Raw genomic sequence first — 70,669 nt, 5'->3', positions numbered from 1 at the left:
TGCGTAGCACATGCAAGTAAAGTACAAACTGCCGTATCTGCGTGCGCACGATGCTGTTCTACCATGAGAGTATGTAGAAGACTACATTTGAGCGGTTTCGTACTGGTTGAACATGATTAGAGACAGTGAAGAAGACTAATTTATTTATTCATTTATTTGTTTAGACAATACTGCCAGCTCCAGTTAGGCAGATTTGATTGATTGATTGATTGATTGATTGATTGATTGATTGATTGATTGATTGATTGATTGATTGATTGATTGATTGATTGATTGATTGATTGATTGATTGATTGATTGATTGATTGATTGATTGTGAGGTTTGATGTGTCGACGCTACACAAGCGATGAGGCGCGCCGTAGTGGAGGGCTCCGGATTAATTTCGACACTTTGGGGGTCTTCAGCGTGCGCCGAAATCTCGAACACACGGGCGTTTTCTCTTTTCGCCTAAATCAGAAAAGCGGCCGCCGCGGCCGGTAATCAAACCCGCGTCCTTGGGTTCAGCAGCACAATGCCTTTAACCACTGAGCCACCGCGGCGGATCCAGTTATGAAGCCCTTCTCCGAATGGAAACAGCAGCAATCTACAGAAAAAAAGGTAAAAGCTGTAGTTCAACCAACTAGGCGGGATAATGCACAAGGAACAACAAACCAATCAATGACTCTTGTCCAGACGGCAAATAAAAAACAGCCATAAATAACAGGAAAGCTGAACATTTGTTACAAGTTTTACACACGATATGTCATCAAATCAGGACTCACTGTTCTGAACACTAAGAACCATGAGGGGGAAAATACACGAGGAAGGAAGCGCATCGGACGGCGCTGAACTCGCAACTAATTTTATCTTAAGGAAAACACGTAGACAAGTACCATGACCAACACCCCTGGGATTGCCCACCGACGCTGTAATACTCAGAACATAAACATTGCATAAACATAAACATATATTTGTAATCGTTCAATTTCTGGCGTTTAACGAGCCCAAGCTCTATGCGAGCTATCCAGCGCGCCGTAGTGGAGGGCTCCGGATTAGCTGGAGATCCCTAACCGGCGCTGAAATCTCGACATACGGGAGTTCCCGCTTTGCACTTCTATCTCAAAAACAGCCACCGCAACGGGGTATCAAATCCGCGACCTTCAGATAAGCAGCACGACGCCTTAGCCCCTTAGCCACCGCCGCGGTTACTTGTAATTGACTCCCGCGCTGTCCCTCAAAATGGTTGATGGCAATATGTGTTTGTCGATAAACATATATTCATTAGCAAACCGGCCCACCAAGACGCCAGTTGCGTTTCCAAGTACTCCGCTTTATTATTTTGTATATGGTCGGATTTCACCTAACTGGGATGAAATCTCTGATCTCCGTTGCAGCAAATACATCCCAGCAGTTAGAACACGTATAACTTCTGTCATTATCACCCATTGCTCTCAGCGCCAAGTATCGCACAGTGAAGGCGTTCAACCAATGCTTTTTTATATCGAGAGTTAGACGGAAGTCTTTCTGGTCGGAGAAACAAATGACTGCATTTAAAACTGACCACGGCCATAAAAATTATTAACCCTACGACGTTTAGGCTCTCGTACAAGAGCCTTTTATGGCCGAGGTCAATTATTAATGGTTGTCAATGCTATGTTTTGTCAAAACCAAGAAAGGTGGTGATTACACTGTTTTTTAGACGACAATTTTTTAGCACAACTCCGCCCTTTGTAGAACTCTTCTAGAGCTGTTCTTTTTTATTTCAGAACTCAATGTGTGACGTGACACTGAAAAAACAAATTTTGTTTATTTCATATTTTTAATTTGTTTCTGTTTTGTGTTTGTCCTTTGTTGTGTAGCTCTGTGATGTACTCCTCGCTGTCGTGTGTCACAGCTTTCTTCATTGCCAATGCGAAGCACAGTCACGCCATTTTCTAAGGGATATTCACTTTTAGAAAAGTTATTTTCTTGCGCAGTTGTGTACACGCCTTTCAAAAAAGAAGTGTGCTCTTTCTTTGACAAATACTATGTACTCTTTCTCCCAAACCTTTCTAATCGCAGACCTCCATCTCTTTAGTTTTTGCTTAGTGCACTGCTGCTTCTGCTTACCAGGCGCCCGTCGAAATGCCTTAGTTTAAAATGTTAATGACAAAGTTTTTAACGCTACTCTTACCACGTTAATAATGATGTTGTTTATTCTAACAGTTAATGGCAGTATACTATCTGACATCAATTAACTAGCTGATCGCCTAAGGAGGAGTGACTTTTTTTCACTCTGGCTGCTGGCTGTATACGAGACCTCTTGGCTCTCTGTGATCTTTGTCAACATCGTCAAGGGGGTCAAAATTTTTATGTCGTTCTTTTGTACCCCTATCTATCGCCATCGACGCGGCTGAATAAATAGGCATCGCTTCCGCTGCCACGACAGGCGACGACTTCCTCACGACCACTATCTCCGTAGCAGCATTGAATATCCTCAGACAACCTAAGTAATTATTCCAACTCCGCGCCCCCTTCCTTCCCGGTCACGAATCCCTAGAGGGGAACGAGGCGGCTCTCACACTGGGCCGTTCCTCACGAGGGGGAAAACTCTTCAGCTCAACCTTTTTCAAGTCCATTTCACTAGAAACATACACTGCAGCATTTGCACATTGCAGAAATAAACACAGTCGCTGTCCACCGCTCCACCAGCGCCTCTCACAAGTGAAGGGCATCACTGTTTTTAGGCGAGTACAAAGTATATAGATAAATGTAACTTTGTTAGAAAAAGGGCTGGCTCAGAGGCCTGTAAAGTATATAACGTCTACTCCCATGTCACCTCTAGTTGTTTAGCAGCCCTCGGCGCGGCTGTGTGGAGCCTCGCGCTCGCTTTGCTAGCCTAGGCACGGTTCCGCTGAGCCTCACCGGCGCACGTCAAGCCGTGACGTCACCGCGCAACACGTGACATAAAAGCACGTCTACAGCAGCGTCGTCCAGGCACGTGCTTGGGCTTGCGCCACGTGAGGAGCTCGCAAAAAATAGAAAGAAAAAATACCGAGCACACGTGAGCGCGCACCTCGGAAGGTGCGCCCGGCGTCGGCCAGCTAAACCTTCGAGAACACTCTGCCCAGCTTTCGTGGCGTGATCTCTGCTGTGCTGCTGTGCTTTGCAGTTCACGTGCGTTCGCGCCAGTAGTGGGGAGCGCAGACGCCGAGTTCGCGAAGCTGCTTGCCGCTGCTTTTAGCGCGTGCTAACCCGGCTCACCTTAGGAGAGATATGAAAGGCTGCGGACAATAATGCGGGCCTGCGGGTCACGGAAAACTTTCACCGGCAAGTTCAGATATCCATGTGAGGAGGAACAGCCGGGTCCCCGTATAAGGGAGAGGGGCCGCCTGCTCTGCTGTTTCTCCAGCCTTGCGCCACTAGGACGAGCTGCACCATTTTTTTTAATGTACACGACGAGCCATGAGGATTTACCGTCAGTTAATAACTTTCGATACCCTGTCGCAGCACGTTCCCTCCAAGAATGTCTCGTGATTAGATGCTTTCTGTAATTTCTTCGTAATATTCTTCTTCTTCAATTTAGGCCTAAATATGTTTCCATTGCCTATATTTAAGCCCAATGCAACACTGATTCTTCTGTTCGGGGTCCTTATCACTCCATACTGGTTTTTATATCTATGCAGATGACTGGCTGGCTGGCTGGCTGGCTGGTTTGCTCAGTCGCTTGCTTCCTTACTCACTTATCAACATCCAACTAGATACTTAAAATTTCTGGACTACATTACTTGCCTGGCGCAAATGCCTAATAACATGATTTTTTTTTCTAAATCGTACAAAAGAAAGTCCATAATTGGATTTTTTTCCCGCTAACTGCTGATGGCGTCTAAGCCCTTTGAAATATCGAACTGCTTTCTACTGAAACTGGTCACCCATAAAATGGCTAAAAACGTACTTTAAGAGTCTGTGACAGCCAACAACTAACCAAACAAATTCCCGCTTTGGATTAATTCATTCCTAATATTTCTAATTCACCATATCTTTTATGCCAGCTGAATTGCTAGATGCTAAAAAATGTGACCTACAGACCATTTTCTCGTTCAGCTTCGACCCCAGCGAATTTCCTTACGTAGAGCACGCTGTACATACCAGAAAGGAGGAATGCTTTCCTTTTCTTGAGCTTGCAGTTGCCGCGAATAATGAGCGCGCATGCGCAGCGTGCATATCTCTAGCACGATAGACAAGTACGCATGCCAAGAAAAATATTTGGAACCTGCTGCAACAGATGAGGTGGCCAGAAAATCGTCGAACAGCTAGGTAGCGCTAATTCTTGAAGATGGTAGCGCTCTGTAGAAAACTTTCCCGTAAACACGTTTCCACCTGCGCCAGCTATGTCGTTCTTTTTTTGTTGTCGTTGAAGCCCTGCTGTAAAATGCTTAAGGCACAGGTAACGTAAGTAATAGCAGAGTCCTTCAATGCTTCACTGGTCACGAAACTTCGGCGCTCGTTTCATATAGAGATCGCGCGCGCCACTACAGGCGCCACCGCCGCACGAAGGTCATCCAGCCGCCGCGCGTGCGGCGTATTGGCCAGCTCTTGGCGTGCAAACGCTTGCTGCTTTTGGTGTCTGCGCGCTGATTAAGTGTGTTTTTTTTTTCGGAGTAGTTAGCGATGAATAGTCCAGTCATTTTGTATATCACCTACCTTCAATGGGGTTTTAGTTTTCGAAGTAAATTACCGTAGACTTTGGCCGCGAACGGCAACGGCTTCTGTGTGCTCTGGAACAAGCGCTGCGCGGTCGTGTTTACGGATTTTTAAATCTATATTGCTACTTTTCTTAAAGCAAAGTTCCAATTCCCACATATACGGTAGCTGTGTAGTCACGGACTGCTGCGGGCCTATCGATAATACAATAAAAAAAAACTGAAAGAAACCAAGTACGCGTCGTTCAGACTACGCTTAATGAATCCGTTGATTGCTCTGGAATGCACATAAGGCTAAAAGAGATAGCCCAATAGTGTTGTCATTTTGATGAGTGGGTACATACTTGAGAACGTCTAAAAACGCTGCAGAAACGCGAAGGATCAAAACACGAAGAGATACATGTTGCACCATGTGTCTTTCTGCATCCACGCTTTGCAATACTTGCAAAACAGGAAGCGAAAAAAGAACAATAAAACTTATTTGATCACCCGCAACAAAAAATGTCAATGTTACGAAGGGAGACAAAAGAGCGTGGTCCAGCGTAAAAAAAAATTATTTTTTCGCGCTGCGATGTGCAGCACACGGAGGCAACAGAATATTTCCACGTAGCCAAGAACGAAGCAAAGCTTTTCTGAACGCAGCGAGCTAGCGATCTCCTGCACTACAAAAGACTAGAATGAAACACAAACTTCAAAGAAGCAGTCCGCAGTGTGACGTGCACAGATGAACGTCGATAAAGTGAGTTGCGCGGCGTTTGCTATGCATGCATTACTCTCGGAACGTTATTAATTTCAGATCCATGGAAATAGGATCGAGAACATTGTCGAAGAAACAAAAAATCAAGTTAGCGACAAGGTGGCACCCTTTCCATATCAAACAATATTGCCCGAAGGGACGTACGACAAACAAAGCAAACGGGCGCTCCGGTTGAAACACCAGAAAAGAAACCGGAATCGGCCAAGGGCGGTTACAAAACAAACAAAACGAACCCTAAGGGATAATTCGCGGAAATATTAAAAGTAAAAGCACAAGGACGCCCCAAAGCTTTTTTACACGCGAGCCTGAGCACAAGGTAATACAAGTTTGCAAACAGGTAATGAAGCACCGCTACAACCTGACTGATATGACAAAAATTCGGCTTTAAGTTAGCCTTGTACAATTCTAGGTCCGCGATGCTCTCAAAATGGTACATTGCTTTTTCCATTCTCACACACAGTGCATTTCCACACACTGTCGCACACTTATAATCGACGCTGAAATCTCCCGTTGCTTGCCTTGGAATGGCGCGCCTCCAATTCTCACGCAGCTGCTCGTCGCTCGGTCAACAGAACAAGGAAACATTTTCTGTGGCATTGTTGTACAAGGAACGACATCCCGGGACGCAACAGATGTTCGGCATCGTCGTTGCACTACTTAAAGGGGTCCTGAAATGCCTTCCGCCGATGCATGGATGTACATGTAACCAAATAAAGCAATAAAGCAATAAAGCAATAAAGCAATATATATATATATATACACATACATACCTTAATACCTCGCGTTAACTCGAATTCGCATTTCTAAAAAAAATCGGCTAAGTTGAAATTCCCCGCTGCCATGTATTTGCTGCCCTTCATTTCGAAGTATTTTTGGGAGCAACTGCGGATATCTCGAAATGTTGAACTAAGAGTGGAACGAAAATTTCGCCTCCGCGGACCGTTTCCCAAAATTCGGGTGATACTGCCGCGCCCAAGTCCCTCGATTTCTGTCTGTTTTAGCCGTGCCTACCAAAAAGCCGATGTTCTCCCCGAACGTAATGTCTGAACCTAAAGGGATAGAAACTTCTTAAAGTAACCCTGTGTCAAGTCAAGTGACGGTAGAGACATGCGCAGAGGTGCAGCAGGGTGTGCCCGTTCCAGGAGAACATAAGGAGGCCGAAGTCATCGCCACAAAAGGAGGGGACGGCGACGACGGACCTCCTCGTTAGGTGCCAACATCTGCCGAAGCGAGTAATTTGCTGCGCTTGCTGCGAAATAAGGTTGAGTACAGCGGCGGGTAAGGTCGGCTCATGCAATGCGTGAAGCAGCTAGAGGATTCCTTACTAGGCTTGAGTGCGACCGCAAAGGAGACCAGCATTACGCAGTTCTTTCCTGCAAAGTAAAATTGCAGTGCCCCGCAACCCAGCCCGTGAACGTCCCTTGTATGTTTTTTTTCTCTGTCAAACCTTAAAGGGGTCCTGAAATGCCTTCCGCCGATGCATGGATGTACATGTAACCAAATAAAGCAATGTATTAGCAATCTCCTCCTGCAAGAATTTTGTTAAAGCGATGAGTATTAGCTGAGAAATCGTAAATCAAAAACCGCGAATTATCGTCGCGCCGTATTTCCTCCTCCTTTCAACTGTTTCTTCGCTGTTGGCCTCCCCTCCCATGATGCTCCGCTCCTCAGCGGTGACGTACTTCCGCTATTGCGCTCCCACAGACTGCCGTCTGCTACGGGCCAGCTCTTACGGCTTTTTCATCTCTGTAGACACCATGGACACAGGCTGGAAAAGCGAACGAATGACCTGGCCGCATGTGTGCGGCCTGGCCTTGCCCTTTCGCGGTGAACGTAGCTGCAGTTGGTATCGGCGGCGAACTCGCAGCCGCGTGGGGAGAATCGTGCGCTCGTTCCCTTTGGTGCACCGCGCACTGTTTATCCAAAAAGCGCGGTCTCAGATGTGGCCCCGCTGGTGCCGGGTGTTATTTTGCGGTGGTTGTAATTCCTACTACCGGCGGCATGTGAAAAAAGACATTTTCAACCGACACAGAACCCGTGCACAAAACGCGCCGGATCGGATCGCTTTATCAGCGGCGATGAACGTGAAGGCGAAGAGCAAACCAACGCTGCACTCGATCAGCGAGAACCCGTGTTCTGACAAGCTGCACCCATGTGTTGCATTCAACACTGACGGGAAAGCGTTTGTTTGCACTTGTTTGGATAGTCGTAAAATGTCCAAACACTCCGGCACTCCGCTAGCAGATCAGCCGGCGAGACATTTCGGAAAACATTTGACAGATGGCGCCGTATGCATTAGTGTGTCGCTACGCGAAACTGATGAGACGCTCTACTAAAACTCCCATCGCGGTGTCACGTAGCGGGACGCAAAAATTTAGCGTTTAGCGTATGCAAAGGCCACAAACGCTGTACTAAAACTCTATTAGCAGCAAAATAGCGTGCGTATGTGAAACCGCTTGCGTTTACAAAGCTGCACGCCGAGCGCGTACGTTTCAAACCTAGTGACATCGTTTAAATACACTGGCAAGCACAGTGTAACGTAGTCAAATATCAACCGTATGCTCAGGCGACAAGCAAGAGCTTGTTTTATGTGGGGCGGAGATTGCGCATAAAGGCCCGTTCGCACTTGCGACGAAAGCGAGTGAGAGCGGCAGGAATTCTGTCGCTTTGTCGCGCGACGATCGTTTTTGTCGAATGGTCGGGACAAATTTTGGTTGCGCGACAGAATTCCCGTCGCTTTCGCTCGCTTTCGTCGCAAGCGGGAATGGAAAGTTCTGCCGCTGCCGTCTGCTACGCAGCTCGGAGGTACCGCGCGATCTGCTCGGGCCGGATGAACGCGCACACTCCCGCACGGCAGCGCCCCAAGCGGCAGACGGCCGCGTACATCGCTCCCGGCGCCCGCCTGGAGCCCGCCCTCGGCACACTAGCCAGTATATTTCAGGCACTATAATGGAGGAAAGATTTTTTGCTTCCGATGAACCTAGTTCTTTGCCCCTGTGTTTTTAAATACGTGAAGTGGCTAGCACATCGTCCTCACGCAGCTCTGTATCGTCGTAGCATCGCTGATTGTCCGAACGAAGCTTGCAGCTAAGCCAATGCAGCGACCGAAGCTGTGTGTGTGTGTGTGCATCGCCTCCTGTGTGTTGTGGACGCGTTCGTTTCGCGATGAAATGCGACATTGTACTTCTGCGGATGGATAGTGCTTCCCATGGTCTGGATTATCTTTCTCGAACGACGTACCACTCAACCTCGCATGGGGTATGTGCAGTGTGCCTGGCTAAAAGCCTTCTCGCTTGCGCGCCAGAGTTGTGACTTGCTGCTCGTCCCCGCAAACCGGGTGTGAGGTGAGTGCCGAATTTACGACGGGCAGGAGGAGGCAACTCATCGTCTGTCAATCGCGGTTCAGACTTGCAACGCATGTTGTGACGTTGCGTTCGTTCGAAACGCATCTCTGGATTATTTTGAAGTTGTTTAAAATGTACGCGTCACACCCGGGCATTCGGCTGAGGGCGTTTTCTGCGATTGCACCAAAGAAGTGCCACGGGACTTTCTTTATAAAATCCACGTCGTGTTATGGCCGTGTTGCATTCAATACAAACGATTAAGCGTTTGTTTACACTTGTTTCGTTTGTCGTAAAATGTCAAAGCACTCCGGCACTCCGCTGGCAGATCAGCCGGCGAGCCGACGCTGAGCAGACGACTCATCTCTTTGCCGGAAGTGCGTGAAAAAGCCGCCCAATAGCAGGATGTCTAGCTCATGACGAACATCTGGGAATCGATGATGTAGACATGTGAAGATGGCGGCGTCCAAAAACACGAAGGAAAGGGTGAGAAAAAAGCGACAAACTTTGCAACAAAAGTGTGAGCTTTCCGCTGCGCGTAAAAGAGTAATACTTGGCACAGGTGACGTTGGCGACCCAATCTAGCGATTGCGCTAGTTCATTTAGTGTGCTCAAAATGCCTTTCAGGGCCCCTTTAAGTCGCATCACGAGAGCGCGATATGCACGTTACATTTTTTTCCCGCACAAAACAAACACAACTCGCCGCGGCTCCGCCGTTCGAGCCAGCGCAACGCCGCCCGAGGAGTGACTTCAGTGAGAGGGTAGCGCCACCGCGCGGCTGCCAAACGCAGCATATGAAGCTCTCCCATTGAGTTACGGAGCAGTTTCGTGACCAGTAAAAGCATTGAAGGACTCTGGTAATAGTTAGCTTCTACGCGTGATTACCAAACTTACGTACCCGTTTGCAGCCGTTCTGGCGTTAGTATGCCGCACTGCCAGCAGGAAATAATAAAAGGCCACTTCCTGGAAATTCTTGCATATGCGTATTTAAGGGCACGAGTTCTAGCATGCCTGATATGTACTCTCCGGAACGCTCCTTGTTATCTAAGGTTTGTGTCACCAAAGTTTATCGGGAATTTTTACCACCCCCTCCGGTCACATCAAGCGGCTGTCCTGGAAGCAGAGATGTGACCGACAAGGCTTATCAGAAATGAGCGAGAGTCATTAAAACAAACACGAGGGGCAGCATGTTAAACGTCCATTTTGTCTTTATTCGGCGCCCATTTCCAAACAACCTGCAGAACACTCGCCTCGTTACGATAGCTGCGGTCAATCCCATTCCGCCCCGGATGACCTACACTGCCACGCACGACATGTCTAAAAAGAAATAGAAGAGCACAGGCCAGTGAAATGTCAACCACTGTCACAGAATGACGTCGACAAAAGTAACGAGGGCGAGCTTGGACGTTTCTCAGAGTTCACTAGTTCTGTCGAGCAAAGCGCGGTCAGAGCGAACACATTTTCTTACGTAAAACTCATTTGCGGTAACTACGCAACCTTCTTTTATTATATCTACTAATGCTACTAAAAGTTGCCCTGCACTCCATTTGTATTAGGAACTGCTATTAAACCACGTCTTTTTCAATCCCTTTTAAAGCGGAGATTGTCCCGCCATACTACACAAGCAAAATTCAAATTGATTGATTGATTGATTGATTGATTGATTGATTGATTGATTGATTGATTGATTGATTGATTGATTGATTGATTGATTGATTGATTGATTGATTGATTGATTGATTGAACAGCTACAGCGGGGCTTTCATGGTGCAACATTCGTGGGCTACTAATTTATGACCAGCAGTGGCGTTGCGCTGCTGAGCACGAGGTCGCGGGTTCGATTCCCGGCCACGGCGGCCGCTTTTCTGATGGAGGCGAAAAGCAAAAACGACCGTGTGTACGAGATTTCAGCGCACGTTAAAGATCCCCAGGTGGTCGAAATTAATCCGGAGCCCTCCACTACGGCACGCCTCATCGCCTGCGTTGCGTCGGCGCGTTAAGCCCTACAATCAATCAATCAATGACCAGCAGTGGACCTTTCCAGACCGCGCCGTAGGCCATGCCACGGGAAAACGGTGAGGTTAAAACCTCCCGCGAAAGATGGGCGCTTTGTGGACAACTAACACCATCTGGCGTATTTATTGGAAACTCATTTTTTCATTTCATTATTATTTGTTTCCAGTTCCCGAACGGAGAAGGGCGTCGGGAGTGAAATTTGAACTCAAGGTATCGGCGAGTTGGGCAAAAATGGCGTCCCGTTTCAATGCGCGCTCCGCAAAAGTGGACAGCTCTTTCAAGGACTTTGGCCGCGGCTGCTGCTGATTTGTTTCCCCCCAGCAGCAGTGATAACTCCAGTACGATGCGGATTAATCAGATTTTAGTTGTGATGAAGACGCTTCCATTCAACGGCTTCAGACTTCGACAGGTGCTGGCAGGTAAGGTTCGTCTTTTAGTTCGCGCTGTATTTATAAATAAAACCAGCTTTCTGTATGATTACTGCGGTTTTACTTTCACGTGTAGGGTCTGGACAACGTGTGGCGGGGATATTTTGCCAAATGCACAGCACCGTACAGCGTTATCACCTTTAAGATAGCCTTTCAATCTTGTTAGATTAGCTCTGTGGAGCGACGCACGCCGCTTCTCAAGAGCGCTGAATTTTTGTTTTCTTGCTTTTTACCACTGAAGAGATGATGATTCTGTGTCCGAACGCTGTCAGGCATGCTTGAATGCATATTTTAGAGAGACCGATTTGCTCTAGAGTTCCTTCGCGAAGTGGCACAGCCATCAAGGCCGCTAGGTTGGTGAGCCCACAAAAAACCGGAACTTCGTGTACAGGCGAGGACTTAATTTTGCAGACCACGCGAGCTCGTGGCAAAAGCCACCGATGCGCGCTCTGGAGTTCCTGCGCCTGCTGTCGAGACCGGCGCGGCGCGCATGCGAGTCCTGTTTTACTCGCAGGCACGCCGATTTCCTCGCTACCTGCAGCGGTGCTGAGGTGGTCACTGAAGAACCGCAGAGCGACGCGTTTGTAGCATTCCTTTCTTTCCGATGGCACATTTGGGGCCTCATGTGACGATTTCGCGGGCTTTGCCGCAAGTGCTCCCCGCGTCCTGATAAACACTGCAGATGCCCAGCGGAGCGGAAGGACAAGGTCAACAACGAAACAGGAGGACAAGCTGATTGTTTTGCAGTGGCTGAACACCCGTTCATTAGTGACTAAAACATTCAGAAGTTCCTAAGTAGCGATTAATATTACGGCTAAAAGTAGCGAATAATGTTATGGCGTTCTTCGATGGAAACCCGAAGTGCTATTTTGACGAATGCTGACGCGCAGAACGAACAGACAATTTATATGGGTATGTCTGAATAATTTTAAGTAAGAAGTAGGCAGCAAACAAACAGAAAAAATTTCTTTTTTAAAACTTGCAAATCAACTACTTTATCAGCAGCGGAAAGCGAGCTGAAATATATGTTCAGTGGCTCGATAGTTTACAACATCCGTGTTACTGTGCTTCGTACGCGCTTGACTTGGCTACGCCGATCGCAAGCCGCTAGTCTCATCGTCGATAAACGATAAAGCCCAAAACAAAGAAACAAAACGTTCCACGCAAGTGTTTATCAGGACGCGGGGAGCACTTGCGCCAAAGTCCGCGCAATCGTCACATTAGGCCCCAAATGGGTCATCGGAAAGAAAGGAATGCTACAAACGCGTCCCTCTGCGGTGCTTCAGTTACCATCTCAACATCGCTGCAGGGAGCGAGGAAATCGGCGTGCCTGCGAGTAAAACGGGGCGCGCATGCGCGCCGCGCTGGTCTCGACAACAGGCGCGGGGCCTCCCCAGCGCGCATCGGTGGCTTTTGCCACGTGCTCGCATGGTCTGCAAAATTAAACCCCCGCCTGTACATCGTTGACGTATATATTTAACGATAGCCTAGGAACGTAGAAACAACTTTTATATCTTAGAATTCTTAAAATATTTGTTTAGGCTGAGTACAATCGCCTATATATAGGTACTGTGTGGATATTTTTTGTGCGTTTTTTGTTTGTTTATTTGACCAATAAACAGTAAATAATTGTACCGTTCACAAAACTGCTGTTATGGGTTTCTTTCAAAGAGCAATCTATAAGCTACAATTGCATACGTAGAAATGCTAACTCTGTCGAGTATCTCAAGAGAAAAAAAAAGGATTTCTGGAAGCCCTCAAAATCAGCCATTTTTCCGTGGTAACTAATGAGTTAACTTGTGCGAAATCACTTGTGTGAGATTTGACGAACGTAAAATTAATGTTCCCCGCGTGATTACCAAACTTGGGTGTCCGCTTACAGCATTCTTGGCGTGATTGTGCCGCCCGAACACGATGAAATAACAAACCGTCTCCCAAAATCTCATGCATATGAGAGCTTTAGGGCCCATTTTTATGACTCAGAACTTCAGACGGCTAGGTTTCTAGAACGCCTGATATATGCATATTCGCAGCACTCTTGTTATCTAATGTACTATCGGCGTCAAATGAAACGCGAACACGAAAATGGGAGCCAGAACGTGCAAAATTCAAAAATACTGTTCGTAGAGTTCACATAATGGCACGCTATGTTGGTATATGTGGCAATCAACTTTTCCCCACTTCATTTTTGTAACTAAGCGACGCGTCAGTTTGGCTTGCATGGAAAGAAATTGCGTTATTTGTGCGTTAAGGTTCATATTTTTATGTTCGCGTTTCATTTGACGCCGATATATGTTCACATTGCTGACGTTTGCCGGGACGTTTTACCCTCCCTTTAGGTGACGTAAAACGGCTGGACTCAAAACCGAGGCGTGAGCTGCAAAGCTTACTAGAAATGAGCAAAACTCGAAAGAAAACAGACACGAATGACAGCATGTAAACATTCATTAATGTCGACTTTATTCGGTTCCGATTCCAAGACACCATCCAGAACACCCGCCTTGTCACGATGGGTGCGGTCAGTTCCATTCCGCCTCGGATCACGCACACTTCCAGGCCCGACATGTCTAAAAAGAAATAGAAGAGTACAGGGCAGGGAAGTGTCAATCACTGTCAAATAATGATGTCCACAAAAGTAGCGAAGGCGAGCTTGGAAATGTTTAGAAAAGACTTCACTAGTTCCGTCGAGCAAAGCGCCTTCAGGGCGAACACATTTTCTTATCTGCAGTTTCTACGCAACCTTCATTTTATTATTCACACGAATGAGAATAAAAGTTGCAGTGCACGCCACTGCAGCTGCAACTTCCATTGGGGCACACCTTTTTCAATGCGGTTTAAGAGAGAACGACTTGTCATACTCCCCAAACAAAATTCAAAGTGATTGATTTATTGATTGCTTGTTTGAGTGTGATTGATTGATTGATTGATTGATTGATCGATTGTGATTGATTGATCGGTTGTGATTGATTGATTGATTGATTGATTGATTGATTGATTGATTGATTGATTGATTGATTGATTGATTGATTGATTGATTGATTGATTGATTGATTGATTGATTGATTGATTGATTGGTTGATTGATTGATTGATCGATTGATTGATTGATTGAAAGGTTACAATTGGGCTTTCACGGGGGCAGCAGTCGCAGGTAAGAGGTTTATTTCACCAACAGTGGGTGTTAACCTTTACCAAAATCCCGCACACATTGAAGTTTTTGACTCTTACCTCCATGAGAAATACAGCCTCTCCACAGGAAAAACCACACCGGCTTTGTGCCTTTGTTATCAATGTGTTGGCTACTACGCTGCGGAGTATAACGCATGTTCGTACATTTCAATGCACCCCCTCTCAACAGAGCGGGACAATGAATTGTTATCAATCACGTCGAGACCAAAATGACGAGGGGAGCGGGGTGCGATCTACGTGCCTGGCCAAAATAATTGCCTCTCATATTCAGTTGAGTTTCAATTCGGATGGAATACTCACCACATCGCACGTATTGCATACGCTGAACAAGCCAGCCCATATCCGTCTGCGATACATCTTGAGGTCGCGTTCTTAACAAAACAGTTTTTTCTACATTGCACCTAGGCGTCCGCGTGGACTATCCAGATGGTCAGAGATATTACTTTGCAAGCTATAAGCGCTCTACAGTAGATTTCGCAAACTTACAATAACAACAAGGATATAAATGTAACCCTATGCTTTCGGTTTCTAGTTCTTCGGAACGCAAAAAGTATTACGGAAAGACTCCAGTCCCTAGTATGTTTCATTTTGGGTGCTGCCTATATTAACAGATAATTCACATTGGTTAGAAAGCGTTTAAACCGAACGTGTTTTAATTCCCATAATAACAATTTAGGTTGGAAATCAGAAACGCTACCTGAAACTAAATTCAATCAAAAAAACAGCCTCACTACATTAATTTTTATGTGTGAACCCATTAGGCGTGGTTTTGTTCGCTTCAGGAAGGCTAAAGAAAGGCTATAAAATTCGTTCGATGTAAAGCCTAACTATTATCCCTCACTGTCTCGGCGGAAGTGATACAGGACAGGCCTAATTTTAATATGTCTGATTTTTCTGTTGGCACCAAATGACGCAGAACTATAGGTGAGAGTTTTAGTCGTCGTATAATCAATGCAGTCATTTTGGATCTGCGATAGAAGAATTTTGTGCTGCTTACTTGTTTGCACCTTTACCCAGTCTTTCGCCTGCCATTTTTATCTGCCAAAAACATCATGTACTCTAAACGTGAAACTGTATTACATTTAGACGTAAATGTAATTTAAACGATTCAGTTTTGTTAAGGGGACCCTGCAACACTTTTGATAAGCGCTTTCACTCTTTCCTTCGAAAGCTGCAGTTATCGCCACCACAGAGCGGCACTGCGTGATTTGTTCGTCGCACCAAACACGCCTTCCATGCCTGCTTTGTTTTTGCGGATTTTTTAAGGTTGCTATCGAAAAGCGTTCATTGCTGCAACTGAAGGAAAACCGGCCAACAACCGCTACATGGCCTCAGTGACGTAATTCGAGCCGTCAAAGAACGCCAAAACCGGGAAAGAGAGAAAAATCTTTTGAGCGAGTATCCAAGTTATGTGACGGGCATAAAGCAGAAATTTTTGGCTGAGGTACTTTGCGACTCCACAATCTAAATACTGGGGCTGGTTGTGTGAGTACGTTCTGCAAGCATTTAGGATTTCAAAAAAAAAAGTTGGAAAAAGAGTTGCAGGGTCCCTTTAAGTTAGTGCAATAGAGCCATTGCTGCGTTTCCTGAAGACTGCTGTGGTGCTTCTTCACCAAGTCCCTTGAGGCTCACGAACCCGTTTCAACGAAAGGGCATCTTTCAACGTATACCCCAAAAACCGAACAGTAAACGAAGTCCCCAAAGGAACCTTCAAAATATGAAATAACAAAATAACAAGAAAGGCGAAAAACCGTGTAACGGATTTTCCACAAAAAGGAAGATTTGGCGAAGTTCCACCTTTAATCGTTATAATAGCGCAAATGGAGATAATTGGTCGGACAGAACATTGAGAAACAAAAAATACAAAAAAATAGAAAAGAAATTGGATTTTAATGCAAATGATCTGACAAAAGCAAAAGTATGCATCTTATGCACCTCCACCAAAAACCGAAGAATGAAGAAAAATGTCCGCAGAAGAACTTTCGAAATACGAATAAAAAATAGCTTAAACGGACCAAATCTGCAGTACGCCTTGTCTCTTGGGCAAAAAAACGTAATTATCCAAGTAAACGCGCTTCGTCGCTATGATAACATACATTTAAATAATTGAGAAAAGAAACAAAATAAAGCTTAAAAAGAACGGAATAATACAACGTCTTTCCCTACTCATACCCATATTTGGCTGTGAAGAGCTCACACTCAAAGCGGCCTAAGAATGGTACGCAATACTAGACAATTCTCTTCATTTCTGCAGATTTTTACACTGGCCTATCTAGTAATAAAGATAATTACGTTCGTCCGCCTGTCCTAGGGCGGGTATATAGACATGTTCAATTTCTCAATAAACTATTTCTTAGTCTACCCTCGTCCTGTCGCTTCTATTTTACTGTTCATTTCGTGCACGCAGTTTTACATCTAACTACGGATGATCAACTAGCCGAACAACACTCTTTACTGACCCACTTGTAATGCCCCGAAAGGGCCCTTGAGATATAGATGGTATTCACATAAACGTTTGGTGCGCGATTATTACTCTTGCAAAACTGAAAAACGCCAAGATTGTGCCCGCCATGTCTGCGCACCTGTCCACATCTCGCAGGATGAGTACAGGTCCCGGCGTCCGTCGTTTGCCCGGTTAACACCAGATTCTCGTTCGCGGCGTCCACCGATTTGAATAATCGCCGTGGCATCGTCTGGTGATGCTCTGCTTTCCCTTGAGAGCTCCGCATCAGCGCCGGAGAATGGAGCGGCGGTTGCAGAAGATACCGGCACATCCCACGAAATGCCTACGCTGCACAGCGGTCGCCCGCGAACACGGATATCGGCCCCGCTGCTCCCGCACCTTGGCCACCGCAGAATTATTCCGTAAAATCAGAATAAAGCTTCTGGAGAATCATGAAGGCGTTAACAGCGCACAAAGACGACAACACACAAGAAAGATAAGGCAGGATAAGCGCTGATTCCGCCATGAAAGACATAAACAAAGACACATCCAATGACAAGGCCCAACATATATAACGTAAACACTTATCTCGCGTCTTTTCTACGCTCGTTGCTACAGATACTGTTTTTCTTTTTCTCATAGCGCAACAGATAGCATGCTGACGCAGTTTTCATCACGATGGTCTATCTCAAGTGCTTCGATAACCTCTCGCGTATGCTTGTCCTTTTCTGTGTCAGTGCTTGTCCTGTCTTCTCTTCCATGTGCGTCGTCATCTTTGTGCGCTGCTAACCCCTTCATGATGCCCTACCAACTAGCCCAGCAATCCACCCTCGTGAACTCCTGAAGAAATTGTGACCTGTCACGCACCCGCTGGTTGAGATGAAACGGCAGCACAACAGTTAGTGTATTGTTAGCTGGGAGAGAAGTGACATCTGTCGGCAAGTGGGCGAAGGAGAAGGCGCTCCCAGATAGCTCAGAAATCTAGCCGATATCAAAACACGGCAGCTGGCACTCAGCTGGTCTGCGCCGATGAAGGAGGAGGGTTACAACTTTTATTGTTTCGAAAACTCTTGTGGGTGGAGCCCTCACATCAGGGCGCCATTGGAGCAACCCGCCGTCTCGCCCATTCGACCAGCTGCAGGTGACTGCTGGGGAACAGCTAGCGAGTTCTCTCTCCCACTGATCTCTCGAGAGGTTTAGGATACCGTGAGGAAAGGGTATACTGTTCTTTCCTTTTCTAACGGTGCTCGGCTGACCAAATCTCGAGCGAAGGCGTGCGTCACCTGGTTTCCGCAGAGAGAAGAGTGAGCTGGGGTTCAGATTATTCTTATGTTTATCCGAGATGGGCGTTGAACGATGATGCCGAGAGCACTCGTGGAAATTCTTCCTGCCGCATAATTTCTGTATGCCGCTTGGCAGTCCGTGATGATGGCTGATGCGACGACTTCACTCGTGTCTTGCGGCAGGTCGACTGTATGATGTTCCCCAAAAAGTAAGTACTTGACGTCGAGATGAAGCTTTTGAGCTCTGTGAGGCACAATACTGCTGCTGCTGCTGCCCGAACAAACGCTGCTCATTGTCCGTGCATACGACGTCGCCATAGCAACGAGGACGCGCAAGCACCGGAATGGCGGCGTACACACGTGGTTGCCGGCATGCGCGACGCTGGTGTATACAAATCTATATTAAATAAACAAACACGCAAACAAGTAAATGAACTTGCCTTGTATTCCCCACAGGACATGCCATCCAACATGTCCACCGTTTGGCATACCTTTGTGCCTGTGTGTTTTTGATAGCAACAATACATTTGGCACTTGCTGTTCAGTTTGGGAGTCTGTGAAGATAGAGAACAATGTGAATCAAGCACGGGTAATATTCCTTGAATGATGGCACTAATAATTTTTTTTAATTAGCGTACCCAACAGCGGGTAATAAGAGTAGTGCGGGTAAAGGGTTTTACACATCCCAAAAATTGACTCTCCTGTGACAAAGACCGAAGTGACTCCACGGTGACTCTAACGGAGGCCGAAACAGAAGTGCCGAAGCAGGATGAAATGTGAAAACAATAAAAACCTGCGAATTGAAGTGCGGGATACCGATCTCACTGCTTCCCGATCCCACCTGCAATGGAGTCTCTCAAATGTGCACCTCACCCATGGGAAATGCGGACGACACACGCACGCACCCTGTGAAGCAGAGTCATGATTCATGATGGTACATAACACATTTCTGGATGAAACATGACGGGGCGGGGTGGTGGCATAAGGGTGGATTCACAAGCACGCAAACACATGACCTCCCTTAAAGGGGTACTGACACCAAATTTCGGCGTTCATATTATTGCACAGTTCGCTTCCTTTACTCAACAGAATACCCTGGCTAAAATATGAGCGGCCTGCGACGCGAAGAACATACTTTAATTTGATCTCATTTATCGCGCCGACGTAAGAGCATGCGGAGCGGCACTCAGCAAATGGACATCAGCATAACCTCATGACGTGGTAGCCAAAAGAAGTGACGCGGACAGCGCTCGTCAAAATCTCGGGACGTCACTTTTCGTGCTGGCCCCGCGAGCGGCAACTGGGCGCCGGCGCATTCGCAAACGGGTTCACGTAGCCCGAGTTACATGCGTAACCGCTGCCCAGAAAGGCACTGCTGGCAAAAATTAGGTTCCACACACGGGAAAGGAAGCTATAATATATCCCGGAATCGTAATAGTAGTCGCCGTGAGGATTTTTATAAAAAGCGGTCATTGAATTTCCGCCGCAATTGTAAGCCAAGCACCTTCAGGCAGCTCAGCTGTTCAGCTCCGCACTCTTAGCCAAAAATGACTAACGGGGCATCGGTGTTAGTCCTTTTGGGGTCTAAATGCGTTGCCACTAGAATTAGTCCTTTTTGGGACTAACGGCAAGGGTACCAACTGTTAGTCCCTCTACACTTAGTCCCTTGATGGTTCAACTGTTGGTCCCTTGCAGATCAACTGTTAGTCCACCCTGTTAGTCCACTGGAGACCAACCGTTGGTCTTCTGAGTATCAATTGTTAATCTTTCCCATTACTCCCCCTAGACCAATTGATGCTTTCAAGAGTTCATTCCTGCAAATGCTCCCCTCTGGATTAACCATGCATACTAAAAGACGTAGTGCTGGCTCGTGCAAATGCTCCATGAGTGACTGTCGTTCCATTAGACCGACAATTCAGAAGGCACGAGTAAACACAAGAGGCCAGAAACAGTGTTTCTTGGCCACTTGAAATATCCACGACAAAGAAAATGTCACTTTCAAGCTTTTATTGCAACACTGTGTCAGCAACATACACAACACAAGTAAACCGTACTCTACTCTTAATGTTGGAGTCGCTATTTAAAGGCCCGTTAGGCACACCTTGTCACGGCGATGCGCCCAGCATTGGGCTATTCCGGGTGTTCATGGCTGCTGTACGTGGCGCAAGCGCACAGCGCTTCTACGAGGTACTTGTCCGTTGAGAGGAGACAACCGTCCTCCGTGCCGCTGTCGGCAATGGGCGAATGTCGTCCCGCTCCTGCAGGAAAGAAATTGGGCAACAAAACAAGTGTTATTCGTGGTAGGACGCAAAACTGAGAAAAACAGTTTCCAGCAGCCCTAACAAGCATCCATAAAAAAAAACCCAAAAAGCAAAAAGATAGAAGCAAAATCAACGCTTTATGCAGTGCAGCCAAACGTGGCCTGTTAAGTGCACTCAGTACAAGACTACGGATTAATTAAGAGCATGGCCACGGTCGTTAACATGCGAAACTCAGACTGTGTTGTTTTTCTGACTCCAGCAGAAAAGACGCCGCTCAAACCAGAAATAGGACCTGGGGACTCATGCTCCCTAACTCAACGCGTTGGACCACTGAATCAGGGCAACAGAAAATATAAAGATTGCTCATTATTCGCATACAGGTTCTCTATCGTGCTCAGAGGCTTACGTAGCACGAAACAAGGGCCTCTTCCCTCGCTTTCACGAGCCATGTAATTAAAGAGACACTTCCTGTCAGCACCAGCTCTGAATCAAAATGGTTTGACTGCAATCAAAAATAAAAAACAGGAAGAAATATTCAATTATTGGAGGAAACCTGCTTTCCTGCGCTTATGGTGCGGGTTTGTAGAACAAGGTCATTATTTATTTCTGGCTGTGGTGTCGAACAGTGCGTTTTTATTTCAAAAATGTAATAAGACCCAAATTTTCTTAATTTTTAACAAATTTAGCAATGTTCAACTCAGGCGAAACAAACAAAAGAGCGTCCCCTCAGCTTGCTGCATGGGGAGTGGCTATGGCTGCACGTTTTTATTTCCTCTCTGCAGACAGTTCACACTGAGTTCGGATGTGCACACAAAAAAGGCGTCCAAAGGAAAGGGGCAAAAATGTTTGAGGCTGACCACGCCGCGAGCGCTTGGCTGCCAGTGAGGGAGCAACGAAAATTTAAAAAAAAAGTAAAGGAAGCTTTCGGCCATGTAGATTAGTCACGCGAGCGTGCGCCTGCTACTGTGAGATTCATGTGAAAGGTGCGGGTGACGGGTGGGTGCGGGAAGGACTGCAGGACGAGTATGTTTTGTGCACGAGTTCCCCGAAATCCAAACATTTTTTTGGTGGGGGGGAAGTGGGGGGGAGAGGGGGAGGGGGGGCGCCTTAGTGCAATTTTAGGTTCGCCGTGGCGGTCAGTTGGAGGGAAAAGGGGCCATCAGAAAGCACTATTCTAAAAAAAACTCGCCGTGAGGTACAGAAACATACTACGGTTCTGTTAGAGGGCTTTTTATTACGGCGGTCAGACCGCGCCTTCGAAGAAAACTTCATGTTGATGTTCTGCTGTGGTCCGGCAGATTACAAGTTAGGGTTCCGCAAAATATGGAGAAAAATGCCGTATTCAGCCAATTGACATCAGATTCTAACCGTTATTATCTAGTTTTATTCTGGACGTAGTTGCGGTTACGAGGGTGCAACTATTTTTGCCCTACGCAGCCTGAGAGTGTATCGCGTCCCTTGCAGATTCGGCGTTTTGCCAAACGTTGTGTAATTTTTCTGCTTAAAATATCACGTTTTCGTTTAAAATTAAATATGTCTGCGAGTAATTCTTGTATCCTAACAGCACCATATTGTTATATTAGTGTTCGTGTGTTCGCCTAAAAAGTTAGAGCCCTTCTAGAGTCTCGACCACGTGTTAACCACGCTTTCACATTTCTGGCTACAAATTTATGAAAACTGCTATTTCAAAAGAAAGAAAAGTTAGCGGTTAGGTTGCTTTTTGTACGCTGCTTCTGCTGGGGTGGTTATCAATGCGGTTGGGCCGCTCATTTGAAGAAAAATTGCGTTTTTACTATTTTAGGGTTAAGTAAAAAGTTAGGTAAATATTGACCGCAATAAATAAAAATTAGGTCGTTGTCGGCAGTAACGGCAAGCGAATCGACTGGCGTTGGTTAAAAAAAAACTCACACTGACGCTAACGTGCAAGCTCACGAACTTCAAAAAAAAAAGGGCGAATCGGGAAAAGCCGCCGCCGCCGCAGCTCACCTTTCGCACGTCCGTCCCCGCTGGCCGCCGAACAAGTAGAAACACTGAAACAAGTCGGAGGGCCCCCGTCAGGGCGAGCAACAGCAACGTTGAGGGACCAAAGGGCGTTGTTAGTCTTTCCGTTGGTCCCATTCGCGTCGGGGGTCCAACGTTTGGTCCCTTCATTTTGCACACAGCCCTAATCTTGGCGTGTTTGGTCTTTAGGTATGGTGGCTAGAGGGGGGAAGTGTGACGGGCGACGTATCCGCGCCGTGGAAAGGAGAAGCGCGATGTGCGATGAAATTTTCCGGCGCCGCTAGGGGAGCTGAAACACCGCTGGTGTTAGGGTGCCTGGATGTTCCTCCTCGCCCGCCCCTCCGCCCGCCCCTCCGTCGGAGGGGCGGGCGAGGAGGAACATCCAGGCACCCTAGCTGGTGTAGTCGCCGGCGAGCCCGCCGGCGCGCCCGCCGGCGCGCCCGCCCACTCGCCCGCGTAGTAAATCCCGCTGTATACGGCGATCGCCGTCGCGTCGAAGCTCGGAAGCGTAGCTCATGTGCCACTGTGCCAAGGGTGTGTAGTGCGTGATATCGTGCAATTCATGTGCGATGTAATAGGTAACACTGGGTGCACTGATGGCGTCGAAAGCGCGAAAATGTTTTGTGCCTGGGTGCTGAAGCGGTTACCGAACGTGCAGGATATGTAACCAGAAAGTTCTATGGCAAAATTTCTTGCCAGCAGTGGGCTTCTGGCCTGACAGCCACCGCAGCAGCAGCTGAACCCTTTGCGGATAGTGTGTGCACGCAACAGTTTGAGAGGCGAGGCCTTTTGAACCCTGGCGATGCGTTGGCCACAATTGTAATAGTTGGAATTTTTTTTATAGAGGATGCATTTGCGTTGTTCTTCTCAACAGAGAAACTTCACGCTTTCAGTGTGCACGACTTTATGCAGTTTTTGAGCAGTGTAACACTCCGCCAAGTAGGGGGGCGAGCTTCATCGCCAAGAACTTACTGCGAAAATTGTCCAGTTTGTGGTGGTAACTAGGCTGCATTTCTTTACAAATACTGAACAAGAACAAGGCTCTTCAAAGGGAGCGCCAGAAGCATTTAAAGTTAAGGCGGGTCAAGTAGAGTCCGCTGCTATACCACTGCTTCTGCTTGTCTGATCTGTAAATATGACTGGTGTTCTATGAAATAAAAAGCTCATGTGCACTCCAGTGAACATTGTGCGTACGTGGATTCCTGTGCTATGTATTTCTTCTGGCCTTGCGATTCCGCGCGGTAAAAGCTGTATTGGAAAATATTTGCTGCGTGTTAGGTTCGCCAAAGCACTAACACGAACACAATCTTTTCTTCTGTTAAAGATATGCGGTGCTGGCGAACGCTGACGCGATCAGAATGACAAAGACATTGTGAAGTTGCCGTAATTTATTGCGTGTGTCCCCAACGTATGTTTTTGCTTGTTCGTATGTTTTTTTAATTGTTATGTGTGTGGCCACCGACCATAGGCCGGTCGCGAGAAGGACTACGTTGAAAATCCGCGTTCCGAGTCGTTCGTGTTCGCTGCCCCCATCTGCTTGCGTTAACACCATGCCTTTTCGTGAATGCCAACGCAGCCAGCGTCTGAAAATTCTGCTATGCATCCCGGTGTAATACACTCTTCCTGAAATATCCAAAACAGCGGTACGACGGGACAAAGAAAGGTGAGACGAGACCGCACGCTGTTTTCGATATTTAAGTATGTACCAACAAGCCCGCATTAGGACTCTTTCTCCTTTTTTTTTTAGATTTTCACATTAACCTTCTCTTGCTGGTCGCGAGCTAGCAAATCACGCATCGGTTTTTTTTTCCTCCTCTCTAAAATAAGTTTAGTTAATCGTATTTATGCAGCTCTGAGCTGTAAACAGCTCGTGATTGAAACTGAAACTCAACCACTCCTTTTTTCGCTCAAACGTTTCCCTCCTTCTCAACGCAAACAGTGCGCGACGCGCGTGCTAGCGGCTCTGCGCTGCTCTCTTCAGTCCTTTGCTAGGCGTAAATGCTGCAGTTCGTCTCATTTTCTCCCATTTTGGTTAAGAGTGCGGTGGCGGCGCGGTCGAAACAACGCCCCCACCGGCCTCCGCAGTGTTTTGACCTCCGCAAAAAGCGGTGAGGTCATGCCGGGATTCCGTCATATGCGCCTTTCGGGATGAAAGTGCGGGAATTTGAAACGAACGATTTTAAAGCCGTTCAATGTAATTAATTATTGCGCGCTGAGGTACTTAAAGTGATGTTTCGGGTGAAGACAAAAGACAAGTATGGTTCATTCAAAAGATTGCCTGGTTAGAATCATACTGGCACCACTTTTATTGTAAACTTGGCTCAAATAAGCTGTATAATTAGGAAAAACGGGAATGGCCATGCGACCCACTCGCTCATTCCCCGCAACAGAACCTATGATGTCATTCCAGCCAGCTCTGCGATCGGCGGAACCCGGCAAAAGCAAACGCAAATAAGGCAGAACTTATAAGCTTGCCGAACGAGCCATTTGCGCTTAAATTTAGGACACATTCTTTTTATATCAGTCAGAATGGTGGGACAAACAGTGGAAGTTACGAAAGCACACGTAAACATAGAAGTAACGATGCGCACTGCTGTTGGTACTGCGCGAATTATGCTTGCTTTAGCTGCACAAGACTGCGGGGATTTGGGGTAGTTTTAGACGACACTAGCCGATTGACGCAAGCAACGGTGTCTTGTGACCATATTTGACGAGCGAGCACTCTGTTTCACGAAACGATTTTCTCTCTGAGGTGTCGGCGTAACGCCAAACAGTTACCGGCCTCTTTCCCCCCTCCCCCCCCCCCCCCAACAATCACTTCCTCCTCCTCCTCCTCCTCTCTGAACAAAAGCACGCCTGGTTCAAACACGGTCAAAAACAAACCAGAGGCTGAAAACGGCTTGCCATGGTATGGTGGCGCCATCTAGGTTCACTAACGGTATAACGGTAAACAAGGCTTTCCAACTGGCTGCAGCGCGGTCGCTTCCTGTGATGTCATTGCAGACCACGAAAAGACACGATTTAGAGGAAAAATGAAAATTTTAACGTAAATTGATTAATTTCTCAGTGAATCAAGCATTGTTTGCATCCGGACAACCTCTGGGGACACTTAAAGCACGAAATCTTTCGAATAAACCAAACTTGTATTTTGTCTTCATGGTTCTTTTAGGCATCGACAAAAGCAACAAAAATGTAACATAAAATTTTTGTATCAGTACGCCTTTATATCTTGCCCTCACTCGCGGGAAATGCGGATGGCACACTCTGCAGGTGTGGATATTCAGTTCCTCTCAATGCGATTGATGCATGACACAATTCGATAGGGACAACTGACTACCCTTTTGTTCTACTGCCCTTCCTGATAGTCGTTAACGTGATCAGCATAGTCACGCGCCCGTGTCCGCTCCCAACGGCGTAATCATTTTCTTGCTCGTATTGTGCTTCTCGAGACAGTAGGAATCAGGAGTTCATAATGGCCACGTCGTCGGTACGGATGCCGTGGCGCCGGTAACACGTCACGAGGACCCGGACTAGCCACTCAGCTAGGTTTCGACAACACTTTACGGCCGTACAAATACAGTAAACCAAGTCCCCAACCACAATCATGTTGAACATTCAAAACTGTGAAATATGTAAAGACACTACAAACAGAAATCTACCTAGGCTGCAGCAAAACTTCATTCACACGAGGCTGTCGCTTGTCAAAGCCCTGCACAGAATGTATAGTCTCGGTCTATATTCACTTCGTTATGAATTTGACCCAAATGCCAGAAAAAAAATTATTTGAATAATGTTCTAATACTGTAACGAAGGAAGTTAGATTTTCCATTGACTTGTTACGAAGTGCGTTTTATATGTTACACACATTTCCCTTCGAATGTATTTTTCAGCGACTATTGGGTGATCATCTTCCCTCTGATGGCAGTGGGCTGAACTTACTGCGAAATTTGAGTACCTGATCCTCAATAAAAACGTCATTGTCCGGGACGTATGTTTGTATACTAATTTAAGCTGAAAATCTAAACCAGGCGCACCACGTTTCGGTTACTTTCTTTGTCTTGTTTTAATATAAAAGTACGGCTCTCCAGAAAATCGCATATGGGCGTAACTTACCCGTTTTATAGTAATGGCAGATCCGTATGCTATCTTCCCGAGCCGCTTCTTGCAATACTCCTCTTCGGTGATTGCCTCTCCGGGCAAATCTCTTGGGTATTCTTTAAATAATGGAGCAGCTGTTTCTCTTATGCAATAGTCTTTTAGGGTCCTGCAAATCAGAAGCAGTAGCATTCACAATGCGATGACTCCTTTTTCATTGTTCAAAACAACGTTCGGTCTGCCCTTCACCAAATAAATTGCAATTGTCCTTTATAAATACCGTACGCAACCCGATCAGAAAATTCATCAGGCCTCCCGGTATTGTTCAACATGTGACTCTGCAGTACAAATAAATGGCAGCATCTCCACTCCGTGGATGATGGCGAGGGGTGCGGAGTAAGGGGACTCGAAATGACATCCCAGTTACGCCCCGAGTGACATCCGATTTGCGCCCCGACCGTCATTCTAGGCAGAAAATAATGGCTGAGGCAAAAGAAACTACCATCCGAGCATAAGCCTATCGGCACACAACAAAAAACTGCACAGCGGATATGATGGCAGAGTCATTCTGACGTTTCCACGCGCAATGAAGACAAAAAGTGTCGTTGATTCCTCTTTCATAGGGGTCGGTAAAACACGAAAGGGAAATGTGCAGCGAAATCTGCAGCTGAACATGATTTGCGGGTCAGCGGCTGTCTTGTGGGTGAGCTTGGCGAGTGACGTCCTGCTGGCGGGTCGCTTCGGCAAAGGTGTACTGGCGTCATTTACGTGACGGATATGACGTCAGTGATCTTTTGGTGTATCCCGGCATAAAACATGCTCCTGTTAAAATATAAAACCCGAAAACGAACTACCCTAAGTATAACGTACTCTTTAGTACTAAAGGTTGCTTCCCCGCAAAAAGACCATGCATGCAGGGATGCACCCTTTACAGGCCGCTTGAAAGGAGTAATGATTCCGGGTCTCACATTTGCGAATGCTGTACTCTGCTTCAAATCAGACGTTCTATCGGGCCTTGAAATGAACTAGACAACGGTAGGACGTTTGGCCTTAGGCGCGCATGGTAAAGCAACTGACGAAGCATTACATGGAGATATGGGCTGGGCGTCATTTGATGTTCGAGAAGCACAGAGTAAAATACGTTCTGAGATGAGGTTGAAAGCAATGGATCAACGAAGGTGGTGGGCAGCTAAGGTTTTTAGGTACCTATACTTGAAAAGCGTGGACACGCAGTGCTTAAGGAAGACTAGATGGCTAATGATGAAATACAGAAGAAACAGTGGAGAATCCAATACAGCCAAGGTAACCAAAAAGGAGGCAAGGAGGATCGAAACGAATAAACGGAGAGAAAAAATGGAAGCTAAAACGTCGTTAGAGATGTACAGGGCTGATAAATTGAACATCAGAAAGGAAAATTTCCACAATAATTCCCTGGGCAGTGCTTTGCTTTTTGAGGCTAGAGCAGGTTGCTTGCGAACTAAGAGCTTTGTGGGGAAGTATTCACAAAATGATGGGGTATGCGTGGTCTGCGGAAAAGAAACAGAAACTATGCGGCACATAGTGTTAGAATGTGAGGGTATCCATCCAAATTTACACGAGGGAAATATTCGGCTTCCAGGAGCCCTAGGATTTAAAGGGACACTGAAGTTATATGTAAACATTGCGGGATTACTAGCGCAAATTGTAGCCCGGAGTCCCCAGGCCATGTTTCGACCACTCTGGGCGCGTTTACGCGATTTTATTTAGTAGAAAAATTAAATGCTGTCCTCCTCTCTTTACGCTCGCCCATTTTCTGTGGCGTTTTCGTGTGACGTCAGGAGGTGCCGAGTTCGCAATTGGCTGCGCTACTGCACGGCTCCCTGGCCTTCAGACAGAGTCAGTCGGCCCAGCGTTTCGTCCGCCGGCCGCCGACGGGTCGTCGCAATTCGTTCGCTCAGTTGAAACGAAGCCAGGACACGTTTGTGAATGGAAGAATGTGCCTTTCTTTACTTGGTTAGTTTGTACACTGTATCTAGCTCCAAGTGAAGGTCGCTTCACACAAGCGCTGCACAAGCGCACATGCGACGCTTTGCTTACTGGTACGCCAGTAGGAAAATATAAGGCCTCTTGAAGGCGGGAGAAGAGTCAGCGAAGTCAATATAGGTACTAAGGAAATAAAATCAACTGATATTTTTACCGTACAGCGTAAAACTAGGGTGCGGGAAGCACTTTTTTGCGCTGGGCGAACAACCACAGCGGTCAGCAGCACGACTACGCATCTGCGAACGCTTTTCCGTCTACGAAATGCAATTGCTAGACCTGACCTATTGTGGAAACTCGGGGTACGCTTACTTCACGAGCGCAATACAACAAATAGTCACCTAAGTGAGTTGGAGTGAGCCGCGCCAACTTTGCCGAGGTATGGCACTGCCTAATAAGCTTTTTTTGCCTGCCCTAAGCAGCGCTAGTATTAAAGGGAAGCTGAAGCGCTTTCCAAAAAATTTGAGTTAGATTAACAGTTATATAGTTTCTTGCGCGCTGATTCCGAATATCACATTGAAATTTATCGTACACGAGTCCAAGTGGCATTTATTTTGCAAAAAGCGCGACCCCGTTTGAAAGACGCGGGCTTTTCGTCTTTTGACGCGCCTGATTGGTTGCGCCCGTCATGACGTAAAAGGAGGACACCCTTCGGCCGCGCGGGTTGTCGGAAGCATTGCGAACGATCGCACGGTTGCCTTTGCGGCAATTTAGCTTGCAGTTTAATTTTCGCACATGACTGGAAGTTTGTTTTATAATTTTCCGTGCTGTTGGTTCAATTATCTTGGAGCTTAAATTTGCTTTACACGACAGAGAACCCCAAAGTAGTGACTGTGACGTCGACTAGTGGGTTCCATCAAAATATTTTTGAATTAGGCAAATAGCATAGGGGGATTTTATACCTTATGTTAATATTAGGTACTGCCTTAACTGTTTCTTATTATACACAAAACCATTTATGCCGAAGATTAATGGGCGTTTTATAAACAATCTACCAGCGAAAAGCACGTACGTGCACTGCGCGAAAAAATAGCGTTCATGCGCTGTAAACGTATATGCGAGACACATCTTGCCGGTACACGCATAAACCAACAAGCAGACTCTGCTTCCGCATTTCCTTTGTTCGTTGTCGCCCACCCCAGCCCCGTTACTCATCCCCGTACACAGACCCACACGCGCGCGCCAGTCGGCAGCGACGCTACGGCGCCTCCGCGATTGCTAGCTGCACTTCGATGAGTGGCGTCTTACTGCTTCACATGCATTTATTCTGAAAACACTGCAGCATACTAGTGCCTGCTCAGCATTATTGGCTGTAGTAGGGCTTGATTTTCGCTTGTGCGTTGCGCATTCTGCTACAATATTACGGCCACCTCGTTATAATTAACAGACCAGTCGGACAAGGCAGTTATGTTGTAGTTACGTTACTTTAGGTAACAATCACCAAACGTTTGTGATAATGAATTGTTGGCCTGTTTCAGCATTTCTAGATTTAAGCATTTACCGCGCTAGTCGGACAGAGGCCGTATATTTCCTCTTCGCTCCTAATCTTTTTAGTATCATCATTATATATATCACCGACTATCACTGGAGCACACTTGAGGTTCAGTGACAACAAGTGCTTGCCAGGTTATAATATGCAGCCACACGGAATCTTGGGCAAAAAATTAGGCCCCCGCAGTCAACACAAATTATGGCACGGTGGTGGTTCGGAGTGGTGTTTTTTTTTAATTCCAAACAAACATCACCTTATCGTGACATGTATACTTGCAAAATAAGTAATCTGGTTGTCTTGGTTCTTTTACTCTGTAGGAATACTGTTTACCCCTTAGCCGGGAGAGAACTTCTATCAGGATTGGCCCCTTGTTTTAGTTTCGCCAAAAAAATTGTTTTTTTTTAACACTGTCCTGAGCCCATACGGAAAGAAAACCGACGCGTTTAACGAAACAAGTATTTCCTGAACAAATGTGACTTGGTTTCTGGAATGGAACGAAACATCCCCGGCCAAAGTACAGCAGTATTCCCCGTCCTTTCTAAATCTAGGATCTAATGTGAACATTCACGTCCGTCGCATCAAAAATAAAAAAAATCGCATTGGAGCGGTTTACAAAGTATTTAACGTAGTTCAGTATATTCTCTGTCATCAAGCACAGCCACCTCGGCTGTCGCTTCCGTGTGTTATCAAGCATCCCGGCGTGGCATTATTCTGCTTAGGAATACGGCATGATAACGTATGCCTCGTTTGGCGTTCGTGCATACTTTTTGAACACGAAAATTGTACAAATGAGTGCTATCAACCACAACAACAACAAGTATCATCCGCAAGGAAACACGGCGAAAAGAGCATGGCCGAGGCGGCCGATCCGGCCGGAAGTCCAGGTATTACGTTTTTCAGCCGGTTTTCGCCCGCGCTCTTCGGTCTTCCGGCATCGCGCGGCGAGATGGGGGCGGGGCATCGGGCCACTTTTGTTTGCTCACTGCGCCGCTTCTATTGCATGTATTGCGAAAATATTTCGTACACATGAACTATTCAATGTGTACTTGCTGCTAGTCAACTTTTCTTTTAATTCTAAAACCGCTTCACCTTCCCTTTAAACCTAGAGTATAAAACATAGGTATATTAGTCCTTTTTGGTAAAATGACATGTCATCACCCCGCTAAAATAGGGAAACAAATAGCAATCACCATCATCATCATGCTTCGTTGTACTGGCGTCTTTTCCGTGACGCATATGACGTAAGTGAAATCTTAGTGAATCCCGGAATAAAACACTGTCATGTTAAAATGTGAGTCTGGTTTATTAAAAACCCGGCTTGCCCGAAAAGCACTGATCCCAATCGTAATCCCAACTTCAGCAGCATGATGGGTAACAACAAAAACAAATGAAGCATTGGCAGCTCGCTAAACTTTTCAGCCAGGTCCTAATGACATCTGAGGGGCTTGTTCGTGCGATACTTGTGAGCGGCCGCTGAATACAGCCACCGTAAGGAGCATGACTGTGCTGTTGTAGTGCTGCCTCCACTTGCATTTCATCTTTCGAATTCAGTGCTAGCATTGTGTTAACGAGTTGACCAGTACGCTTTACCATACCCCTATTATTTCACCAACGACGTTGTCTTGAGTAAACTTAACTTGTTTCCAGTAGTTACAATGACTGTTTGTGAAAACAATGTGTTTCGGGTCCGGTATAGCGTTGAGAGAGCTGCCAGGGAATATTTCTTCAAAGCATAAACAGACACATATTTAGCCCACATGGGACTTTTATAAACAAGCGCGGGAGAATTGACAGCAGAGGGCTTTGCTTTGCTTACTGGCGCTGTGTAAGCAACTGCTAGTAAAAACACTCCATCTACCGCAGACGGGATAACAGATTAGCTAGAATCACTCGAATACTTGCTCCAGAGCCAACTAACTCTACAACTTGAATGCTTTTGAAGAACAGAGGTAACCTGGCGAGGCATTTTGGTCGGCCCGAGTACCCTCCAAAAAGTGAAGTCCTGAAACTGGTTAGGAATGTACAAAATCGGAATGCGGACAAAGTTTTGTCTGTTTTAGACATGTCTTTGTAGGTTCGGCGCCAAAGTGCGCAGACATCTTCGGTGTTGCCACATATTACACTTCAGGATTCTCTTTCTTTTTTTTACCAGCACGCGAACACTAATGATGATGACGATGATGATGATCATTGTTAGATGTTTCTTGGCGCGATACCTGTTAGGGCAAAGAGCAGCAAACAAAAAGGTAGGTATTAAAATGTGTAAGTCAGACACGTGAACATGCCCGGTTATGTTATCCTGTGCTTCAAGCGTACTCTTTTTTGTTTCTTCTGTTGCATGCCAGTAAGGACAGTCTTGTGCTTGGGTGCCTGTGTGTGTCTTGTTCATGCGTGCTTTGCATATTTTTGTATCTGCGTGAGTGCGCTCATGGCGTTCACTGTACTTTAAAATTATTTTACAAAGTCAAAGTAGCACGAATTGTACCCCCAGCCAAGCAACACAGACAAAACTACATTCTTCACCGCAAGGCATTAGAAGGCAGAATATTGGGTGTACTTCGAATTTTCAAGCGAAGCTTGTATCGCCTAACTTTTATCGTGGAAGCACTGCGATGGTTTTGCAAAAAACCAAGCGCATCAAGTAAAAAAAATGGCTGCGCCTTAGCTCAGCTAAGCTCGGATATTGAAACCACAAGCTTGGCTTAGTCTGGTTGAGTATGTTTCGCTTGGTTAACCTTGGATGTAGCTGCATTGCCGACGACGGCTCAACGCCGTTTGGTCCCGTGCAATGCACACAGGAGGAGGCCCGGCGAACGCGGAAAACGCGCCGTTCCTCTTCGCCGGTTGCGAGACGAGTTACGTAGCCCGAGACGACACAGCGGCGCATGCGTGGGAGGCTGCGGGGAGGTTGTCGGCTGCCGATCAGCTGATCGCCCACAGCGGTGACGGCGGCCACCGCTCGTGCTGACCAGAACGACTGAAAACGGAACCTTCTGCACATCGCCCAAAGCGGGCCCGGCGAATCACGCGATGCGCTTCGAGGGGTGTGTCGCTGGTTGTGTGTTTCCGGTCAAAAGGTTAACTTGCGCATCCTCCACGATACCACTGGACGAAAGTAGTAAAGCCTTGCTTCAAAACGATTCCCGTGGTCAGAATCCAATCTGGCTCCATCGCGTTGTGAAGTTGACGTCTACGCGATTGCGCTATTCACACACTGTATTCATATGTAAAGTGTTGGAGGTGGTCCTTGCGCTACGTCGTTGTCACGGGCGTCGCCATTGCTAGGCCGCACTGCACGCCGGGAGATGAGGGATTAATTTGAATGGGTGCGCTACAGACTCACGTCCCCGTTTACCGGAGCGCCATTGGCACTAACGCCGCCGTTGATGGGCCGCGTTGCATGCCGGGAGATTGGGCGGCATAGCGTGACAGAGGGCACGCCAGCGGTCTTGAATGAGGTTATGGGGTGATTCCTTATGTGATAAGAGGTGATTTGTTGTATGTGTGTGTGATATGGTTCTGTTGTGTGTGTGTGTGTGTGTGTGTGTGTGTGTGTGTGTGTGTGTGTGTGTGTGTGTGTGTGTGTGTGTGTGTGTGTGTGTGTGTGCGCGCGTGTGTGTGTGTGTGTGTGGTATGATCTGTTGTGTGTGTGGTATGGTTATTTTTTAAATCTAATCAAGCTCAGCCAGTGGGGTAGTGTGGCTTGGCTTGGGTTGAGTAAGGGTTGGGTTGGGGTTGATTGGGTATGTGTTTAGGTTGATCAGGCGTGGCTTTGGGTTTGGTTAAGGGTTTGGTTACGCGTTTCGAGTTTAGGTTTGGTTTGGCTTATACTGGCTGGTCATAAGCTTCGCGCGCACCCCTATTCTCTTTCGGGGAGTGGTTGTTAACGTTTTAAAAAGGGGTATTTTTTTCAAGTCTAGCATTTTCGGGCTGCTATGTGAAACGAGAATAGTATATGTTGCTACATTGAGAAATGACCTATTTACAATGCTATTTACAGGAAAAACTGCTTGGCAGAATGTCCAAGAGCTCACGCTAGCCTAGCTGAGTCGCAATCGTCATCATACTCTTCTACCTCCAGCTTCTCGAAGCACCAGAAGCTATAGTCAGCTTAAGTGTCCATATGTTCATCTTCCCGGTGTTCAGCTTCACACATTTGAGCAAATATCTGTTAGGCCTAACAGCCCCGGTACAATATATTTCAAGACAAACAGGTTTCATGCATGAAAATTCCCGGTTTACTCAAAAGAATATTGCCGCGAACCATGCACTAGATTTGTTTATTTATGTTTTTGCTTTTATAGCCGGGCTGCGCCGAGGCTGTGTTATCTGTGCCCCGAGTGAAGCGCATGTTCCATTCTTTCTTTCTTACGCTGCTCGGATTATCTCATTTGATAGGGTGAATGTGTCGCCCTAACTCCACTGGCATAGAACCGTCTTCCTTTATATACAGTGTTCTCGATGTAATTCGACGGTTAGAGAAACGCCCGCACCGGAATATAAATACCCGCAGAGCAGACGCTGCGCCATTCGACTTCCCGACGCTGGCTTGCGCACGTCACTTTGCTGACTGCTGCTTCACCGCCTGTGCATTCTTTGAGTTGTTAGGGGAGCGCAAGCTCGCTCCAATAAACTTGTTTTGCTTGAAGATATTTGCGTCGTCTTTGGCTTCGTGGCAATATTTTACTCCCCTCATTTTCTTTTTCCCTTCTGTCTTCAAGAGAGGACGTCCGTAGGTGCAAAATTGCTTGAGTTTACGTAACAGAAGCATTGGCAGAAAAAGAATTTGAAAAATCATTTTCAAGGAATCATAACTTTCCAAATCATTTCGTCCGCCTACAGCAGAAACATAACCCAGAAAAGACCATCAATGTTGCCCTCCGTTGCGAGTTTCGATATTTGGAACAAATGCTTCTCGCGCTCTCTGCCGGCTTTCGGGCGTAGCTGAAGGTTTTAAATAAAAATACGCATTAAAAACTTTTTTTCAGATGTCGCTAATAACCATACTCAATTCTTAAATTATTTCACCTTGATACACTGCCACCCCTATAGACAACATAGAATCTATTGGTACGTAGAAGCATTTTAAACCGAAACAAGCAATCCTCAAAAAACAAAACTTAAGCATTTGTAAATTCGAATAACAAAAGCGCCATAAGCAGCACGCACAGACCATTCTCAAGCAATAAATAAGCATACTGCTGAAAATGGTTGACACAAGAGCACATGCATGTATGAGCATATCAACCCGATGACAATTTTTTTCATGTCGCGTTGGCTACAAGACTTCGCATGCAATCACATTCGCGCATACATATGCGAAGCGCTGCAGGGCGTTTACTTATATATCCATTTAGAATTTAACTTAAATTGGTGGCCGTAGTGAGCGCTGGACACGGCATGAGATCAAATTCAAATTCCAAGATACAGAAAAGAAGCTACTGCCAAATACGTGTTTTTCCCCAAGCGATAAAAACACTTTTATGCGTTTCTTGCTCAAACGTTCGTTCGCACCTTCATCTCAAATATACCACCTTATTACAAAAATTAAAACATTTTTTGCCTCCAATGGCAAGTCAACCGGAGATTTCAGTCACGTTAGCTTCTGCCACGTGGGAAGAAAAAAAATCAAGTTTCTTTAAGCAAAGAACCACCAACGTGTGAGCCGTCAACACATTCTATAAGTTGGAAAAGACTTACGAAACATAATTCTCTATGACCTGTTTCTTGCACATGGGGATGTCGACGCCGTAGCCTTTCCGGTCGCAATCAGGGGCTCCCAACCTGGCGGCCGTAAACATGTGATTCAGGTCAATTGAACCGGTGCAAGCTGGTATAGTAAAGCAACCATCATAAGGCATTCAACCGGAAGGCAGAACAACAGACCCGCCGCGGTGGCTCAGTGGCTAAGGCGTTGCGGTGCTGTGCACGAGGTAGCGGGTTCGACTCCCGACCGCGGCGGCCGCTTTTCTGATGGAGGCGAAAAGCTAAAGCTCCTCACTAGGAGATTTCGGGAGATTTGGGCGCACGTATGCGAGATTTCGGCGCACGTCAAAGATCCCCAGGTGATCGAAATTAAGGCGGGGCCCTCCACTACGGCGCGTCTCATAGCCTGCATTGAGTCGGCGCGTTAAACCTACAATCAATAAATCAAGAAGGACAACAGGGAGTCACAGGATATATCTTGCCGCTTGCGTAAGCTGTCGGCCTCCGCCGAAGCGTAAGCCACCTTTCCGGCAAATGCGATTGGCTATCCCCGACTTCGACCACGTCTTCGGTAGTGGCCGCTGGGAAAGCACGTTCTACGTCTCCTGTGGTGGTCGAGGGGCGGCGCCAGTTGAATATAAACCACTGCTCGAAAGTCGAGAAGGGAGCCGTCACAGAATAGCACAGTTGGTAGTGCGCAGCATGCGTTACGCGGGGGTTGTGGGTTTGATTCCCGGTTCCAGAAAAAACGCCGGATTTTTTCTCGGCTGTTATTTCCCGTTATTTATCTCTGTATCGCAAAAAGGGCAATCGTACCTCATTCGGCATCTCAAATACACTACAGAAAACGCAAAATTGCTTTGGCGATGAGGGACATAAGGGCAGGCACTCCAGACAGTACGCCAAGCGCTACGCTACGCTACGTAGCGTAGCGTAGCGTAAGTACGCCACGCACGGGGCTGTGCTCTCCTCCGCTAACTTCGGTATTTTTCTGTGCTTGACAGTGGTACCGCCAAGATTGGACTAGTAGCTTGGAGGTAGGTGTGGTAGGGGGGGGGGGCGCACCAGATGTGTATTCTGCAGGTCTTGAGTTCAAATCTCGGCCGCGGGCATGTTTGTCTCCACTTTCTGCCTATCTTGCAAACATTTTAACAAATTATACCTGTTTCAAAAAAAATAAATGACGACAGATTTTCCCCTTTGCCCTCCTTGGCGTTCATGACTGCCTACCCTACTTTCTCTTCATTATTCATATATATATATATATATATATACATAACACAGAAATAAGGGTTGGCAGTCAAGAAAACCTCGGAAAGAAAAGGGGAGGTTGTGGTTGGTCATTGAAACAGATAAAGAATTTGGAAAGAAAGAAAGAAAGCGAAGAAAAAATGCCCGCCAGGTGGGATCCGAACCCACGACCTCCAGAATACCGGTCTGGTGCGATAGCCACTACGCTACCGGCGGGGCGATTTCCCCCCCCCCCCCCCCCGCTTTCTGGGGTATTTATGGCAATGTAATGTTGTCCCTGTGCTTGGGGGTAGTAGCCAGCGCCACTCCGACTTCTCGGGGTGAAGGGGACCTTCTTTTTAACCCCCGGGCCGTGACTCGAGTGTCGACGACATGTCGAGAGTGGTCAACCAGCGTTGAACCCTCTTAAGCTCCCTATGGCACCAAGACTGCCAAACAGAGGCCCTCGCTATGCATGTAGCGAATCAGAATGGGAAATGAGGGGCTCGTAGAAATAACACAGAAATAAGTGTTGGCAGTCAAGAAAACCTCGGAAAGCAAAGGGGAGGTTGTGGTTGGTCATTGAAACAGATAAAGAATTTGGAAAGAAAGAAAGAAAGCGAAGAAAAAATGCCCGCCAGGTGGGATCAGAACCCACGACCTCCAGAATACCGGTCTGGTGCGATAACCACTACGCTACCGGCGGGGCGATTTTCCCCCCGGCTTTCTGGGGTATTTATGTCAATGTAATTTTTTTCCTGTGCTTGGGGGTAGTAGCCAGCGCCACTCCGACTTCTCGGGGTGAAGGGGACCTTGTTTTTAATCCCCGGGCCGTGATTCGAGTGTCGTGGGTCGTGGGTCGTGGAGGTCGTGGGTTCGGATCCCACCTGGCGGGCATTTTTTCTTCGCTTTCTTTCTTTCTTTCCAAATTCTTTATTTGTTTCAATGACCAACCACAACCTCCCCTTTGCTTTCCGAGGTTTTCTTGACCGCCAACCCTTATTTCTGTGTTATTTCTACGAGCCCCTCATCTCCTATTCTGATTCGCTATATATATATATATATATATATATATATATATATATATATATATATATATATATATATATATATATATATATATATATATATATATATAACAGAAACTAAGGGCAGGCAGTCCCGAAAGCCAAGGAAACCAACCGGGAAAATGTGATAGTTCAGATATATCTTTTTAAGAAAGTGGAGAAAAGATGCCCGCCGGGTCAGATTCGAACCCACGACCTCCAGAATACGCGTCTGGTGCGATGACCACTACGCTACCGGCGGGGCTATTATCTCCTCCACTTTCTTGGGTATTTATCTCTATCTCAAGGTAATTTTTTTTCTTTGCTTGGGGGTGGTAGCCAGCGCCACTCCGACTGCTCGGAGTGAAGGGGACCTTCTTTTTTTTAACCCCCGGGCCGTGACCCGAGCGACTACGACATGTCGGGAGCTGTCGACCAGCGTTCAACCCTCTTAAGCTACGTATGGCACCAAGACTGCCAGAACAAAGACCCTCGCTATGCATATAGAGAATTACATAGGGAAATGAGGGTCTCGTAGAAATGAAGACAAAAAATGAGGGTAGGCAGTGAAGAAAACCAAGGAAACCCAAAAGGAAAATGTGGTAGGTCTGATATATTTTTTGAAAGAAAGAAAGAAAGAAAGAAAGAAAGAAAGAAAGAAAGAAAGAAAGAAAGAAAGAAAGAAAGTAGAGAAAAACTTCCCGCCGGGTGGGATCGGCGGGTACCACGGGAATGGTGAGTACCACGAGTAGCAAGGGGTTTCAGGAAAGGACTGGAGTCTAAAGCAAGTTTCCCCTGATATATTACCCGCATTTTTGTGATTCTAGAAACTCCCCGTTTCTAAGCACCCTCCCCTTCTTGCGAACAAAAATGCGAAAAAAGGTTTGCATGTGGCGGCATTCGCTTACACTACTAGGTCCTTACATCCATAGTTATTTTTTTTTCAACCATGGCAATGTGGATTTCACACGCGTGGAAGCGGGCCCGAGTTGGCGCTGTGGCCCAGTCATTTATGAAGTTTTCAATTAGGAACCATTTCAACGGAATACACGACGACCTGCTGGGGGATGCTGAGAGCGGCGGTCCAAACGGCACAACGGACTCAGGGTGACTGCGTATCAGACGTAAGCGATGGATTCACTGTCTGCACCTATTTTTATTTTGAATGCTTGCCAAATCCAACATTATTCTTTGCGCTCGTCTTTTCGAGATACGGCCGCGCCAAAAATGGCGGGGACGGTAATTTAGTTTTTTTTTTTAATCTAAGCACCTCGAATCTATGTACTTTGGGCATAGCGAACACACAAAAAAACCGGGGTGCCTGTGATCGAGTAAATGCTGTAAGTACAGGCATTTAAAGCGGGAAAACTTTCCCCCGGAATCCAGAGTTTGAATGTTTTGTTTCGCATCAGCACAGAAACGGAATCTGTGCGACGATATTTAGAATAAACAAACTGAACGGCTCTTACGCCAATAAACACAAATCATCATCAACAAACAGAACAGCACTGTGAATCTTTTCTAGCAAGTCTATATTCATTGCTGTGCAGGGGTCCAAGCAGCGCAAGCATATTCCAGTTTAGGCCTAATTAGTGTAGTGTATGACTGTAATTTAACTTTAGGTATGGTGTCTCGGAGCTTATGCAGAAGTAAACGATTTACGACAGGCAGATGAACAAACATTAGCAACGTACGATTTTCAGTTTAGGTTATCAGTTAAAGTAACGCCCGAATATTTTTATGCCGGTACTGTGATTAAAAGTTTTCCTGCGAAAGAGTACAAAATGGACGCGGAGTCCGTTGTTTGGTGATGCGAAGATAGACAATTTTATCGGGGTCTAGTACCGTGCCCCACTCCCACTCATGGTTCCCGGAGAGGATGCCATGGAGGAATAGCACGTTCTCTCCGAAAATACCGCCTTTTTGTGTACTTAAGGATATCTAACAGTAATCAGAGTTCCCATGAGGACTCACGTGTGTGCCAGCTCATGAGCTACGTAGCGGACGCCACTGAAGCTTCCGGGGTTGTCTGCAGCGACGGCAGCTCCTTTTCGGCAGGTGGAAGGTCGCGTTGCCATACCTGTATGCACGGTGTCGCAAGGATCACACAACCCTTGATTTACGTACCTACTACCTCACCTCTTGCGTACATCAGAAAGGTGCCAAAAATGTAACATGCAAAACTACACAGGCCGGCTCCCATCCGTTTCCAATGTCCACGCAGTGACGTTACAATTTAGTTCAGTTCCACTGGAAAGCAGTTCAGTGTTTCCCAGGGCAGGAATATTGCCCTTTACTTGTACTTTTTGTCGTGTTACCAAGGCGCGTGTTTGAGAGTATCTGAGACGCAGTGGCCACTGAAACATGTACTTGCCACTTGCGGTTGTTTGCAAGGTATTTTAAAGCCATGCTACCATCCCAACCAGAAAACGTGCGTGTAATTTTTTTCTCGCCAGACTTTTTCTGGGTAGTAAACTTGCCATTCCGCCTTACGTGCATCCCTCATGCGGTTCTTATTTTTACTGCGACAGGTCCAATATTCGTTTAACTGGCCAAATACCTTCACAAAGCTCATCATCATTGTGAGGGATGCTTACAATTTTGAAGACTGTGATGGCCTAGTTGGACCGTCTATTGATATGCTGTTGAGCTTCGCCGCTGCCGCCGTCGCCAGTTGACAAGCCCCCTATGGACGCGGAGTCCGTTGTTTGGTGATGCGAAGATAGACAATTTTGTCGGGGTCTAGTACCGTGCCCCACTCCCACGCATGGCTCCACCACCACAGGTGGACCCGCTCACTTACCCCCGCCAGGAGCCTCCTGTTCGCCCCCTCGGTACCTTCACCTTTCAATTAAACTGGTATTGCAAGCGCGGCAGCGGCATGACCTCCCCCGGAGTTGCTGTTCCCTTTTCCCGGCGCGCGCTCCACCGACCTTTCTCAGACCTGTCCTGAACACGAACCGCGGCAGCCAAATATTGCTGCCAGATTACCTAATCCGATAACCTTAAAAATCTCCCTGAACATCTTCCTTTCATTCTAGTCTTCGGCATTGCTTAGGAGCTTCGAGTGACGTCACTCTATTCATACATAGGTCCTTGCAGTTCCATCGATAATCACATTCTTGAGCCACTTTCAGTATAATCGTGACGAAATGAAAGTTGAAACTAGAAGCGGTATGCTCTGGGACCAGCCCAAGATAACTATAGCCTTTTAAGGGCTCGGAGCCACTAAGGGTTTATCGGCAATTTCGCAAAGTACCATAAAATTGGCACCTGCAGGGCCCATATCGGGTAAACAAAAACACCTCGTACTTGCAGCTGCCACTGTTGTGTATGCACCCTAATAACCTTAGCAAACAAACCCGATTACAATTGCAATGTTTTCTGCGTGTGTGCAGCTACATCCATAACAGAGCGTTTGCTCGTACTCCGGGCCGCCTTTTGCTTGCGTTGTTCAGAATATTAAACTTTATGGTCCTTTTTACGCCACGCAGAGCCCTTGTTGGTGTTTTGCGCACGCACAATATCAGTAATAAGACGAAAATATTTCAAACATTTCTTTCTCACCTCCTATCGGGCCGGTTATATTACCCTTCCCCAGTGACACCAAGCTTTTGCTGAAGAGAAAAACGAGAAGAATGGGCGGAATAAAGTCACTCCCATAGGAATGGAATAAGGCATTTCAGTTAGACAAACAATAAACTAAATTAAAGAATGATAAAAACTCTTTACACGTCAAGCCATCTTTATTGCACGGGCTCGCGATAAAGCTGCAAATATCGATGCGTTTGTATTTCTAACCCTCGAGCAGCGCGTGTAACATGAGACGGGCATTGTTATAATTGAGGGCTCCCTATTTGCTGACCTCATCTGTGTTCCTATAACCTGAGCTGCAATATTGAGCACACAGGTGTTCCTTCTACCCGCTTTTTTTTTTTTTTGTACCGTCGGAGTTCTGTACCGATGGGGGTGCTCTGGTAGGACGCCGTTGCCCTTTTTGTTCTCAACCCCTCATAGATCATTTTTACAAGCTGCCACCGATGCAGCCTATTTGCATCTTGGAGCTGATACAAAACCGTTCACGCCATTGAGGGTCTCGTTACGCTCCAGCGCTGTATTTCGCTGGACCCATTGGGGAAAAAAATCTTCTTCCCTGTGTATAAGCTCCGTCACCTTGCAGTGATTATGACAATCGCAATGTGATGATGAAAACCAAATTTATCTCACGAACGTACTTTCACACAGGTAGCATTCATAAAAGTGTAAAAAACTAGTATTCATAAGGTAGTATTCACAAAGGTGTGAAAAAGTACCGCCATGTCTTTCGTGAGTGCTTCTTTCATTTAGAGTGCAATATATAATCAAAAAAAGATGCTGCCATGAGGGACATCAAGCGTAGCTGGCGCTCGGCTGGTATTTGCGATTTCGGGGTTTATACTTATATATATTGCGAATTCAGTACAGTAAACTCTCCATAAACGGAACTTCAAGGGACCGGAAAAACTAGTTCCATTTAACAGAAGTTCCGCTTACCGTGAGGGATGTCCAAAAGTGCAAATTTATGTGCGCACACGCTCTTAATACCATTTCATAGAACTCTAAGCACTAGAAGAATAGTGTAGCAGAAATATTGCAGAAAGCAAAAAAAAAACTTGAGATTTCGACATAGCATTCACAAAGTTTATTTGGCATCGATTAGTCACTTTTCACTAAAAATGCATCCATTTGTTTTGTTTGAGACCTTGCAACTGCATCTTGAAGATCAGGATCTTCAGCAGCTGATGCTAATGGCAATGGGCTTGACAAGAAGTTTCATTTTCGGTTTCGTTTACGCGACGACGCGGAAATGTTAGTTTCGATTACCGAAAGTTTCTTTTACGTCATCTGAATGCAAAGCCAGCCAACTTACAGGCTGCTGTTCAGTTTAAGCGGCAATTCCGTTTAAGGGATTTCCGTTTATAGAGGTTCTACTCTATATAGGTTGAATTAAAAAGGACAGTGGCGCAGCCTCTACGTCACAGACTTAAGACGCACACACTTCGGGAATAAAGACAATCATGCTTTATAGTGTCTCTGCTACGCCAATCACGTAACTGGCTATAGTGCGCCGCGCAGGTGGCCGCCGAAGAGTGCGCGGCATTGCACAGTGTCAGGGGGGCATTGCGCAATGTAGCGCGTGGCGAGAAGTACACACAACCCACGAAAGAGGCCGTGGCGGTGAAGAGGAGTATAAGGTCTGGTTGGAACCATACTCGCTCCGCAGATGGCCAGGTTCGCTGTGCAGCAGACAACGTGGGAATGCCAGTTTAAAGGGGCAATGAAGACAAAATACAAGTTTGTTTTATTCGAAAGGTTTCGTGTTCTCTAGTGCCCCCCCCCCCCCCCCCCGCTTGTCCGGAAGCAAACGATGCTTTATTCACTTCGAAATTAACCAATTTAAGATAAAAGTTTGATTTTTGTGCCTAAACGTGTGGGTGAAGGACGTTTCCAGTGACATCATAAGAACAGGTCTTTCAGCTAAACTTTGTGTGGAGCGGAGACTTGCTTACTGCTAGTCAACCTAGATGGCGCCACCACACCGCGCAAGCCGTTTTCTGCCTTTGGTTTGTCTGTGACCGTATTTAAACCTGCCTTGTTTTTTTTTAATGGAGGAAATAATCGTTGCGTGAAGCATGGTGCTCGCTCGACAAATATGGTCACGTAAGACACTGTCGCTTGCGTTATTCGGCCAGTGTCGCCTGAGAAAACCCCAAAGCCCCGCAGTGCTGTGCATCTAAACGAAGCATAGTTCGCGCAGTACCAACAGCAGTCCGCATCGGTACTTCTATGTTTACGTGTGCTTTCGTAACTTCCACTGTTTGTCACACCGTTCTTACTGATATAAAAAGAATGTGCCCTAAATTTAAGCGCAAACAGCTCGTTCGGCAAGCTTATAAGCCGTGCGTAATTTGCGTTTGCTTTTTCCGGCCTCCGCCAATCGCAGAGCTGGCTGGTATGACGTCATAGGTTCTGTTGCGGGAAATGAGCTTAAGGGTCGCATGTTCATTCTCTTTTTGCTTACTATAGAGCTTATTTGAGCGAAGTTTACCTTAAAAGTCGTGTCAGCATGATTCTAACGAGGCAATCTTTTGAAAGAACCAAACGTGCATTTTGTCTTCATGGCCCCTTTTTAAAAAGACCAAGCTTACACCGATCTCCTTCAAGTTGGCGGGACCTCTAAACACCAATGCGTTACTGGCAATTTTTTTTCCGCAGTCAATATAGGCCGTCTTCTGTTAAAACACGTAACCCGTTGGCCTTTGTAGTTTCTATGCATATCTCCACATCTTGAAAATTTTGGTATACGCTCGGCGTGTTGCCGGAGACGATCTCCTGGATCCTAGCCAACAATACAGAGATTCGCTATCAAATCTAAACCCTTCATATATCTGACATTCCGTTGTTCTATTGTTCTAACTTCTTCTAGACAAAAAAAATGTTTTGAAAGAACTGCCTCTGTAGACTTACCTGGTCAGCAGAAGAACCACGTCGGGCTTGTATGAAAGTTTTGCTTGTTCGTGAAAGCGCTTGATGTAACCGAAACACCAGTTACCAATTACCTCTCCGTTTGCCGTCTTGGGTAAATCATCTTCCTGTTGAGACAAATAACCTTCAAAGAACAGCTGTTCAGCAAGAAGCGGCGCGATATCTCTGGCGTCTTTGCACAGTGATCGGCCGAGGTGCTTGCCAGCCTACTCCAAAAGTTGCCCACTCCCACTTTTAACGGGGTCTACACTCGCGTCACAAAGGCACTTTGTATGCATGACTCCGTTACAAAACTTGCTTGAATACAGTAGGACTTTGTCTTTATTGAGCCCTCCTGGATGAGGTAACAAGTCAATGCAGTCTTTCCGTCAGGGCAATAATAATGAAGCATAAAGGCAAACGTGTGTACGCTCACTACGAAGGTGAGTAACGCGGAATCCCTTTTTTGATGTTAAAAGGACCCTGCAACAGTTTCGATAAACGCTTTCACTCTTTCCTTCGCGTCTGGAAACACTGCCAAATCTATAGTTATCGCCAGCACGGAGCGGCCTTGCGTGATTTGCTCGTCGCAGCAGATACGTATTCCGTTTGTGCTTTGTTTTTGTGGCTTTATATTTAAAGTTGCTATCGAAAAGCGTTCATTGCTGCAACTGAAAGAAGACAGGCCAACCGCCGCTACACGGTATTAGTGACGTAATTCGACCGTCGAAGGCTGTAAAGAACGGGAAAGAGCAAAAAAAAATTCCCGCGCCTTCCCGCGAGGGGAACACGAGTAAATGCAGAGCATTGGGGCCTCAGTACTGATTGAAGGCAGTGTTGCTTCCATCGCTTCTTCCGTGATGCTGGAGTAGCAGACACGAGTAAACGTGGGCACAAGCGTCAACCAAGAAAGGAAGGAGCAACGCAGTGACTGAAACACGAGCGACCGCTAGCCGCTATATTTGCAGCGCGCGCAGTAGAGGGAGAGCAGTACGGGGGGGGGGGGGGAGCGCCCTTCCACCCCCCACCGCGCTGCTATCACGCACCTGTTACGGCGAGACCGCGACGGAGCGAACGGGCTGACTACGACGCATGCGCGCGCCAGCTGCTGTTGAGAGAGAGGAGGGAAGGAGAGGCGCACCTGCTGCGGACGCGAAACTGTTGACACCGTCCGACGCAGGAACAGGCGAGGCTAAGAAATGCTCTGCATTTAAAAATCTTTTGAGCGAGTTTGCAGGTTATCTGATGACCATTAAGTAGTAATTTTTGGCTGCGGTACTTTGCGACCCCCGAATGTAGGCACTGGGTGTGTCGGGTGACTACGTTCTGCAGGCATTACAGATTAAAAAAAAGTTGATTAAAGTTTTGCAGGGCCCCTTTAAGTGAGGACAGCTTGACTGGCTCAAGTTATTTCCCTTTTTTGCGTTGTGAACTTTGGCTCGTGTGTTTCATATGCTTCTCTTGAAACACCCTGAACTATAAAGAACGTGCTTGCATGTAAGGCCCATGAAGCGACTGAAGCATGTGCGCGTGCTCTGAAGACTGGCTCGTACCCATCGATACGGATTGGCCAGGATACAATATTATTGTGCAAGCACTACAATGGTCTCCGCTAGATGTTTGTGAGCAGGTTTCAAGCCTCAATGGCACGAAAAAAAGACTGAAAAGCCACATTTTATACGGACTGTGGGGCCCAGGCGCGAAACGCGACCTTTAAAGGGACCCTGCAATACTTTTCTCAACTTCTTTTGAAATATTAAATGCTTGCAGAACATAGTCACCCAACACACTCAGTACTTAGATGATGGGGTCGCAAAGTACCTCAGCCAAAGATTACTGCTCTATGCCTATCAGATAACTTGTAAACTCGCTCAAAAGATTTTTCTCTCTTTCCAGGTCTTGTCGTTCTTCGACGGCTCGAATTACGTCACTGAGGCCATGTAGCGGTTGTTGGCCGGTTTTCCTTCAGTTGCAGCGATGAACGCTTTTTGATAGCAACTTGCAAAGAAAGCCACAGAAACAAAGCAGAAACGAAAGGCGTATCTGATGCGACGAGCAAATCACGTAGTGCCGCTCTGTGCTGGCGATAATTGTAGCTTTCGCAGTGCTTCCATACGCGAAAGAAAGAGTGAACGCGTTAATCGAAAGTGTTTCAGGGTCGCTTTAAGGAAAATTTAATACCGCTTCTGCACGCAAACGAACAAAATTATTCATGCTTCACCTAGAATGAATCCCCCCCCCCCCCCCCCCCCCCGCCCCGATCATGGCCACTTTCAACAGCGGAGGGGCTTTAGCTCAAGCCTTTTCGGCCGTTCACTGAATGTCAAGAGTCGCGCATGGGTGTAAGCCACTGGCGAGGATCCGCCGGTGGCCTCGCAGAAACCGCTTCCTATACGCACCGATAGAAGGCGCAGTGGTCTCGCAGGGGGGGTTACTTTTTTTACGGTAGACGAAGCAGAGGAAAGGGAGCCTCCAGCCGCTGGCGTTTAGCTGCTGATTCGTTTGCGTGAACAATATAATTCGCGCACTGACGACGCTGCCGTTTTCGGGAGAGCGCCCGTAGACACTCCCGCGAGGCAAGAGCGCCACAGACACCGCTGTTTCAACAGATTTCACACTGGGTGGAACTGTATTGGTTCTTTTAAGTGCATAGCACTTTATGGGCTCGCCTTGTCGTCTTAGCTCTCTAACGGTCGATGCGACTTCCGGAATCAGGCGGCGCAGTGAGATAACGGACCCAAGTAGAGACTTCTGTATCGGAGTCGGGGAGTCGCCCGGAGGCTTCGAACACGACGCAGTTTAAGTAGTCATAACCGTTCAAACCTCGTGAACCGCTGGCGCTTGTCATACATCTCCCCGTTATTTGACGCAAAGAAAACTGCAGGTACATTTCAGGCAAAATCTATGTGTATGACCGGCAGCCGCCGCGTTCATTTAGTTAAAAACGCTCGTTGGGTTGGTTTTTTACAATACTAAGCGAAAAAAGCGGCTGCGCAACAAAGAAATGGCGCGTTCGAAATGACGCGGAAAGGCTCCGCCGACGCAAGAAAAAAAATTACGCGTTCGAAATGAGGCAAAATAGCTCCAGCATTCGAAATTAAAGCAAGCGCAAAAAGAACAGAACTCCTGCTGGCGCAGTTTCAGCCAGGGGGCACGCGAGCACTGCGAAGGCGGGAAATTCGAAATGCAGCAGTGAGCGGATAACGGCGCTGTATCCGATTATGGCGAATCACTACTCTGCACTTCCGGCAGCTTTCACATTGAGTGGAACGGCTTTAATTTTTTATTTACGTGAGACCTTGCCAAGCGTGCCTTCTTCTCACGGTGAATGGGTTTCGGGTAGGCAGAGTATTTTCAGCGGCTATTTATGCGAGTTTTGGCGCAACACTCTTACGGCTTCAAAAGAAATGTTGACCATTTTCCTACTCCGCGCAGGTACATCTGCGGAGGCACATTCACAACATGATAAAGGAACTCATTAACATCTTCACGTACTGTACCGTAGCTGATAGAAACATTTTCCTTTGTTTTGTTTTGTGCTGTTTAGACAGCTCTAAGAGGGATCCGAGGCTATAGGCAGGCATCGCCTGACGGGGCCCTAGCCCCCTTACAGGTTTCACAGTTTCACACAAACAATCTTGATTGAGACAGCTGGCTCTCAGCAAAGCGAGATAGGAAACATAACAATAGAAATTCAAAGTAACAAAACAGTAAAACACATAACACGGGTTTATGTATAAAAAATGAAGCACAATACTACTACAATATATCCACGTGCATAGATGAAGCGTTTCAGGGGTGCGTCTATCCTTGTAACATATAATAACAAACACTAGGTAAGCATACATCGCATAAAAATGTAATCGGGCGCACAGTGTACAGAAGGGAATAGACATGTATTTCTAACAATGGGCCCAGTGACTTTTTTTACACCATGAGTAATATATCATGAATATAAGCTGCATATATTCAAACATACAATGCAACGTTCTTGTGGTTTAAATAGTATTAGTGACCCGCGGCAGTGGCTCAGTGGCTAAGGCGTTGCGCTGCTGAGCACGAGGTCGCGGGCTCGATTTGCCGCCGCGGCGGCCGCTTTTCTGATGGAAGCGAAAAGCAAAAACGCCCGTGTGTACGAGATTTCGGCGCACATTAAAAATCCCCAGGTGGTCAAAATTAATCCGGAGCCCTCCACTACGGCGCGCCTCATCGCCAACGTTGCGTCGGCGCGTTAAACCCTACAATCAATCAAAAATTATTAATGAAACAATATTTCACAAGAAACAACACTTAACAGTGTAGAGAATGATGTACCATTACGGACTAGACATTTCTGCATTCCCTTCTGAATAATGAAAATGGTCCTAGGAAATTTATTTTCATATCACTGCTATTCAATATTTGTGTAGCTTGATTAGGAATGGTTTGTTTACCATAATTATTGCGAATTGTAAGTGGTAGAATGAAGGGCTTCTGTATTGCGTATGTGCTTTGGGTATTGGGTATTTGAAAGCAGCGGGCACCTCCTAATTTCTTGTTAAAATTTGCAAGCCTTACTTCCCCACCTCTTTCAGCCATCCTTACCTTTTTTCTTGTAACCCCTACGAGCTTAAAGCTTATTCGTGGGTTTGAAAAGTTACTGTAGTACACGTTCACCTGAAAAAAACATTAACGCCAACTTAAGTGAAAGATGTGGCTTTTGTTCAACGAATAATATAGAACATATTCGATGACGCTTTTGCTAAGCAAAATGACTGGGCTATAAAGAAGTTTTTGTAAGGTTTAGCCGCAAAAACTGATGTTAACAGCGTCCAGACGAACATTTCCCCACCGCAATTTCTTCGGTATGTTTCGAAGCCATGACTAGCTGCCGTGGCATCTGCTTGGACACGTATCGTTCTTCGGTCGAGTACCGCTCCCTCTGTCGCCGATATCGCTGCTTTTGGCGCCGTTTGAAGTTTTTTCTTCAAACGTGTTCGAAAGATCTCCTGCTTATTTCTCTATACTGGTTCGCACAAGAGCCTAACACAACGCACAAATACGTATCCTTTCGCCATCATCACCATTTTTGCATACTTTCTTTCCGCCCACTACTATGGGTGCGTTCCAATTTCCCCCTTAGACGGCTTCGTTGCCGTCTTCGCAGACAGTGCGCCATGTTAAGCCCCGTTCCAATTCGAACGAAGCAGTCAACGAAGACTGCTTCGAGGAGACGGCCTCAAAATCAGCACGACACAGGCTACCTTCTCGTACAAACTAATAAGTGACGCCAGCGCCACCTTTTTTCCTATTAATGTTGTAACAAAGGCACTTGTTCTTTTATTGAAACATTTATTATACTTTTCTAGTGGTTAAGATGAATTTGTTTAATTTTTAAACATTTTTTTAAATTTTTTAAATTATTTTGTATAATTTTTAATTTAATATTTTAATTTGCGGAATTTTTAAATTTAATTTTTTGTAACTTTTACTTTTAATTTGTGTGATAATTTTACCGTTGCGCAAACTCAGACCCTCTCTGTTCATCAAGACAGAGATTGCGCCCCTTTATTGTTTCCCGCTTATAGCCTCATTCTGTATGACGTGTGTTAAAATGTCAGATAAAAAGTAATATGTTCTCTCTGGCTATCTCGCCAGTTTTTGGGAAGGGTTTGCCGACTTTATAAGCACTTCTTGGGTAGCTATACACATTGAGTATAAACTCGCTCTGGGCCTCGTGTTTATAGTTCGTGGTGATTTCTACAAGAACGTGAGGTGTGGAAAGCGCAGTTAGCCAAGTCTCGCGCCGCCGGGCCTGGAGGTTCCGCCTAATGAGCGTGGTGACTGTGGGTTTTTGTTTATCTATTACACCAGAGGCGTAATCTTCTAGGCCACTGAATGAGTTGTAGTTAGACAATCGAGCAAAAACGCTTGTCTCGTGGAGACAGAACACGTAGGGAATCTCGTCCGAAGATTTGTTTTTGGCGTACGGAGACCAAACATTCTAAAACACCAAATTAATACAGGAAGAAGTGTCGTGGTTCTACCAGAACGATGCCTTCACCTCCTCAAACACACATCTTTAGGTTGACATGTCAAACTCTTTGGCAGACCATTGTGGATTGAAAATTCCAAATTCAAATTGTGCATACATACAATTGTCAGAGAACCAACCAGTGCTACTAGTTTTCATACCTTCGAAATATTTACTATGACATTTTCTAATTGCACCTTTTCACGCCTAAAATCACTGTTGAAAATACAAGGTAGTATTATTCCCACTAGAGCTACTAACTGCCAAACAGACAATGGCAAAGGTTTCGGTGCAAGACACTGGGTGCTCCTCGAAGAACACACGTCCGTACACATACCATCATTTATTTCTTTACCATTCCCCATTAACGTGAGTTAATATGCCCTGAAGGGTGGCCATTAAATGTAACAAGCACGGGGAGGCAGACGTGAAGCCACTGACATATGTAAATAGTATCGTGAGACGCTTATAGACTGCGCCTACCAGGGGGGAGTTGCGGACAACTACGATATCGTATGTACAGACGGGATCAATTTGAAGGTGATCGCGGGAGCATCGATCAGCGGGCATTTCCACCTACACGGCGGCCGTTTTCAGAACTTTGGAGATACAGGTAGCAGTGCCTTCTTCCCCTCGTTGCCTCTTGCATGATATAACCCTGATACAACCCGTAACACGGCGCTGCTGCTTGTAACTCTGCCACCTGAGTGATCCCCTTCAAATTGATCCCGACTGTACAGGCAACCATGCTTTCGAGCGACGAAGCGGCTTGACCATGCTCGAAGGCTATTAGACAGAACCACCTTTTTGACACCAAATGCGCTCGTAATGGCTCTAGCTCGAATGACCGGCGATTCAACAGCGTGAAGGCGGTGCACAAAAAACAATTTTGTCACAGCGAGCAGCGGTGGTGTCGACAGATGATACGATGACCCCAGAATGTTTCTTTGCAATGGTCATACGAAGTAACAGGGTAGAACCCTCAAAGTACTGGGAACGAAATGTCGGGGACTATGTGTTGGGATACAGCAGTTTGCTATTGCGCAGAACTTGAACTCACTATGCAAGCATCGCGAGGACGACGGGCTTAGAATAGGGGGCAGACTGGGCAGCGCGTGTTCAGGTCAAGTTAAAATCCTTGGTGCTAGCTGAACAGGTCTTAAAAAGGGGGAAATCTTCCGGTTTAAATGAGGGAATGAATTTTTTCCCGTGATAAGAGGATCAGAATTCTAGCGGCTGTCGTATACCTACACCTGGCGTCCTCACGTGCATCAGCAACCTCTACGTGAACTCCATGCGCCGTTGCTATATATCTGCTCTTTGGCCCTCTCATCAGTGCGACTGTCACAATATGCGCCCGCCTTCACCGCCATCCTGCTATGCGTGGTTGTTAATTGCCGTGATAGTGAGAAATAATTGACGGTAAAAATCGCCAGGTTGCCATGTCTGGCGTCAAGGGCTCTGTATTGTCAGAACACAGGACGCAAACCGCACTTTGTCCTGTATTCTTCTGACGATGCTTCGTTCTACATCCGAACTGACCTTAACGATGATCACCAACGAGCATTGCTTTGGTACCATTCAGCAATTTTCGCTCCATCGGGTGCCTGGCCACCCTCCCCCCTGTTCATGCAACTAATGTTGCTACCATTCCAACAAAAGAATCGAAGTTGCAAAAAAGACTCCACCGTATTGTCATATATAACAGACGGAATCACAATAAAATTATAAAAACACCTTTTAGAAGTATGCCGGTTTTCTGATTGGCAATATTATTTCGTAGTGGTGTTGACTTTCACGTACAGAAATCTTTAGAAACTCGTAGCCAACAAGCCAATCGGAAACTTGCGCAAATCATCTCCTTCCTCAAAACGTTGCATCTGTTTTTTTTTTCTTCTACTCTTCCTGCCGTCGGAGTTCAGAAAAAATGTTTGCAACGTTCTGCTGACCCGGTATTGCTTTGAACAAAATATTTCCATGTAACTGACCAGCTTTACAAATAGCATTTTGACGCTTTTCATCATTGTGCAACCTTCCACCAAAAATAAGGATCCGACGCGAAACGCTCCCTACAGCCCCTTTGCATTCCAAAAATAATTCAACCTCACCGTGGTCAAAAAACCCAACAGTTATAAATACAATTCGAGTTCTACCGCGCAGTGCAATGCCGAATGCGTTCGAAACACCGGGCATTTCAAATTAATTTCTGTCAGTGCGCTTCTCACGCCGCTAAACGTTTTTCACCAACAGCATTATTTTTCATTTTTCAGAACGTAAACATGTACCCACCTTAGAAATCTGAAACTAACTTACCCCGTTTAACAGCACCGCTATGTAATGGGCGAGATCTTTTTCGGAGTCAAAGTACTCATGGTACGATTTATCGGCGATAGCATGAACTTCCACGACGAATTTGTCAAACGTTTTTCTCGGCACAAGAGCTTCCTTTGAGTGAAATTCAAAGGAACGTCCTGAAAATGAATAGATGGTGGAGATTAGAGAAGCCACTAGGCGCATTGTAGCCGCACCGAGGGCTAGATTTATTCCTATGCTCATGCTTCGGACTTGCCTGCCTGGGCCGAAAGCACTAATACTTACGGTAGTGTAGAAATGCTCAGCTGCTTCTATTGGTTCTAGATTTTGTGTAGCGCTTAGGTGTTGATAATGATAGCGGACGCTGCAAATTATCGCAATGTTGTTTCAAGCTCTAATATATCAGCTTTGGGATGTTGCCGCAACACGGAATGCTGCAAGTTGCGCATCATATTTCTTCATATCCTGTTTACTTGCTTGAGGGCCGATTTACATTCACTTCCACTTTATGGCGTTTGTGAACTTGCATGGTATCGCCGTTTTATGCCCAAAGTTGCCGTTAGTAACTCTCTACGCACACAACAGCCGGTTTTATTACACGTTTTAAAATAATAGCGTAATCAGCCATCCACATTCCTTTGCTGGTATTTCACTGGGCTAACTTGATTGCAAGCGAGAGCAGGCAAGCATAATATTACAGTTCACAGCCAGGAACTTTAACATAAAAGAACCTAAGTACATACCATGTAACAACGGGAGTGTTGCAAGATGCAGGATTAGGGCAAAACTTAGAACGGCCATTCTGACTGCCAGCGAAGATCGCGGGGATCGCGCTTACTGGGTCTTGTGTTCTACTTATATCCATAAAATATGCTGCGCAAGCAGGCATGCATCCCGTGAGCTGAAGGCGGCGGAGAAAGCGCTGCGTGGGCAGGCACCTCTGACAAACGATTTCGACGTTGGACTTGCTTTTTGCCCTGACGCTCCCAGACCTGACACATTAACAAATCACGGCCGCGCGTCTAGCCCAAAACGCACGTAAAACTCTCCCGTTTTGTACTGCACGAGCGCCATTTCTCTGATTTTTTTGGTGTAATAAAAATCAGCAAAAATCCTCTTTTGTACTAGGACGTGCTTCCTAACTGTTGGAACTATAATCGGGTCATATTTTTCATATATGCCGATTTTAGACTTTACGATTACAGTGGCGTTTGCAACATTTATCGGATAAGGCTCAGTCCACCTGTGGCCATTGAAAATGCAGGAGCTGAAACGCCACAGAAGTAATATTTTCGAATGACGGCTTCTTTTTTCGTCTCATTTTGTAAGCTGGCTTCACTAAGCTAAGACATGAACATAAAGTGAAAGCGGCAATCTACAACAGAAAATTCACACTGTAATACAGAAAAAATGAGCAGAGTGGGTACAGTAAAATTATTCTTGGTAAAATCAATTGTAGAGATAATTACGTGAGCAGCAGCCTCTCCTGCCTTTAATTATGCCCCCAGCTTTATGTGCGCTCTTTTAATCCTGTAGAGAAACAGTTTCATTTTCGAAACGTTAAACAATGAATTTAACTTCGACGAATTTATGAAAATTCATTCGCCACTTAGTTTTGACAATAAACGTTTGTTGGCCACACGTGGGTAGAGCATGGAATGATGTTTGGTGTTGGTCTAGAAGTAAATATCCTGCCTTGTTCGCGGCCCTACCCCGGAATGCCATGGCCTGCCGCAGCACAAGCGGCCGGGGTGACCAGGCCAGGCTGCTTCTCCGGGTACGTGCCGGCCAGCACTTCGTTATTTATTTATTTATTTATTTATTTATTTATTTATTTATTTATTTATTTATTTATTTATTTATTTAAAATTGCTTACAGGCCCTTTACAGGACTGAGTAAGGGGGTAATTGGTAAAGTGTTACAGATCATCCGAAATTATTTCACGCGTTACAAAGCATAGCAGCACAATGAATTGCGACGAGGTTTGCAATATAAGTTTAAGTTAGCAGACGGTAACAAGAAAAAATAAAAAGCGATTGCATAGTGCACACACGACAAAGTGAACCGAATACAATCATTATAGTATATGAAGGCGATATCAGCCAAAGATAGCCGACTTTACCGACCCGACTTGCACAAATGAGTTGCTATAATTTGCAGAACACACAATAGAAAAAGCACCAGAAAAAACGCAGAACCTATGCCCATACGCAGAAAACATTTCCAGTATACAACATTCATAATCGGGCACAAAATGGGACACTGACAAAAAAAAGACAAGAGAGCACCTGCTGTTCAAGAGAAACGACAGGTTCTGTTGTCTTCAAGTACATTTTTAGAGGTACACATCAGGGATGCAGGACATGGCAGAATTTTTAAAAAAATGTGCAAAACAGTGGTAAGACCTTATTGCGAAAAGCGAGTAAGCAGCAACTGACGGAAAGAATTATTGTCTGATACAGATGCGATGTTAGCTGGAAGACCATTCCACAAACTTAAGGCGCGAGGAAGAGCAGATGAGTTGAACGCATCAGTTGCCCCGTATAATCGGGTGAAACTGGGATAATTATGCAACCTACGGGAAGTAATGGAAGGAGCATCAAAGTGAAGTGGGAAGGGTCTGTTGGTGTACACGTATTTGTGAAAGGGGCAAAGAAGGGAAATGTCGCGAAGAGTGCTCAGGGGTTGAAGCGAAAGGTTGTATTTAATTTACGTTATGCCGCGGTGATAGTCATGATTGCATGAAATGAAACGGGCCGCCCTGTTCTGAATCGCTTCAAGCATGTTAACTAAGTAGTTGTGATAAGGGGACCAGATAGGAGTGGCAAATTCAAGCTCTGGGCGGACAGAGGTTTGATAGGCTAGTTGACGGACGTGAGCACGACAGCTATGTAAATTACGGCGTAGATATCCTAAATACTTGGAAGCTTTCACGCTAATGGTGGTGATGTGGTGAGACCAGGAGAGATTGGGTGTGTGATGGACTCCAAGTTACTTTTAGGAAGATGCCTGTGACAGTGCGGAATTATTGATAGTGTAGCGGAAGGTGTAAATGCTTTGCTTGTGCGTAAAGGAGATTATTTTACATTTTTCCGCGTCCAGGGACATTAACCATTTGTTACACCAGTCATTAATGCGGTGAAGGTCGCTTTGTAGAGTTAAGTGGATATCATGTGCAACTGTGTAGCATGTGGAAATGAATGTTTTTGAAGTCAGAGTAGTTGCGTCGCTTTCTCGTTGGTAATCGTTGATTGTGGGGGCAGGTATTTTCTTCGGGCAAACCTGTACTGTTCTAAGGTGTCCCTGATTCATGTGGTAAAGAGCTGGTAGTGTGGCATCACGGGAAGGAGGTGCATTTCTGACAGGAAGTTTTGCGAACATCGAATTATTACACGCTAACGTCGAGATGATCTTGCGGAACATGCGGCATATTTTTGGCCGGCGGAATCCCTAGCACCTTGCTTTACAGTTTTTGGAATATACATGAACAACTAGCCGTATTACTCAGCAACGCCAACCAGAAAAAACAGCAAAAGAACAGACAAGATGTACGCGTGCTGTAAACCCAAGTAATAACGGAATAGCGAAAGCTGCAGTGCCCTTCCTTCTAAGTTGATGCACCTCTGTCATCAATAAATTCTCCCGAGTGGGAATTTGGAACCTGGATGCAGGTGTGGAGACTGCTGCCGTGGAAATCTGACCCCATTGCTAGAAAGATGACTTAGACCTTGGCATTCTCTAAGTGTTCGCTCCGCGAATATCGAACGCTAACATTGCAAGGACTCCAACCACGGGAGTTCATGGGTTCAACTTGGATTTTACACGGCGTTCCGTCGTAGCGGCGTAACCCAGAACCTCCGAAAGCCAAGTTTATAGAGCCATAAGCGTTCGAAACTCGTGAACCGCTGGCGCTTGTCATACATCTCCCCGTTGTTTAGCGCAAAGAAAACTGTAGGTCCATTTGAGGCAAAATGTGCGTAATTAACCTGCAGCGCAGGCGTTCATAGCTAGGAACGCTCGTTGGGTTGGTTTTTACGATAGTAAGCAACAAAAAAAAAAGTGGCAGTGCAACCAACGTTGGCTCGTGCGGGAGGAAAAGCAAGCACAAAAAGAACAGAACTCCCACTGGCGTAGTTAAGCTTCGGGCAAGGGGCGCGCGAGCCTTGCGAAGGCGGGAAATTTGAAATGCGTTGAGTGGTAGCAGTGAGCGGATAACGGCGCTACAGCCCATAATGCCAAATCACTGCTCTGCGCTTCCGACAGCGTTCGCATTGAGTGGAAGTGCTTTAATTTTTCCTAGTACTCGTGCTTTTTTAGTGTAAAATGTTCTCTATCCTCATTCAACGCATTGTTCTCGTAAATAAGAGTATTTCTTTTTTATTATCTTACTGGTCGGTTTAAGGGTGGGTCGTGGCATATATGCACATGTTTAATTAAAGGAGCCATGAAGACAAAATACAAGTTGGGTTTATTAGAAAGACTGCTTAGACCCGATTACAATGATACCGATATCATCGCAATCTTCGAACAAATAACGGAGATATTAAAGAAAACGTGTGACGCAGTCGCGACCCCCTAGCCAAGTTCCCGCAACTTTTCTATGACGTCACGGAACCTTGTTTGTGCGATCTGCGGCCGCCTAACTGACCTGTCGCGACGACACATGACTGGACGTCTGTAATGGGGCCTCTGGTTCCATTTGACCGCATCCCTTGAATGCTAACGTGCAGTGAACGCACTAAAAATTGTTTTATTGTTGGCCCGTATGACGTCATTCTTGCTCAGAACGCGTCACTGTGGCGCAAAATTTGAAAGTTTTTAAATACTTCTTGCTTTTTTTTCGTTAAAAAACATCTTTTGTGGCTCTAATGGAGCTGAGTGAGATACTGAATCCTAGTTCTTTCGAATTAGGCAAAGTTGTATTTTCTCTTCATGGCTCCTTTAACGTTTTGCATCGCACCGGAGGTTCTTAGCCTGCACATTGAACAGAATATTGCTCGAACCTTATATATGCAATAAGAGGCGGAAAATCTCTACAATCAACGCCAACACTCATTATGTGAAGATTCGTGGCAGGGCTTTACAGGTTTGCGGAAGCCTCGACGTTTCCAAGTATGACAATGGGACACAAGCGCAAACGATAAATGATCTTCCAGGCTCTGCATGCATGTGGACAGGATACGCTTTAAGAGGTTATATATAATCCAAAGAAAAGCGCAGCATTTTGACACTAAGCTAAAATGTTTGCAGTCAATGCGAGTTCTAAAGGTACTAATTCAAAATCACCCGTGCGGTAATGTTTTAAATGAGTTGTCTGCTTAAAACTTGTTCTTAAACCGTCCGTCAATTCCTAAACCTTTCCCATTTCAAGTCTGCCTGCCAGCTGAACAACTGCGGATCTCATCCCAAGAAACTTACGAAACCGCTATTGGATATATTGTTTCCCCCTGGGATTAGCCCTCAAATGCTTGCGATGTGTCCTTTAATGATTTTGTCAAAAACAACCCGCTCCGAGAAGTGATTTTACAACATTCGTTGGTATTTACAGGACAATGACCCATACAATTGTTTTTCCACAGGTACCACGAAGCCTGCATCCGCTGTGTCATACGCTGCTCAAGTGCCGAACTTTAATAGCACAAAAGCAATGAACATTGACGCCAGCATTTTTTCGGCGGAAGAACATGGTATTTTACTTGCAGCAACCCACATTACAAAAGCCAAAGCAGAACGATCAATTGTTCTTAGAGACTTTTTTGCGCGTTGCCACAGCGTTTAGAACACGGAGACATAGTAGAAATATGGTTCTAAATAATCTCATCAAGTCGATATTGTTGGCCTCTTTTGACAACATCCAAATAATAGTTCGCTGGGTGCCTGGGCACAGTGACATTTTGGGGAATGAAATTGCTGATAGATTGGCTGGTAAGGCCGCACTCCGAAGTAGCATAGCCATATCGCAGGACCCATACCAGGACATGAAGCTACTTCTACAAAACAAAATTCCGGCAACAAGGGCAACAGGAATGGAAGGAAAAAATCCTTAACAAATACATTTATTAAAACCACAATTGGGTCAATATACTCCAGAAAAACGACAGATTTACTGAAATATATATGTGCAGACTGAGAATTGGCCGCGCGTGTGGTACTCCTTCTTACTTATTAAAAAGCACACAACTACCACAAAGCAACAGATATGGCGGATGCCCGTCAGAGGGCGCTGGACGGCGTCACTTTCCCGAGATTTATAGACGTGTTATAGCCCTACAACCCATCACCATTTTTAGCAGCTGAACCTATGCTTTCCACCAATCGTCTTTCAACTTACATTCAAGATGCGGGATTTTTAAAACAATAATTACTCCGCGTAAATCCAAGTTGGTATACCATAGGATATTTACATTTTTTATAACCGCTTAGATTGAGGGCCTTTTAGAACCCCATATATAGTAATGATTTATTTTTTAGCTTCCCCACGTCCTTTATAATTGTATTTTGCTGAATGAAACACCACTCATTCTCACATGGCGCTCTTTGGCTTCGATGCCTTCCTGCCATAAACACATACGTACATACAATTGGCACTGCTCCAACACCTCCTGCCAACGTTTTGAGCCCTCACGTTGCTGGTGGCCATGACCTGCTTCATCAGATCTATTCTAATCCCCTGAGGCTACAAGGCTGACGAGGTCGCTCGGCACCTGCTCGCATAAAATATCAGCCAAGCCGGATGCGGCCACCCAGCCTGGAACCTAAGGACGTCCCTTCAAAATTCATTCAGAATACTGACTGATTGATTGTAGGGTTTAACGCGCCGACGCAACGCAAGCAATGAGGCACGCCGTAGTGGAGGTCTCTGGATTAATTTTGACCACCTGGAAATCCTTAACGTGCGCCGAAATCTCGAACACACGGCTATTTTTGCTTTTCACCTCCATCAGAAAAGCGGCCGCCGCGGCCGAAAATCGAACCCGCGTCCTCTTGCTCAGCAGCACAATGCCTTAGCCCATTCTAAATACTCTAAGAGGGTCAGCAGAATCAACTACAGTTCGGAGGTTGCTGGTTGTCACGTTCCAGTTAAATAAAAATATTCAGAAGTGAAAGCAACACGTGATCTCCTGTAATGAGCACGAACTAGTGCAGGTAAGAGGGAAGTCAGCCAGAGTTATTTTTGTACGTTGCCTGCAAACGGTGTTCTGGGAAAACTGACACAAAAAACATCTGTCCGCGTCGCACTCGTTCCATCCCTCAACATTGTTAAATGATTTTTTTCTGCTTGAACAAAATCTACAGTCATAAAAGGAATGCCCTGCACTTGCAATCAAGCCTCTTTAGCTTACCGAAAATGATTCCTAATGCCAATTTTTAAAACATGAAATAATTTTTAGTTAGAAACGCAAGTACATTCACATAAATTGCGCAGGTCAGAATAATAAAGCAGCCGCATTTCTTTGCGCACGACAAAAAAAAATGCGGTACCTTGCAGCGAAGACGTCCTTTGCAACGAACACGTGGAATGACCACGCCAATTAAAATTGTTTTTTCCTTCTTTTAACCCGAGACAGAACAGGATATCCTCATTGGAGCACGTGTAGGATAACACGAAGTGAACTGAGGCAGCGAAGCAGGAGTAAGGACGCCAGTTTTATCTGCTCATGAACATGACAAAAAAAGTCTCTTTCCTGTCTGGCAAGCGTAAGTGGGCATCATACTGGCAGCAATCAGAACGACGCAGCTCTCCGCGAAGACCATTTGGACGCCTCAGATCATTTCGTGAGGCTAAACGCCATCTGATCTGCAGACCCCGGTGAGCTTGCATTTTCTAGAAGCTTTATGTGCTATATTTGCTGTTTCTATCTCACCATCAGCGTTGAATTCTAGAAGCTAAAATATAACCACTCGTTAGAGCTATGTAGAAAACTTAAAGGTAAACGATCCCTTTTAGCTTGCACTCTTGGCTACTTCTGCACGAGCCAACATATGTCACCGGGTGCGAACTCAGGCTACAACTATGGTTTGAAAATTTCCAGCCTTTCATAGATTATCCTGATAAACACGTACTATACGAGAGGAATAATATTCCTGTTTGGTGCATTTATTACGTAGCTCATATGAACAGTCAAACCTCCCACACTGGCAGTCAGGTTACCCGTAGTGAGCTTGCGAACAAAGTAAGCCTCCATCAAAGCTAGCCGCGAAAATGCGAGCCCGTAACAATGCACGTCGTGTTAAGCAAGCGCTGTCACAGCTCCTTGTAGGATTTTGAGCGGAGACCAGCGTAAACTGAGCCAAAATGTTGCAACTCACGTTTTTCATGCAAAAAAATCCCAAATAGCTGGGACTGCCTCTTTTGAGACTCGGTATCCTGACTGGGACGTGTGGATGAAATAATTTGACACAAACCCCAGTAATGATACTAAGTTTTAAAGTAAGCGATTATATTCTGTGGCGATACCCCCTCATGCATGACAGCTCTCTCACAGCTGCTCACCGATACTATCGAATGAAGAATTGCAAATTTCCCGAGGAACTATTGAGAGCTCTTCTAAGGGAAATTTTGCATTACAAAAATCTGACATTTTGTAATAGCGTCAGTAGTGTTCAAGCTGTATATTCGCAATCTACGAGGGCGTATCCCGCAGTATCCCTAAGAGCTCCAAACCAAATTGCTAGAAATCTTGGAATTTAGAATCTTTACAAAATTTTATTGTTTCATTAATAATTTCACTTACTTGGTAAGAAGAGAAAATTTGATTGATTGATTGATTGATTGATTGATTGATTGATTGATTGATTGATTGATTGATTGATTGATTGATTGATTGATTGATTGATTGATTGATTGATTGATTGATTGATTGATTGATTGATTGATTGATTGATTGATTGATTGATTGATTGATTGATTTGGCGTGCTGTCTGCGCGAAATTATTGAGTTAATTGTTGGTTTTATAAAGCGTCCTCCAATGCAGTTCTGCGGGTGTGTTCTGCTATTTGTGTACGCTACGCTGTGCTAGCCTTCAGAGCAAGCGCACAGATTTCCAGCGGTCTACTGGCCCAGACATTTTGCGCTAAAATTCCGATTTAAAACAACTGCAACTGGATGCTTAAATTATGCATTCCTGTTTTGTTTTTGTTTTTATCAAGGCATCCGGTTGATACCGCTGCCGATCTTGTTCCCTGCAGCAATTGCGAAATTCAACTTTCGTGTGCAAAACGACCACATGCGACGCACAGTTTTGGTCTTGTAACCAATCAGAATTAATGTAGTTTTTTTTTTCTTAGCTCAGAGATGGCCATGACGGTGTACATCATGCTTGCTCTCCTTCCCGTTTCCTGGGCGATTACCCTTGAGCCCGAGGTGACATCCTGTTCCGGTAAGGTTGTCGCTATAAAAGTTGTAAGCACCGGCTATTTAAAACTGGCAATCACTTTGTTCTTTTTGCAAAGGAACGTTAACAGGCATCCTAATAGGGGCTTGCGAAGAACGGGTCTTACAAATTACACAAAACAAAAACAAAGAAGGCGAGGCAGCTAAAACGTATTGCGTTTTTCTCATGGAAGGTTTCTAACCGAACCTAACCGGCATTCACATTTTCTAAGCACGTGGACATACTCAGCACAGGCATAACAAGATTCACAAATTTTCAACCCTACCATTCTAACCGACTGAGTCATGGCTACTGTCCCGCGACTCCACGGAGGACCCGGCGTGGTTACGCTTGTGTTTTCTACGCCAGTTTTATAGGCTGCAGATAGCGAACGAGGCGACACAGTGATAACTTTTTAAGTGAATACCGTGACATATCAAAACAGAATGAACGAGAAACATTAAACGATCTAATTGATTCGGCCTACTAGTAATTAAGGCCACTGGGTGCTATGAACCGATGTGTGCACGACAGGTAACGACACCATCGAAGACGGATGATCCACTACTGATATGCCTTCCAGGCCTGGCGTTGCATTATTGTCTTATAGCACCAAGTTTTGAACAGATGCTGGTTTAGCTTCCCGCTTGCTCACCGCTCGATGCCTTGTTTTGCTACCTTCATGGTTATGTTACGCACTTCTCAAGCAGCCACTTACTCGACCGGCTTGCTTGCTCGGTCGGTTGGGGGCAGCACTTTGGTTATGTGTGGATGCAAAAGCGGATCGATTTTACGAACAACTCACCTTCGGTATAACTACTTCGCCAATTGATTTTCTTACCTAAGTGAAGAAACGTTTAAAGGAAGCAGCCAGCCCGTTCACATTATTTCACACATCACACGTAGTCTTCCTTCGTATCTATCAAGAAAAGTTCTCCTTTGGACTGTAGCTTAAAGCCTCGGAAGGCCGCCCGGTTTGCTTTTACAGCAAATCCGCTGTTACCGCTGTTCTTTCCCAACACCCTCCTTGATGAATGTATTAGGCAACTAAGCACTTAAACTTACACTAACGTTCGAAATTCCCACCGGCATGCAAACCTTACACCTAGTACACTGCGTAAAGTTTTGCAAGTAATGAAATATTGCTCCGTCAGTGGAATATAGCCCTCCGCATATACCTGGTACCAGTACACAAAATAAAAGTCTATGTCCTTCTCTTTCTTTTAGACTCAAATGTGTTCACGATTTCGCAGCCGTCGATAACATACGACAAACAGAAGAAGAGACTTAGCACTGACTTTACTGCTACGATAAGTAAGACCCTGGACAAACACCCCTGGCTGAAAGTGAAAATAACGAGCCCCCCTGCATCTACAGATGTTTGCATACAAAGTGGAGACCCCTGGTAAGATATTGTTCAATTTTAAAGCGAAAGATTTCTTCGTGAGACCGATGGCGTTCTGGCAAAAACTTATGCATTTCCCCGTAGACCGGTTGGTAGACCAAAAAGCTCTGATAAGCTCTCTGGACACACGGCGCATACGTGAAACCGGGCTGCCATTGTGTCAAAACGGTTACTTGAATATCGCGAAAAAGGAAAAGCTTTAGATTAGACAATACACGAATCAATCATGAAGGAAGAGTACAATGTCTACATTAATCTCGTAAACCAAGTATCGGTATACATTTAGATTTTGATCTATACTAAGTGTGCAAAAAACCATTGCATGAGTTCCTTCTTCGTTTGCGATTTGGGCCTTTGATGGATTAACGATCGAATGGGCGCACTTTCAGCGAAGGTTGCACGCACTTTAAGCTAAGCTTCTGATGCAGTTTCCATGTTAAAAAGCTTTCGCGCTTCTCCGAACTTTCATTCGGAAGGGAGGATAAACTTTTTGTTCTTAAAGACTACCTAAATATTTGTGGTATATTACAAAAGTATAGGTAACAAGAAACTTCTTTGTCAGGTATTTTAAAAAGCTTTCTGAAACTTGGACAAAAAAGAAAATGATGCCCATTGTGTGGTGTAACCTTTGTCCCCAGTGACCACAAAAAGGCCATTTGCAAGCCAAACCAAGCACGAGAGGAACGTTTATAGCTGCTGTGAAGGCGCCCATGATGGTGGGCGACAGCAACGACAGCTAGTATTAGTATGAGACTCTGAGGTAGCCCAAGAAGAGCTATCGTCTGCAAAACGTATATTTGAATACTATTGTCTTGCAGGTCTTCGTAGATCTCCAAGATCAACGAAACCCAATGCCCACCTTAACTTGCACATGATGGCAAGTAAATGGAGGAAGCACAGTAGGATATAGATTGTCTGGCGCCCTAGTTTTTCTCCTTACAAAGGATAGTAACGAGCTACGAGGATGCCAGGATTATTCACATTAGTACGTCATCCCATGGAAATAGGTGATTTGCATATCTTGCTTTACAAGGGTGATATAACCGGGGTAATTTACCTATGTAGGTAAACCCATGTAAATGGATAATTTACATACGTCGCTTTACAAGCGTGATTGATTTAAATAGGGTGAATTACCGACGCAAAGCACCCTATATAAATGAAGTGTTTCACATTGCCCAATTTCTCTAAAGCTATTCTGATCTCTCGTTTCAGCGCGTACAACCTTTGCAACCCGGAAACGGCGACTGAAACGCAGCTGTCCAGCCCTTGGAGTGGTTCCTGCCCTATAGAGGCCGGTGATTACCAAATTAGCGTCGACTTGCCAGTGCCACCTTCTTTTGAAAGATACACGAGGGTGAGTGCCTGCAGTTTAACCTTGACATTTTTCGCCACACGAGTTGCAATGCTGAAATTTCTTAGCTTACGCCCTGCTTGCCATATATAATCATCATCATCACCACCAGCCTATCTACGCCCACTGTAGGGCAAACGCTTCTCCCATTATTCTCCAATTATCCCGCTCCTGTGCTGCGACCAATTTATCCCCGCAAACTTGATCTCTCTTCAACAACGTAAGGGTATACGGGGTAGTTGGTACTCCATTGTTACTTCGTAAAACGCAGAGTTGTAAGTAGCGCTGGTCCTTGTCTCCCTCGTCCTGTGTGTTCTTTACTGCCATTCTTGATCTCATCAGCTCATCTAACTTTCTGCCGCCCCCTGCCCCGATTGCCTTCTCTAGTGATCCACTCTGTTACCCATAATGACCAAAGGTTATCTTGCTTTCGCGTTACATGCCCTGTCTACAACCATTTCTTCTTAATTTCTACTAATATGGCATTACCACACGTTTGTTCCGTGACCCACTCCGCTCTCTTCTTGTCCTTTAATGTTACACCTATCATCTTCTGTTCATGGCTCTCCGAGTAGTCCTCAATTTAAGTTAAACCCTCTTAGTGAGCCTCCAAGTTTCTGCCCCATAGGTGAGTACCAGTAAGATGCAGCTGTCATACCCTTTCTTCTTCAGCATTATGTAAGAATACTAGATGATATCTACGATGGGTCCACAGCTACCATCGTCTTCCATAAGGACAGCCGTAAAATACCTATAACGAATGGCGTCAGGCAAGGAGACACAATGTCTCCAATGTTATTCACATCATGTTTACAAGAAGTATTCAGAACATCGGATTGGGAACACCTGCGATTAAGGGTTATTGAAGAATACCTCAGTAACCTCAGATTTGGTGATGGCGTTGCCTTGCTAAGTAACTCGGGGAATGAATTTCAAATCATGCTTACCGCACTGGAGAAACAGAGTAGAACCGTGGGCCTGAAAAATAATATGCACAAAACTAAAGTAATGATCAATAACCTCGGGAGAGTTCAGCAGTTTGAGATAGGTGGCGAGGCAGTGGAAGTGGTAAGTGAATATGTCTACTTAGGCCAAGTTGTGACCCCCGATCCCAGCCATGAGGCAGAGATAATTAGAAGGATAAGAATGAGGTTAAGTGCATGCGGCAAGCATTCTCAAATAATGAATGGCAGCCTACCATTGTCATATATATATATAGCATGAGAAAAAGGGGCGACCCATGGTATAACACCTATCGGCTAATGGACGGCCGACGCGTGAAATGTGTTGTTAAAACGTTAACCCTACTTTTCGCCATCTTTTCGGTCCTCTTGGGAAGCTTGCTTACTTTTCAAAATTATGTATATATATATATATATATATATATATATATATATATATATATATATATATATATATATATATATATATATATATATATATATATATATATATATATACACACGCAAGTGGGAGCAGGTCAAGGAAGGAGTCTTCCACAGAAACGTGTACTCCTTATCTCCCGAAGTCTCCTCTTCAGACATAAAAACCGATGGTGAGGGGTGCCGTAATTAAAATGTCAGAAGCACCTTCTGATAGGTACTTCATGTGTTCAGCTCATGTGTTCCCAATCACGTCTAATACGGTACCAAGAGTTTTTGTGGTTTTTTTTGTGGTGCGAAGCACAGACGCCTAGTTATGCCACAATGAAATCCCTTAAGCCCACTCCGACGTTGCTCAATCGTGGTTTTCACAATTATTCCGTATATTTTTTTGTTCTGCAATATTTTGTCGTTCTACCTAAATGGTTCCCTGCTGTTTTTGGTACCTCGGAAAGCTTGACCTTAAGGATCATTCGTAAAAAGCAGGAATGAATGTTAGCCCGGGCATTATGTCGTCTATACATGTTGAGCCCTCCACTACGGCGTGCCTCATCGCCTGCGTAGCGTCGACACGTTAAAACTTACAATCAATCAATCAATCAATAAATCAATCAATCAATCAATCAATCAATCAATCAAACTTTGTCGACCGCATGCAAGAAGAAATCGATTCTGTAGAATTCAAATTTGGCGCCCTTCGAAGACCGCCTCATGGCCTCTACAATGGCAGAAAGAGGGCGCCAGGAGTCCGCTAGAAGTAGGAGTTCCTGTATAAACATCCCCCTCGCGAGGGGCACGATCAAATGCAGAGCATTTCCGGGGGCGCACGACGTTAAGTAGTTTGCGTTACGTTAATGTTGTTGCACTTGTGTCAACTGCTGACGAGAAAGCGCTCGTCAGCAGTAATTTGAATGAGTCAACGATATAAGGCGCGTTGGTAGCGTCCGATTCCGTGTCGGCTTTGTGGCGTAGTGGGAAGCGCACCATGTACATTTCGTTCTGCCCGCAGGGTCGAGGGATCGAAACCGGGCGGCGGATAGTATTTTCTTTTTATATAGTAGGTATTTTCTTTTTATATAGTAGGGAGGGGTACGGTGCGGACTATGGACGCCAACGCGGGTGACATCGTGAGTTACTGAAATGCTCTGCATTTAAACTTCGGCTTTTTAAGCACAGTGCAGTATTGGCGAGTTGGTAATCCATCTTAATACTACATCACACCAAAAACAAGGACTACAAATGAGGCACAGGACGAGCGCTCGTCCTGCGTGCCTCATTTTTTTGTGCTTGATTTGTTGCGCTCTAGTATTAAGTCGGCTACTTAACCTCTGAGCCTCCCATAAATACCAATGGGAACTTTCCGAGCGGATTTCAGGAGTTGATACGTAATTTCAAGCCCGCTGGATCCGAGATGCTTGCTATGTCCGCCCTAAAGGTGTAACGAGCTTGGTGAAACCGATGCTTTGGAAGCAGCTGAGTTGTTTCTAATTGGTGCGTTGGCCCACTGCTCAGCGGCGCTTCGACATCGACTCCTTTTCAGCCGTCACAGACTAGTCCAACTGAGGGGGCACGCTGCCCGTGAGTACCGGATGTTGACAGGCTTCCGACGGAGGGTATGACGTTAGCCGCACTCGCTATTCTGCGAACTAGACTCATGTACAACAGGATGGAATTGCGGAGCATCCAACCCACGGAACGAACGCATCTGCGTTCCCTTGGTAGATTTTTGTTCCATGTTTCATTCAGTTGGCCCCGAACATGAGCGATGTAAAGGGTACTTGCAACATGTTTATCAGCTTTTTTTCTCAATTCTAAATGCTTTCAGAACGTAGTCAACAAACACATCCAGTACCTGGAATTGGAGGTCACAATGTATCTAACCCAAACATTACTGTTCTATGTTTATCAAATAACTTGGAAACCAGTTGTGCTGATTTTTCTCTCTTTCCCGAGACTTGCCATTCTTTAAGCGTTCGAATTACGTCATTACAACAATGTAGTGGCTATTGGCCGTCTTTCTTTCAGTTGCAACTATAAATTCATTCGATTGACTCTTTAGAAAACAGGCACAACAGCAAAACGAAAACAGAAGGCGGATAGATCTGCTGCGACGAGCAAATCACGCAGTTCCGCTCCGCACTGTTTATAACTATAGCTTAAGGAAATAGTCAATTCCTGTATCGGAAGTGTTGCAAAAACCCTTTAAGTCAGTGTTATTGTTCTAGTTTTTCACGACGCTTTGCGCAGGAAAAAATTCCTCAATTTTGTTTCCTCCGTTATTTGTTTACAGATTGACAAGACCTTCACCTATACCATTACGGTGCACGAAGAAGGAACGCAAGAAAGTTGCCAGAGTTTTTCTTTCAGCGCACGTCGCCTGTTGACACCTTAACACCGGAATCAATACTGTTGCAAGAATGCAAAGTTTTAAGAGTGTATGTTTAAGCAGTCCGCGTATAACTGATAACGCAATTTACCCAGCGGTGATATTTGGGCATGATGCTCCTGGCTTCACCAGTGTATAATACCTTTCTGTACAATATTTTTTTACACATTGTATACTTTGTTACAAATAATAAACTGAAACTGAACCGAACTGAACTGAACTGAAAAATAAACATCCCAGAAAGCTGGACACAAAAGGAACCTCTACGACAGTATTTGAGTGCAGAATGGGCAGAATTCAGCTAACATGTATTCCTTCTGCCGTCTTTCCGGGTGAACGGCTAAAGATAGTTGATTCAGAAGAATTATAGTGTTCCCTTTTATGTTGTGCTTTATTTGTTTTCATTATTAAGCGCACTTGTCACCAGCTTCGCCTCCCATAATCAGCTATACCTGGCGTGGATTTCTTCATGCTTTTCCGGAAGCGAAATACGATTTATTGGTAACAGAATTCTGTTTATCTGCTACACATTATAAATTATGGAAAAAAAGAATAGGTAAGGATTTATGGATGGTAGGTGTGCCATCGCCTGCCTACTCATATTGATGTCTTTCCTAGTGCGACAAGTGACTCCTAATTCATACACTATGCACATTTATCATCATCGCCTTCAGCCAGAACTCATTATCACCATCTTCGTTCCCAGCCATGAACAATCATCATCATTGTGATAGGGTCTTCTTGTCCGATACGCCGTTCGCCGAATAAACGCCACCGTTATTGCGTCCTGCAAGACCCGATGCGTGGTGAATTGCCACCAGGTGTGGATTTCTTTCTCGTGATTAAAAAACCACGCCTTGGCCACCTTTGTAAGGTAGGGTACCAGGTTCTGCACCTTGAGTGAGTGAATCCCCTGTCGAAAGAGCAGACACAGCTGTAATTGTCGACCCAGTGAAACGATACCGGCATAGATACGCGAAGAAATTCATTGACAAATGTCGCCGATATTTCTTGATACGCAGCGCAAGGCAGGCGTTTCCAGCCTCCGGGAAATGATTATGCAAGAACTGGCATTTGCCACGCCCGCCACATCACCTAACACGACCACAATGTGGGACCTGCGCATACTGTTGTTTCGAAGCTCCCTCAGCAGGTTGCTGCTGCCGCTGTTGCCCACGTGACCCACCCGTCGTTGCCTCCCGAGAGTCCTCACACGCACTTAGCTCCAGTGTAAGTGTCTAGTCCACCCAATGGCTAACACTCCCCTTGGCAACCTTCACGTCCGATATTTTTCTACGGCAGAATCAGACGTCATATATACCATTTCTGCCGAAGTTGGCTCCAGGATGAGGGGCAAGCTTATTCTTTTTCCTCCGCAAGAGGACGTGGTCATACTATATCACACAACAGACTACCGACCACCAAGCACTACGTCATCAGGGCAGTCCCCTTCACGTCCTGACTATCTTGAACCCCAGCAATGGCCACCTCCGTTGAGACGACGTTCGCTATCGCCTTCCTGTCGCAACTTCACCCCTCCTTGCAGACCGCTGAGCACCGCCCGGAAAACTAAGCGCCGCAGCTCTGGGAGATAGAGCTACTTCACGTGAAATTACAAGTCCTCCTCGTCGGTCATGCAACATGTCTGTTCCAATTGGATGGATCAGTTTAGAAGCGCTTGTAGACACTGGGGCCAATATCTCTGTTACCCAAGAAAATTTCTGTTCACGGCTGCGGAAAGTGAAGACGCCCTATGCTTTCTCAGCACTACGTAACCCCAATGGAACTGTAATTTGGCTACTTCGTTAGCCCCATTCATCACCACATTAAGTTCGCTGTACTGCGTATGTGCGCTCATCAACTCATCTTATGGTGGGATTTTCTGTGAAAGGTGTCTGCTGTTTTGTCATGTCGTCAACCTGCACTTTACATCACCGAAACTGACTGTGGCCGAGATACACCAGACAC

At 45.7% G+C, this 70,669-nt stretch overlaps 2 protein-coding genes and 1 non-coding gene across 3 annotated transcripts; 1 reads left to right on the top strand and 2 right to left on the bottom strand.

Annotated features, from left to right (window-relative positions):
- Positions 1-20,252: 20,252 nt before the first annotated feature.
- On the bottom strand, positions 20,253-53,647 carry LOC144144228 (venom metalloproteinase antarease-like TpachMP_B). The gene is made up of 10 exons (XM_077675594.1): positions 53,542-53,647; positions 52,799-52,956; positions 49,057-49,128; positions 44,476-44,600; positions 41,536-41,585; positions 39,943-40,048; positions 35,687-35,770; positions 26,494-26,644; positions 22,366-22,409; positions 20,253-20,376 (listed from the first exon to the last, which is right to left on the bottom strand). The coding sequence occupies exons 1-10, from the start codon at positions 53,597-53,599 to the stop codon at positions 20,262-20,264; spliced, it is 963 nt and encodes a 320-aa protein (XP_077531720.1). The 5' UTR covers positions 53,600-53,647; the 3' UTR covers positions 20,253-20,261.
- Positions 38,158-38,230, bottom strand: Trnat-cgu (transfer RNA threonine (anticodon CGU)). Its single transcript has one exon. It is a non-coding gene; the product is annotated as a tRNA-Thr (tRNA).
- Positions 53,648-60,451: 6,804 nt separating the features above from the next.
- On the top strand, positions 60,452-68,928 carry LOC144144267 (uncharacterized). The gene is made up of 5 exons (XM_077675638.1): positions 60,452-60,609; positions 62,089-62,180; positions 63,402-63,579; positions 64,795-64,936; positions 68,606-68,928. The coding sequence occupies exons 1-5, from the start codon at positions 60,458-60,460 to the stop codon at positions 68,705-68,707; spliced, it is 666 nt and encodes a 221-aa protein (XP_077531764.1). The 5' UTR covers positions 60,452-60,457; the 3' UTR covers positions 68,708-68,928.
- The last annotated feature ends 1,741 nt before the right edge of the window (positions 68,929-70,669 follow it).

The sequence above is a fragment of the Haemaphysalis longicornis genome, unplaced genomic scaffold (assembly GCF_048455015.1).
Source record: "Haemaphysalis longicornis isolate Haplotype H1 unplaced genomic scaffold, Haemaphysalis longicornis Haplotype H1 scaffold_67, whole genome shotgun sequence".
Classification (NCBI taxonomy): Eukaryota; Metazoa; Arthropoda; class Arachnida; order Ixodida; family Ixodidae; genus Haemaphysalis; species Haemaphysalis longicornis.
The sequence above is the reverse complement of the archived record's forward strand: the minus strand, read 5'-3'. Positions and strand labels throughout refer to the sequence as shown.

Bases quoted from the DNA above. Each gene is read 5' to 3' on its own strand.
- LOC144144267 (XM_077675638.1), top strand. From the start codon at position 60,458: ATGAACATGACAAAAAAAGTCTCTTTCCTGTCTGGCAAGCGTAAGTGG. The intron at 60,610-62,088 runs GTGAGCTTGCAT...TTTTTTTCTTAG, and splicing joins CATCTGATCTGCAGACCCCG to CTCAGAGATGGCCATGACGG. The intron at 63,580-64,794 runs GTAAGATATTGT...CTCTCGTTTCAG, and splicing joins ATACAAAGTGGAGACCCCTG to CGCGTACAACCTTTGCAACC.
- LOC144144228 (XM_077675594.1), bottom strand. From the start codon at position 53,599: ATGGCCGTTCTAAGTTTTGCCCTAATCCTGCATCTTGCAACACTCCCG. The intron at 44,601-49,056 runs GTAAGGATGGCT...TTGTCTCAACAG, and splicing joins TAGGGGTTACAAGAAAAAAG to GAAGATGATTTACCCAAGAC. The intron at 41,586-44,475 runs GTAAGTCTACAG...TTTTCTCTTCAG, and splicing joins GTGGTTCTTCTGCTGACCAG to CAAAAGCTTGGTGTCACTGG.